This window comes from Pongo pygmaeus, chromosome 5 (genome assembly GCF_028885625.2).
Source record: "Pongo pygmaeus isolate AG05252 chromosome 5, NHGRI_mPonPyg2-v2.0_pri, whole genome shotgun sequence".
Taxonomy (NCBI): domain Eukaryota; kingdom Metazoa; phylum Chordata; class Mammalia; order Primates; family Hominidae; genus Pongo; species Pongo pygmaeus.
This window is the reverse complement of record NC_072378.2, coordinates 135229930-135294469: the sequence shown is the minus strand read 5'-3', so window position 1 is coordinate 135294469 and position 64540 is coordinate 135229930. Positions and strand designations below refer to the sequence as shown.

Genomic DNA, 64540 nt, shown 5'->3' with positions numbered 1-64540 from the left:
GTAATCCTAGCACTTTGAGAGGCCGAGGCGGGTGGATTGCCTGAGCTCAGGAGTTTGAGACCAGGGCAACATGGTGAAATCCCGTCTGTACTAAAATACAAAAAATTAGCTGGGCAGCATGCATCTGTAATCCCAGCTACTTGGGAGGCTGAGACAGGAGAATTGCTTGAACCTGGGAGGCAGAGGTTGCAGTGAGCTGAGGTGGAGCCACTGCACTCCAGCCTGAGCGACAGAGCGAGACTCCATCTCAAAAAAAAAAAGAGTCCCAGCACTAGCTGGGGCAGAAGGCGGGGGTCTCCCCTGAAAGCTTCTGGTTTCTCGTAGCCCACCTCTTCCTTTTTGTTCTCCAGTTTAAAGAATGGCAGCTGCTTTTTGTGGTTGCTAATCTCTGGGTTATCTCAGCAGCCCTTACATGCTGTTTCAGCTTCGTCTGAATAAACATTTCCTGGTATTAAACTTTGACAAACCTGCCATGCTTTCTGTTTTCTGAATGGACCCTGACTGTGTATGTGATTGTATTTATTTACCCATATATGTATTTATAGTTATGCCTTGCTTCATGTTGGGAATACATTCTGAGAAATGTGACATTAATTGATTTTATGGTTGTGCAAAAATTTTAACGTGTACTTACACCAAGATGGTGCAGCCTACTACACACCTAGGCTAGATGGGATAGCCTATTGCTTCTAGGCTACAAACCTGCACAGCACATTACTGTCCTGAATACCGCAGGCAATTGTAACACAATGGTAAGTATTTGTGTATCTAAACAGAAAAATACTTAAAAAATAAAGTATAAAAGATTAAAAATGGCACACCTGTATAGGGCAGTTATCCATGGAATTTGTTCTGGGTGAGTCAGTGCATGAATGCTGAGTGAATGTGAAGGCCCTAGGACAGTACTGGATGCTGTACTGTACACTTAGGCGGCACTAAAATTATGAGCAAATACTTTTCTTCGATAATAAATTAACCTTAGCTCACTGTAACTTTCCTACTTTATGAACTTTTCCATTTGTAAAATGCTTTTTGACTTTGTAATAAGAGCTTAAAACACATACATTATACAGCTGTACAAATATATTTTCTTTACATCCCTTTTTCCATAAGCTTTTTTCTATTTTTAAATTTTTTTACTTTTCAATTTTTTTGTTAAAAATGAAGACACAAACACTCACATTATCCTAGGTCTACCCAGGGTCCAGATCATCAATACTTTCCACCTCCGCATCTTGTCCCACTGGAAGGTCTTCAGGGGCCGTCACATGTATGAAGCTGCCATCTCCTCAGTTAGCAACACCTTCTTCTGGAAAATCTCCTGAAGCACCTGTCTGAGGATTTTTTACAGTTAACTTTTTTTTTTTTAAATAAGTAGAAAGAGTATACCCTAAAATAATGATAAAAGTACAGATAGTAAATACATAAACCACTAACAGTCATTTATTATCATTATCAAGTATTAGGTACTGTACATAACTGTTTGTGCTAGACTTTTATACAAGTGGCAGTGCAGTGGGTTTGTTTGCATCAGCATCACCACAGACGTGAGTAATGCCTCTCAGTATGACATTACGACGGCTATGATGTCACTAGGCAATAGGAACTTTTTAGCTCCATTATAATTTTATGGGACCTTCGTTGTATATGGAGTCTGTCGTTCACTGAAATGTTGTTATGTGGTGATAACTGCATTTATATATATGTGACCAGTGTTTTAAAAAATCAGAAGAGATTTTCAACAAAAGTATAGTAATATGACCGAAAATCATTAACACAAAATAAAAGGAAAAAAAAGTTTGAGACCAGCCTGGGCAATGTAGGCAAGACCCTGATTCTACAAAATAACAATAATAGTAATAATAATAAATTAGCCAGGCATGGTGTGGCATGCCTGTAGTCCTAACTACTCAGGAGCCTGAGGCAGGAGGATTATTTGAGCCCAGGAGTTCAAGGCTGCAGTAAGCTATGATCACACCACTGCACTGCAGCCTGAGTACAGGGAAACTTGTATCCAAAAATAAAAATAAAAAAAATGAAAAAAAAATGGATTCAAAAGTATTTTTTGTATATGGTGCAAGGAATAAATAAAAGTTCATTTAAAAACAAAAAGTAACCTAGAAAAGGAATGTTAAAAATTTTAAGCTGAGAAAAAAATGTACATCTTTAAACATCTTTATACTGCTTTCCTACTTTTTACTGGGTGAGGAGATTGAGCTCTTACCAAGAATGTGGTTATGGCTGGGCGCAGTGGCTTATGCCTATAATCTCAGCACTTTGGGAAGCTGAGGCAAGAGGATCACTGGAGCCCAGGAGTTCAAGATCAGCCTGGCCAACATAGTGAGACCTTGTCTCTACAAAAAATACAAAAATTAGCCAGGTGTGGTGGCACGCACCTGTAGTCCCAGTGACTTGGAAGGCTAAGGCAGGAGAATCACTTGAACCCAGGAGTTCAAGGCTGCAGCGAGCTAAGGTCATACCACAGCACCCCAGCCTGGGCGACAAAGTGAGACTCTGTCAAAAAAAAAAAAAGAAAAAAAAGAATGTAGTTATGTTAAAGGTAATGAGTTATATTTGCAAAGCTTCTGCAGAACTTTTGAGCTGCAAAAAAAAAAAAAAAAGACCAAGAAGTTGGTCGTTTGTTCAGCAGAGTGTCATAGATAGTCTTCAGATAGGCTGAGAGGGGCCTGGAGCTTAGTTCCACAGGGAATGGGTTGCCTGTTGCTTTGCATCAGAGATTAGCAAGAATTTTGGAGAATATCTAGAGACCAATAAAGATGGAAGCAGAGAGGGCCTAAGGAGGTGCACGGCCAGCAAGTGCCCTCATGTGATCAATGAATTTTAGAATATTGGTACCTAATGTTCAAACGAATTATAACTATAAATCATAATTATAAAAGTAATATAGGCTTGCCATAAAATATCCAAGCAGTTTAAAAGTATTTAGAGTAAAAACGGCTTCCTGTCAACCATGTAAATAGCCAAAGAAACTATACTGTATATATTATTCACTACTTTTCTTTTTTCACTTAACAATACATCCTTCTAATGTCTAAATAGTATTCCCTGTTATGAATATAACAATTATACTCTAATATTCTCCAATTGATGGACATTTAGGTTGTTTTGATTTTTAAATTATGATAAAAAACGATGTCCTGTGACTTATGTACTTGTTCATGAGGACGTAATTCTGTAGGAGAGATTCCTAGAAGAGAAATTGACCAGACCCTGACAAACTGCCCCAAGCAGTGTTCTGCTAACCCTCCCGCCTATGGACTAGGGATGATTCTCCACATCCTCACAGAGTAGATGTTCTCAATCTTTAAAGATGCTCTCCAGTATGATTGGCAAATCAGGCCACCTCTGTATTTCACATTCCTTGCTTAACAGCCAGGCTGAGCATTGTTAATATATTCATTAGCCAATTGTGTTCCTTTTCCTATGGATTGCTTTTTTGTATCTTTGCTTATCTTTTCTGTTGGAGTGCTCATTTCTCTTACCAATTTGTAGAAATTCTCAGCTACATCAGGGATCTGAACCCCTTGCTATATGTATCACACATGTTTTTGGCTTGTCTTTATCTCCATGGCACATCTAGGAAGATGTGAGCAGCCACTGTGGCCCTGGTTTTGGGATGGAGAGACAGCTCTTCCGAGAGAGGGCAGCCAAGGTAAAGAAACACAGATGAGCCATGGAAAGAGGGCATCTGTCTTCAGTTACCTCTGCAGGGTGAGCAGTGGTGCAAATCAAAAAGTGTATGATTTGGAGATTAAAGGGCTACAGTTCATCCCCTGCTAACTATGTGACCATGGAAAAATGGTCTAACCTCTCCAAGGCTCAGTTTCTTCTATAAAAGAGAGGAAGTAATGGTTACTTCATAGAGGATTGTTGTGTGGAATAAATGAATAAATTCATGTAAAGGACTTGCTTCGGGGCCTGGCATCCAATCAGTGTTTGAGCAATGAACAGTTTACAGTGTGAACCCAATAAAATCACATGCACAGGTGCCTTTTGACGATTTTAAAGGGCTATGAACACATAAGTAAGTAGCTGTTACTTTTACACACAATTATCCATGTCAGGTAATGTACTAGAAGTCTGTGAAACATTCAGCCACTCTCTTAATTCTGAGTTTGGAGACTGGAATGCTCTCTCAGAGCGTCAGGTGCCCTCCCACATTCACTGATTGGTAAAGGGGAAGATGGGGGCTGGGAAGGGGGAGGCTCACTCAGGAGTCCAGACAGTGGTGGGGACAACCTGAGTGCTCAGTCGTAAAGAGGAAAGGCAGAATTTTTCCTTGCTATGGCTGGAACAAAGGCACTTTTGATGCTGGAAAACTTCATAGATGGAAAATTTTTACCTTGTAGCTCATATATAGATTCTTATGACCCATCAACGGGGGAAGTGTATTGCAGAGTGCCAAATAGTGGAAAAGATGAGGTGAGTATATGCACTTAAAGAAGACTGAAATGTGTTTAATATGTTGGCCAATTATGGGTAACAATTTTCTAAAAGCAGAGGGAGTTGGGGGAAGATGTAGGATTGTTAAACATGATAGAAGGAAGATTCTAGTTCTAAGAAGATGTACCTTGTAAATGGACTGTATGATACCTAGAACAAATCTCTTACTATATGCAGAAAGTAAGTCATTTTTCTAGCCAACCTAACACAACCCTGTGTGCAGTTTTTTTTTGTAATTCTCAAACATTTCCTAATCAGTGTCTAGTACAAAGTATTATTTGTAAGAGCTATCAGTTTGTTAAATATTCCCTTTTCTCCACCAAGCACTGCTTAAATTTACCACTATATCCATGGAATAAAAAAAAGTATAGCTTTACTAAACAAACAAAAAACTGTGGACTTTGTTTTAGATTGTCTTCTCATAATTTGTCATGTCTTCAAAATACCTAGTAAAATAAAATCAATCATTTGAATGATGAAACTCAAAATCAAATTCCCATATATTTTTGGAGTTAGATTTAACAGCATCTTTTTTCTTATCCAAAGTGTTTAATGGCATATGAATTACATTTTTTTAGTGATGTAGAATTAATTTTACTTGGAGAATTTTGTAAAATATTTGAGATATATTTGATTAGCTATCAATTATTGCACTGAGAATATAAATATATCTGAAGTGGTAAATGTAGCTGATGTATATATAGTCATCTAATGCCTTATGAATTATAATTTATTCTTTTTAAGGCACAAAGAACTAGATTATTTAAGATATAATTATAGCCTTCATATAAAAATATATATTCCATGCAAAGTTTTTTTTTAAGAACATTGCTATTTTTTTTCTTTTTTGTGAATACTTCAAATCTGTTTTGCATTTAAAATAAACCTTTAGACTTAGGGATTAATGTTTGCAAATGTTGGTTAATGCATTGGTTAAATTATAATCTGCAATTTTGTTTGCTTCAAATGACCTAACACAGCTCTGGGAAATCCAGCTTTGTGTTTTCCACTCTTCCTTGTTTGCCAAAGTGAAGTTAAAAATGACAAACATGCCAAATTCAGCTGAAATATTTCCTGCAGCTAATGGCTCATACCTTTTTAGAAAATAGAATGAGGTATGGATGCACTAGCTAGTAGAGTAATAGATATGTTCAATTTCTCAGCAATCCAACTTCCAAATATCCTATCTGATCCCGTAAGTCATAGTTTTTTTCTGGCTTGAAAAATATGGTTACCATACAAACCGCATGTCCAATTTCCCAAAACATCACTCAGGAAAATGTTGCTGGTGCTGCTAACAGTGGCTCCCGTTTATTCAGCTTTTGCTTCGTGCTTTGCAGTCATTAAGCCCTTTTTTAACAAAAAATTAAAAAATTGATACATAATAGTTGTACATCTTTATGGGCATATGTGACATTTTGATACATGCATACAGTGTGTCATGATCAAATCAGGGTAATTAGGATCTCCATCACATTAAACATTTATCATTTCTTGGTGTTGGGAACATTCCAAATCTTTTCTTCTAACTATTGTGAAATATACAATAAATTATTGTTAACTATTGTCACTCTACTAGAACTTATTTCTTTTAACCATATTTTTGTATTAATTAGCCAACCTCTATCCTCTCCTCTACCTTTCCCAGCCTCTGGTAACCATAATTCTACTCTCTACCTCCATGAGATCAACTTTTTTAAGCTTCCACATATGAATGAGAACATGTAATATTTGTATTTTTGTGCCTGGCTTACTTCACTTAACATAATATCCTGCAGCTCAAATCATGTTGCTGCAAATGACACGATTTTGTTCCTTTTTATGGCTGAATGATATTCCATTGTGTATATATACCATATTTTCTTTATCCATTCATCTGTTGATGGACATTAGGTTGAGTCCATATCCTGACTATTGTAAATAGTGCTGCAACAAATATGGGTGTACAGGTATCTCTTCAGTATACTGATTTCCTTTTCTTTGGATAAATTTCCAGTAGTGGGATTGCTGGATCATACTGTTGTTCTATTTTTAGTTTTTTTTTTTTGAGAAACCTTCATGCGTTTTCCATAATGGCTGCACTAATTTACTTTCCCACCAACAGTGTATTTGTCTTGCCTTTTTTCTGCAGCTTCACCAGCCTTTTTTATTTCTTATTTTTTGATAATGACCATTTTAACTGGGATGAGATGATAACTCATTGTGGTTTTGACTTGCATTTCCCTAATAATTAGTGATGTTAAGCATTTTTTGTATACCTGTTGGCCATTTGTACATCTTCTTTCGTGGGATATCTATTTAGATCATTTGCCCATTTTTAAATTGGATTTTTTGGGGAGTGGCTATTGAGTTGTATATGTATATATACAAGCTCAAGCTCCTTATATATTCTGGTTATTAATCCCTTGTCAGATGGATAGTTTGCAAATATTTTCTCCCATTCCGTAGGTTGCCTCTTAACTCTGTTGTTTCCTCTGTTGTGCAGAAGCTTTTTAGCTTGATGTTATTTTATTTTATTTTATTTATTTATTTTCTTTTGTTGCCTGTGCTTTTGAGGTCTTACCCAAAAAATGTTTGCCCAAATCAATGTCGTGAAGTATTTACCCTATGTTTTCTTATAGTAGTTTCATAGTTTTGGGTCTTAATCTATCTAAGTCTTTAATCTGTTTTGATTTGATTTGGTGAGAGATAGGGGTCTAGTTTCATTCTTCTGCGTATGGTTATCCAGTTTTCCCAGCACCATTTATTGGAGAGACTATCTTTTCACCAATGCATATTTTTGGCAGCTTTGGAAAAAAACGAGTTGGCTGTAAATGCATGGATTTATTTCTGGATTCTCTATTCTGTTTCATTGGTCTGTGTGTCTGTTTTTACACCAGTGCCATGCTATTCTGGTTACTATAGCTTTGTAGTGTATTTTAAAGTCTGGTAGTGTACAATCAGTAAGCCCTTTAATATGGATTATCCAAAGAAGCAAGTTGTAACAACCTAGAAGTCTCTATTATGATCCTTATTTTACAGAGGACAGTACTAACACTCTCATCTCTGATGCTTAGATCCATGGGCATGTGCACATGTGTGTGCACACACATATGCACACCTGTGTGCATAGCACATTTGCATTATAGCATTGCCATTATAAGCACTTACTAGAGTCAGAGTGCCTGGTTCAAATACAAGCTGCACCACTTGGTATCTATGGCTTTGACTTAGAGCTGAACTTCTGCATGCCTCAGTCTCCTCATCTATAAAATGAGGATAATAATGATATCTACTTTATAGTGTTATTCTGAGGATTAAACAGACTCATATACGTAAAGCCCTTAGTGCTTGGCATATAGTAAATGCTTTCTGTGTATTAGCTTATGCTAATATTATTGTATGTAGTACATTAATATGTATTCTATATTACATGGACATAAGATGTGCTATAAGGCAACTTAGAAAATATGAGCGGACTTGAATTTTCTGAATAGCAAAAAGATCAGATTTTTACATTGACTGGAGGAATTCATGCTCCTCTTGCTGGCTGGCAGTGGGGCTTCCTCATGGCTGCAGCTGGTGGTGGAGGTCACCAAAGCCATCTCTTCCCCCATCCTGTCTGCAGGTCCACATTTGCGATTTAGTTTTTGAGGCGAAGCCACCATATTTCTAGAAATTTCTAATTAAGATAAGAATCATTTTATACCTTACTTCAGCTCAGCTAAAAGTGACTGACTGAATTAGTTCGTTCTCACACTGCTGTAAAGATACTACCCGAGACTGGGTAATTTATTAAGGAAAGAGGTTTAATTGACTCACAGTTCTGCATGGCTGGGGAGGCCTCAGGAAACTTACAATCATGGCCAAAGAGGAAGCAGGCATGTCTGACGGCAGGCGAGACAGTGTGTGAAGCCCAAGAAAAACTACCATTTATAAAACCATTAGATCTCACGAGAATTCACTCACTATCATGAAAATAGCCCCCACAAACCAATCGCTTTCCTCCCTCAACACAGGGGGATTACAATTCAAGATGAGATTTGGGTTGAGACACAAAACCTAGCCATATCAGTCACTTTGCGTGAGGAAAATGAAGGAGGGGTGTGGGTCAGGTTTTGTATGAGGGCTAGCACAGGCTCAGGAGGCTAGATTACTTCGGGTGAAGTGCTCCAAAAAAGAGCTGCCAGAAGCCTATGGAAAAGGATTCTGAGTCTGAGCCAGGGCCCAGTGGTGGAAGACAGCTGTGATTATAATTTTTCATGCATGTGAGAAAGGAGAGGAGTGAGACATGGGTTAGGGATTTGTCATCTCTGGAGAAGGCATTACTTAGACATTGCCGGAGAGAAGAGAAAGGCAGAAGAGGACTTGAAAATTATTTTGCCTACATCACATTTTGGCCATGAGTTGACCCTGCCCATACCTTCCCATACATATATTGTTTCCTTTTGTATGTAACTCTAAAATCAGGTACCCAAGCCATCTGTTCAGCCACAAATCTCCTTTTCTCCAATAAGGCCTCTTCCACTGGGCAGAATCAGGCAGCAGGCAGAGCAACCTGTGGTCCTGGGAACCACCAAAATCTGGGTTTGAGTCCTGAGTCTGCCACTTATTAGCTGTGTGACCTATGGCAAGTTGCTTGAGTTTCTGTGTCTCAGTTTTCTCATCTGTAAAATGGGCATAGCAATACTCATGTTATAGAATTTTGAAAGGACTTAAATAAAAATAATTTGTGTAAAGTATTTAGCATATTCCCGTATATAAAAATTAGTCAATAAATTATAAATATAATTAGTCATTTCAAGTGAAAATGACAATCTGAGGATGTGATTTAACCCAAAATTTCAGACCTTATAAGATATGCCAGAGCTCAGTTAGAAGCTTTAGAGATTCCACATATCTAGATTAATTTTCTTCTTCTACAATACATATAATATATACATACTGTATATACTATATATACATTATGTATAACATATACATTTTTTTGAGACAGGGTCTTACTCTGTCACCTAGGCTGGAGTAGAGTGGCACAATTACAGCTCACTACAGCTTCTACCTCCTGGGCTGAAGTAATCCTCCCACCTCAGCCTCCTGAGTAGCTGGGACTACAGGCATGCACCACAACGCCCAACTAATTTTTTAAAAAAAACTTTGTGTAGAGACAGGGTCTCACTATGTTGACCAGGCTGGTCTCAAACTCCTGGGCTCAAGCGATCCTCCCAACCCAGCCTCCCAAAGTGCTAAGATTACAGGCATGAGCCACCACTCCTGGCCCACAATATTTTAAAAAATTCTAGTTTCTGAAGTGATTGAAAATGTACATCTGTTAAAATTCAAACAGCTTCTTTCTAATGATCTGATTACCACATTCAGGATGCATTGGTTGAAATGGAGCGTGTTTCTTTGTTTTTATGGTACCCCTCCTTTGCTGGTCATGTAAACACCTGTGTCATCTACTTTGTGGGTGGCTCAGCACTGGGACATGTTGAATATTCAAAATTAGGGTGGGCCAGGCGCAGTGGCTCACACCTGTAATCCTCGGCCTCGGGAGGCCGAGGCGAGTGGTTCGCTTGCATTCAGGAACTCGAGACCAGCCTGGTCAGCATGGTGAAACCCCCTTTCTACCAAAAAATACAAAAATTAGCTGGGCATGGTGGCGCATGCCTGTAATCCCAGCTACTCGGGAGGCTGAGGTTAGGAGAATCACTTGAACCCTGGAGGCAGAGGTTGCAGTGAGCCAAAATTGCGCCACTGCCCTCCAGGCTGGGCTACAGAGTGAGAATCCATCTAAAAAACAAAACAAAACAAAAATTAGGTGTGTGGAGACCTGAGGATTCTGGTTTCGTCCATCCCCTAAGGAGTAACAGCTTTAAGATGACCCTTTCTCCCATTTGCTCCTCAAAGATCGAAGCCGCGGTCAAGGCCGCCAAAGAAGCCTTTCCTGGCTGGTCATCCCGCAGCCCCCAGGAGCGCTCCCGGGTCCTGAATCAGGTGGCGGATTTGCTGGAGCAGTCCCTGGAGGAGTTTGCCCAGGCCGAGTCTAAAGACCAAGGTGAGAGTTGCCTCTTAACTGTAACATGGGACTCAGGGCATCTCTGATTATTCATGTTACTCCTCCTGGGGCCATCAGGCCAGCCCATGTGCCTGCTCCTTTGGCAATAGTAGAAGTGGAGAGCAAACTCTCCCCTGCTCTAGGCCTGGGAAGGCCAGGACTTGTGGCTGGCCCACCCCTGTCTCATTCAGATGGCCAGAGAATGTCACATGGCTGGATCCAAAAGCTGAGGGGCAAAGAAATACACTCTGTTCATTGGATGAAAGGAAGTGCAACTATATACAGCAAAGGGCATGGATATAGGGAGAGATGAAGAACTAGGGCTGATCATGCAGTCTCCTACTCATTCTAAGCAGAGAATTTCAAAGCAAAGATAATTTGAAAAGCAGTTATGCAGTCAGATCATTTAAGATGCTTTCTAATATGTCAGTCACCATTCCACTCCTGACACTTCTCATTTTTTTTCCCACTCTTTCCCAGACATCAGGGTAATGGAGTAAATATCTGTAAATTTTTGCAAGAATATCTGTTAGGATAAGCCAAGAGTTTTAAAAATTACATGTGTGCCATAAACCAACCAAAAATTAGAAAGCAGCCTGAGTCCAAGCCCTTAAAAAGAAAATAGTTCTCTGCTGGTGTTCCTGGCCAGTCTCTCTGCATTGCTAAAGAGAACTCAGTAGCAGTCCAGGTAAGCTTCTGTTTTTCTTTCTGTGCCATCCAGGAGCTAGGATGTGCAGGGCATGTGATGGGCAAGCAGGTGCCACACAGCATCCCGTGCCAGGGCGTTCCCAGCCGCTCTTCTGATGACTCTACCATGTGTTGGGAGGTCATGACATACACATTACATGTGTATAAAAGTGTTTCATTTTGTGCTGTGCAATTACAACTGTCCTAACACCCGTATTTCAATGCCTTTGTCACAGGTACAAAGCCTGGTGATTTTGAGTTGCAAGAGTTTGTGTGGGTGAAGTGGTAGCATCTGGCAAATTGATGATGAGAATGATGTGTTCAGTTCACAAAACAAAGATTATTGACTCAATTTTAACCCCCCACCTCAGTTTCCAACCTTATACCTAAATATTGTATGGTTTTATCAAACCATGATCAAGTCTTTGTGAGGTCAAGGAATGCCTGCCCCAGGCTAGAAGGAATCCAGGCTGTTTCAGTGTGAGTTGGGACACGTGGGCAGTGGAAACTGATGGATAGAGTGTCCCCATTAGCTGATAGTGCTTTATGTTGTTTGCTTCTTACAGGGAAAACCTTAGCACTGGCAAGAACCATGGACATTCCCCGGTCTGTGCAGAACTTCAGGTTCTTTGCTTCCTCCATCCTGCACCACACGTCAGAGTGCACGCAGATGGACCACCTGGGCTGCATGCACTACACGGTGCGGGCCGCGGTGGGAGTTGGTAGGTGCTGTTCAGTGAGAGCCCGCCTCCCGGTTATGCTTGCAGATGCTTGCAACATTCTATGGCATTGTCCTCAAGGAACAGGTTAAAGAAAAGGAAGAGCTGATATTTTTCTTTTACCTAAAATCCATTGGCCTCAAAGATCTATTTCTAGTTTATTTTCTTTGTGTCAAGTTCTCCACTTTTCTTTTTAGACAGTCTTGCTCTGTTGCCTAGGTTGGAGTGCAGTGACATGATCTCGGCTCACTGCAACCTCTGCTTCCCGGATTCAAGTGATTCTCCAGTCTCAGCCTCCCGAGTACCTGGGACCACAGGTGCGAGCTACCACACCGGCTAATTTTTGTATTTTTAGTAGAAACAGGGTTTCATCCATGTTGGCCAGGCTGGTCTCAAACTCCTGACCTCAAGTTATCCTCCCACCTCGGCCTCCTCAAGTGCTGGGATTACAGGCGTGAGCCACCACGCCAGGCCTCATGTTCACGACTTATTCCTGGAACATTATCTTGGAAAATCATAGGGAAAAGAATAATGCTAAGAGTAAATATGTAAATTCACATGCCAGGATTTTTTTTTTCTACTTATATTTAAAAAAGGAAAAATCAGGCTGGGTGCAGTGGCTCATGTCTGTAATCCCAGCACTTTGAGAGGCCGAGGCGGGCGGATCATCGAAGGTCAGGAATTCAATCAGCCTGGCCAACATGGTGAAACCCCATCTCTACTAAAAATACAAAAATTCGCCAGGTGCGGTGGCTCATGCCTGTAATACTAGCACTTTGGGAGGCCAAGGTGGATGGATCGCCTGAGGTCAGGAGTTTGAGACCAGCCTGGCCAACATGGCGAAACCCCGTCTCTACTAAAAATACAAAAAATTAGCTGGATGTGGTGGCGGGCACTTGTAATCCCAGCTACTTGGGAGGCTGAGGCAGGGAGAATTGCTTGAACCCAGGAGGCCGAGGTTGCAGTGAGCTGAGATTGTGCCATTGCACTCCATCCTGGGCTACAAGGGTGAGACTTGGTCTCAAAAAAAAAAAAAAAAAAAAAAAAATCAGCCAGGCGTGGTGGCATGCACCTGTAGTCCCAGCTACTTGGGAGGCTGAGGCAGGAGAATCGCTTGAACCCGGGAGTTGGAGGTTGCAGTGAGCTGAGATGGTGCCACTGCACTCCAGCCTGGGTGATAGATTAAGACTCTGTCTCAAAACAAAAAAAAAAGGAAGAACTATTTATGTACATTAAATAAATTAATAAGTGTAGGGCATGTAGTATGGTGCCAGGTGTGTGATAAATAAGCCTCTACTGAGAATTATCTAACTTCGTGCATTCCTTTGCCTCTTGACCTTTGGAAGAACGTATAAATAAATGTCTGCAATGACTAAAAGTTTCCACTAGATGTCACTGTTTCCTCGGAGAAAAAAATCATCTTTTTAGCTTGTTATATTTTATGAATACAAGTTAAAAGGAAAACAATTGGGACATCTTATTCCTTTGGTTCCTTGAAACCTTCAGAAATTATGTTTTCAAGGCATTGTGGAAAGCTCTACCTCCTCCTAAGAAGTGTGCTAATATATTTTGCTGCAAAAATATTTGTATCCCCTGAAGAATGGATTTTTCAATGGGAAATTTAATAATATAAAAGATGCATTTACTTTCATAGCACAGGCTTGAGGGAAGAGTATAAAATAAGATGAATCAATTTCCTTTCAGAAGGTGGATTTTTATATTTGTGTGTTTTGTGGTTGGAAACCTGGATAGTTTCAGAATACTGCATGGAGACACATTCTAGCTTCTGTTAGGTTACTCATCCAGCAAATCTATCTGGTCAGGATACAAGTGACAATCTAGAGAGAATTTTTATTTAAAAATATTCTAAATAGCCAAAATGGATGTCACAGTCCATGCACCAAAGGTTATTGGCTTTACTGATAGGAGGGCCCTCACAAGGAACACTCAGAACCCATTGGCCCCTATTTTATGAATAATTATATAAAGCTTGAGATTTTATGTCTCAACCCACGACAGGTTTGAAATAAAGGTAAAGAAACATGTTAGAAGAAATAACAGCCAGACAGTTAAAATAATGGGGAAGGAGACGTTTTTGAAAAAGTAAAGCTCAGTCTATAAATCTCAAAATACATCACATTCTGGAACTGTTTAGTGACAGATGACAGCTGTTTTTTTATTTTTTATTTTTATTTTGAAGTTCCAGGGTACACGTGCACGATGTGCAGGTTTGTTACATAGGTAAACGTGTGCCATGGTGGTTTGCTGCACCTATCAACCCATCACCTAGTTATTAATCCCACCATGCATTTGCTCTTTATCCTAATGCTCTTCCCCGCAACTCTCCCCTGACAGGCCCTGGTGTGTGTTGTTCCTTTCCCTGTGTCCATGTGTTCTCACTGTTCAGCTCCCACTTATAAATGAGAACATGCAGGTGTTTGGTTTTCTGTTCCTCTGTTACTTTGCTAAGGATAATGGCTTCCACCTTCATCCATGTGCCTGCAAAGGACATGATCTCGTTCCTTTTTATGGCTGCATTGTATTCCATGGTGTATATGTACCACATATTCTTTATCCAATCTATTATTGATGAGCATTTGAGTTGATTCCATGTCTTTGCTATTGTTATTGTGAATAGCCAAGTGCTGCAATGAACAAACGCGTGCGTGTATCTTTATAATAGAAGGATTTATAGTCCTTTGGGTATGTGATAGGTGACAACACTTCAGCTCTGGAGTTTATATTGCTGTTGTTCATAATCATGAACCACCAAGAAACGGGTAAATCATATTGACTTTACTCTGTTTTAAAAGGTACAGTTGCTTGGAATATATTTTAGAATTATTTCCCTGAAGGTGGCTACAAATAAGCAAAGCTTTGGAGGAAGTTAGAAGAGTAAGCTAAGTTTCCTGCGGCATGAAGGAGTTTTGCGTTAATAACCCCACTTGGCCAGTCGGCCTCAGAGGGGTATGCCGTCACAGGCAGTGCTTCTGCTCTCATCACTTAGCTGGTCTGATCAGCCCCTGGAATTTGCCGCTCTACTTGCTGACCTGGAAGATAGCTCCAGCGATGGCTGCAGGGAACACTGTGATAGCCAAGCCCAGTGAGCTGACTTCAGTGACTGCGTGGATGTTGTGCAAACTCCTGGATAAAGCAGGTAATTAGGTGTTGGGGTTGGGGGGCAGGCACAGAGTTGGAGCAAAGCTGTAGTTTATAGAAATCTTCCACTCAGCAGCACAATCGATTCCAGTGACGTCGTGGGCTTTGTCTTTCTGATTCTTGTCTGGGAAATCCCCTCCACCCACAGGGTTCCCTCATCTTGCTTCCTGTCTTCAACACCAGAACGGTGCTACTGCAGGCGAGTTCCACTCCCCAGGGTGGGTGACTGGCAGCACAATAGTGACACAGACTTAAACAGCCCCATCAAATCAAAGACACCTGCCTGCTCCAGAGAGTCAATTAAAATCTTAAGTTGGGGCCAGGCACGGTGGTTCACGCCTGTAATCCCAGCACTTTGGGAGGCCGAGGCGGGTGGATCATGAGGTCAGGAGATCAAGACCATCCTGCCTAACATGGTGAAACCCCATCTCTACTAAAAATACAAAAAATTAGCCAGGCATGGTGGCGGGCACCTGTAGTCCCAGCTATCTGGGAGGCTGAGGCAGGAGAATGGCATGAACCCAGGAGGCAGAGCTTGCAGTGAGCCGAGATCGCACCATTGCACTCCAGCCTGGGCGACAGAGTGAGACTCTGTCTCAAAAAAATAAATAAAAAAGAAAATAATAATAATAATAAAATCTTAAGTTGAATCACAAGTTAATCTTGATAACAATAAGAATATTGCTAGGTACACCTATAGTTTGCTTGGCTATAGAATACCTAGTAGAAGTAGCCCGATTTCAAGAGATCTAAATATACATCCTTCAGTTTTTCCTGCCTTTGGGACTGCTACTGGAAAGCTAATACAATATGGCCTTTTCCTAGCATATCAAGGTTCACGCGTTTGCTCCTTGTTCTTTTTCTGCTAATAGTTTATTGGCTGCATTCAGGATGCGCTGCTGGTTTTGTTCTGGGCTGTAGCTCTGCACAGGCACAGGCTGGCACTGTTTGAAGGCAGCAGGCAGGAGACCCCAGCAGCTCTCCTGTGAGAAGTCCCCTTAATGTGAGGTCTTTTTGCTAAGTCACCCCACAGCCAGGGCAGGAGTGCTGGGTGGGGGGGACAGACTCACTGTCTTCCTAGCTGAGTCTTTCCTTGCTGCCTTTCAGCCCATAGAGAGGCACTGCTGGGCTCTCCTGTATCCACAGAATGCCCGGTGGGTTAAGAGTCCATCCCTCTCTCCTGCTTCAGAACACCTTTCTTAGAAGCACAGACATACACATTAACCTCCAGTAAACCCTAGCCAGTTCTTTACTCCACGAGGAAGATGAAGGCTCAAAACTGAGGCTGTTTAGGGAATGGCACTGGGCCTTAGGATCCCAGGGTCCTCCAGAGGAATGAGGCCTCCCAGCCTAGGACTCTGAGTTGTCATCTATGGAGATCCCAGGCTTCGAGGTGGAGGGGGTGGGGCGGGGTATATCGTTTAAATGTGCCGACCCTTCCCATGTTCCTCCCCTACAAAAGACCTCACAGTCTAATTCCATTCTTTGTAAAATGAAGTCTGTGGTGTCTGCAAAGGCGCGACATATTTCTTGCCTGCCTGGTGACTGCAGGTTCCCCAGAGTGGACTAGGCCTGGGGCTTGCCCTCTACTGGGACTTGGAGGCAGGGGTGGCGTGCAGAGCCGTGTTCCCTTAACCACTCTTTCCTGAGACCAAGCACGTCTGGATAGATGATGAGTTATCTTTCCCGACCAGTCTGCCCTGAACCTGGCCTGCATGAGAATTTCTGTTTCAATCTCTGCACAGCATTGGTCTTATTTCTTGGGAACTAATAAGCCCATTAAACTAAGATAGCCCTTCTCCTCTTTCCTCCATGGGCTGAAACTTCCTCCCCTGACAAATATAGAGAGTGTCATGTTCACCTTGCTCCTCTCTTAAGCCCTCAGTTTCTCCACTGGGATTGGAAGGAATGCGAACCACATCTGTGTCATCTGCTTTAGAGCAATGTAAGAGAAGCTTTTAGTTGAGGGCGGCGGGGGGGAAGCGAAAATAACTAATTCATTCCGGATGTCTAAAGAGTTAGCTCCTCTAGTCCTGGGCATTTAAACAGACTTGACAGATAACTGTCCTTTAAAATAAACTCATTTTTAAGATGACACAGTGAATACTTCTGTGGGATTCCTGGAACTGTCATTTCTTCTTGGGGGCACCAAATATTTGCCCTCATTCCTGGAGTGCCCACTGACTGCATTTTCCTGGCCCTTCCCATTAGGTGTGTGTGTGGGGAGCAGGAGATGTGTGTGTGTGTAGGGGTGTGTGTGTGTGTGTGCTCTATTTAAGCCTAAAATTCTTCTTGTTGCCACCCTGCCAAGCCCCTACATTTGAGGGGTTTCCTTCTAGTCTGTTCTCGTCTGTTCCTAACTTGTCTGTTAGCCACCTCCCCTGAGTTTTGCTAAATTGCTATTTGTCAGTTAAACTGCTTTCCTTCTCTTATCACCAGAATCCCTTCAAGGTTAGAGGGCAGACATCTCAAGAAAAATTCCATTAATTTCTGGATAAAATGTCAAAATGGTACTGAGAAATAATGGCCAGCCAACATTAGCATCCAAGCCCAAGGGAATGTAGTCAAAATGATAATACTGTCGTGGGGAAGGCAATCTGCTGCCGCAGTGAGCTCATTTTACTGTGGGGATAATATGCAGTGCTTCTGCATTCTCTCTCACCCTCGGTTAAAATGCTACTGTGAACATTAGCAGTGATTCCATTCATTTTTTGCCTTCAGGATTGATAAAGCCTAACAGTCCACCCGCTCCTGCCCCACACCCCATCCACTCACATGCATGTCCCATCACTGGTGGAGATGCGGGGCCCTTCCCAGGAAACTGTGGGAGACTTGTCCTTGTTTCGTCCCATCACCTACTGAGGGGGGTCCTCTCCTTCCACACTTTCCTTTGCCCCAACCCAGAGCTGGGGTGCTCTCACATGGTGCCAGCCACTCCTCTGACAGCGACCTACAATCCAGGACTGACCTAAGCTAGATTTCAACAAATGTGCATGTTGGGTAAAGAGATGCAATGCTTAGAAGTGGGGCTCTGGCCAGGCATGGTGGCTCATGCCTGTAATCCCAGCACTTTGGGAGGCCAAGGTGGGTGGATCACCTGAGGTCAGGAGTTCAAGACCAACTTGGCTAACATGGTGAAATCCCATCTCTACAAAAATACAAAAATTAGCTGGGGATGATGGCAAGTGCTGGTAATCCCAGCTACTTAGGAGGCTGAGGTGGGAGAATCGCTTGAACCTGGGAGGCGGAGGTTGCAGAGAGCAGAGATCTTGCCATTGCACTCCAGCCTGGGTGACAGAGTGAGACTCCATCTCAAAAAAAAAAGAAGTGGGGCTCTGCTAGGCACCATCACGACTTATGGAATCTTCCTACCTGTCTCCTGAGGACTCACTGGGATGGGACCATCACTGTAGCTTCAACGTGATTGGGCCAAGGCTGTGGCTCTATAGGAGAATGTTCTGGATGATAATGGATCATCAGTGTGAAATTAGTATTTATATTATTTATAATTTAAAAGTAGATTCTGGAAGAAATGGGTTGTATCCAAAGGAGTATGTTTCTAATGAGGAGAGATTGTCTAACCTGGAACAAAGGGAAGGAAACCAGAAGCAAGGAAGCAGGTCACAAAGCCGAGATGCTGCAAGATTTCTGCACCTACCGTAGGTCAGGCCTGAGGAAACAGAGGGAATAAACTCTGCTACCTTCAGGCAGACCCTAAGAACTGCCTAGACACAGCATGATTATACAGATGACTTTCTTTTTGGACATTATGAAGATGATTTTCTTTTTAAAGCTTCCCCATTCATGAACCATTTCTAATTTGAGTAATGTACACTAAGCATTCATTCACTCATTCATTTACTTAACAATCATTAACCTGTCAGCTTTGCTACTTACCGGTTGTTATTCAATCTCACTTTGCCTCAAATTTCTTCCTGGTAAACTAAGTGTAATAAAACTACCTACATCCTAAGGTTGTTGTGAGGACTGAAGGGTGCAAGTCATGGATAGCAGTGGTGAGTCCACAGTAAGCACCCTATCTAATGTTTGCATTTACTGGTCTGAGTTCCATGTGCTATCGACTGAAGAATCATAAGGTTCATGCATTTGGAAAGGAGGGTTTTATTTCTTATAAAGGGTTGCAGCCTGCAGGCTGGCCATCTTGCAGGCTGGGAAGCGTAGCTTCTGCCCAAAGCGGAGAACAAGTACTTGGAGGAGGGGTGAAGGGAACAGAAATTTATCCTGAGCAGAGTGGCTGAATATTCATATTCAGTAGGATATGGGAGGAGTCATGAATATTTATGAAAGGGGAAACAGGTGCGTGCACAGATGAGCTTAATGTGCTCATAAAATTGTAGGGCCAACTTACAAGTACCACAAACAACCAAAAATGGGTGCCCCAATCTTTTCTATCACAAGACTCTGCTACCTTGTATCTTCGTGCATTTATGCATGTGTTTTCTTGTTTTATTATTTTATTTATTTATTTTTGAGATGGAGTCTGGCTCTATTGCCAAGACTGGAGTGCAGTGGCACCATCTCAGCTCACTGCAACCTCTGCCTCCCGGGTTCAAGAGATTCTCCTGCCTCAGCCTCCCGAGTAGTGTTATTTGACAGTGTTATGACGCTGTTTATAAGCATGGTGGACATGACTTCTGGATCACGTGCTCAAAAAATGGCAGCCTTAGCATGTTCCGAGGGTGGAGTTTTTAGCCATCTGACGTCAAAAGGTGAAGCAGAGGACATGAAAACCCTCACTACATATCCTCGGCAAGTCAGCCAAAACCAGTCCAGAGATGGTGGTCAGTTTTTAGGAAGGGATGTGTTGTGAGACTGGTGAGCTGTCATATCCAAACCGCAAAGAGGGAGGAAAATTTGGTTGCAGTTTCAGATGGTTAGCTAAAGGCAATAAAGGAATAGGTTATCCATTTCTTGTTTTTTTAGAGCTGGTTTCTGCTTACACTCAGGAAAGAATTCTGGTTAAAGATTAATAAGGAAGAGTCATACTATGGCGTGTTTGACCTCTCATCTCATAATGGCTGGGAACTCAGTTTTTAAGGTTTCTCTGGGATCCCTTTGGCCAAGAGAGGCTCCATTCAGTCAACTGGGGGAACTTAGGATTTTATTTTTATTTCCCAATGCCAAACTAGGCTGTGGCACAGAGTAAACAGTGGAGAGCAAAGAACAGATACTGTTTCTGCCCTTAGCTAGCGTACCTTCTAGTTGTGTGCAGGCAATGAACAAGTAAGTCCAGAAAACATCATGGATAGGCTGAGTGCAGTGGCTCATGCCTGTAATCCTAGTACTTTGGCAGGCCGAGGTGGGAAGATCACTTGAGGTCAGGAGTTCGAGACCAGCCTGGCCAACATGATGAAATCCCCTCTCTACTAAAAATACAAAATTTAGCCAGGTGTGGTGGTGCACACCTGTAATCCCAGCTACTTGGGAGGCTGAGGCAGGAGAATCTCTTGAACCCGGGAGGCAGAGGTTGCAGTGAGCTGAGATGGTGCCACTGCACTCCAGCCTTGGCAATAGAGCCAGACTGCATCTCAAAAATAAATAAATAAATAAAATAATAAAACAAGAGAACACATGCATAAGTGCACAAAGATACAGGGTAGCAGAGTCTTGTGATAGAAAAGATTGGGGCACCCATTTTTGGTTGTTTGTGGTACTTGTAAGTTGGCCCTACAGTGTTATGATGCTGTTTATAAGCATGGTGGACATGACTTCCAACCTGAAACCCACCCTCCCTGGGAAGCCTTGCCCTACTTCCCTGGGCCAACATAGTCAATCTCTTCTTTGCACCTCTATAGCATGTATACACCTCTCTGCATTGTGACTGCATTGTGACATCTGGACGCCAAGATGGAGCAGTATGCTGCTCCCCTAGTGGGCTTGACCTGCCTGAGACTATCTCTGCATCCTCAACCCCTAAGGCCTAGCCAGTATTATGGAATGAATCACCTAAAATATGTTCCACCCTGCATCTCTCTAGGGCAAAGCATCCAGTGGAATCCCACCTGGTGTGTACCGTGGGCAGAGGTGACTCTGTGGTTTTTGCTTTGCTATTAAACCAGAGGCAGCCATAGAAGTTCCAAGTGTTGTAAAACCCAAGTGCTTCCTCCATCCCCACCCACTCCCATTCAAGCGATTGGACTTTAAAGGAGAATTTCCATGTAACTTGAACTCTTCAACATACTGAGAATTACTATAACTGATACTGTTTCCTATCCAGGTGTTCCATCAGGTGTGGTCAATATTGTGTTTGGAACCGGGCCCAGGGTGGGTGAGGCACTGGTGTCCCATCCAGAGGTGCCCCTGATCTCCTTCACTGGGAGCCAGCCCACCGCCGAGCGGATCACCCAGCTGAGCGCTCCCCACTGCAAGAAGCTCTCCCTGGAGCTGGGGGGCAAGAATCCTGCCATCATCTTTGAGGACGCCAACCTGGATGAGTGCATTCTGGCAACCGTCAGGTCCAGCTTTGCCAACCAGGTATGTCCCCGGGGGTTCTTCTCCTTCCCCTCCGTGGCCCTGTTAAGCTGGATCTGTTTCATCACAGTGCAATGCCTGGGAGCAAGCAGGTCAATCCAGTGCCATTTCCGAGAAAGCAGGATCAGTACATTGTGTGATTCCCTTAACTCTCTGCTCAATTTTAACATTAATTAGTGGCCTTGCAGAGTCACAGCTTCTGTTCAGTAAACTCCTCTTCTTGAGTTGCACAGCTTTTGTCAGGTACCAGCCATGGGTGGAATGATTGATTTTGCTGCTCCAAGCATCTCCATTTCTTTATTCACACAGTTGCCCTGTCTTGTCTTTTATTCTTTTCTTAAACCCTGTCTTTGCTTGTGGTTCAAATGTCCTATTCCCAGTAAACCTTATTCTCATTTCAAAAGTATTCCAAATGCATTCATACACTGAGTTCCAAATACCTGAAACTGACTAGAGAAGACTTCTCGGCATAGATTCATGGATCAGCTTCAGGGCATCGTTGTAGCTCCTGAAATTACATAACAGATATTTCTCTGGGCTCTGTAGTTTTTGTCAGATTCTTTAAGGCTATGGCATTCCAAAGAGTTAAGAACACTAGACCAGATCAACTAAACAGTAGGCTGCAAGAAGATGGAAACGCTGCCTGCTTTTGTATGGTATTTTCAATGTCAATGCTTAGAATACTGCCCAGGATATAGCAGGTGTATGTAAACACTGGATGATTTTCTTCAAAGGATATTTTTGTTTTAACAGAGAATAAAGACATAGGCCAAAGACTTAGAACTTCATAGAAGGAAACAGTGAAATGAGAGATGTCTGTATTGAGCTAACTCAGGTAACATTGAATATTGCATAAACTTTTGAACCTGCATTGCTTCACTAATAAAATCATGTGAACAATAATGATGTTTTCTAACAGAGTTTTCATGAGTATAGAGTGAAAAATGTTATTTTAAATTATTATCTTCATGATAATCATAATTATTTCTCTCACTGTAACTCTTGAAGTGGCTAGAAATATAATTTCTGGATCAATAGACAATATACTTTTACAATACAATTAATTTAATCATTAAGCAAGTTTCAGGTGAACATTTAAACCAAGTGTTTTCATGGCTTAGAGACAACAACGGAGGGACAAATTTTGTGGACTGAGAAACTAAGATGAGAGAAAGGTAAACTCTGTATTAAACAAATTCTGAGGGGCCAGGCACGGTGGCTCACACCTGTAATCCCAGCACTTTGGGAGGCCGAGGTGGGTGGATCACCTGAGGTCAGGAGCTCAAGAGCAGCCTGGCCAACATGGCAAAACTCCATCTCTACTAAAAACACAAAAATTAGCCGGGCATAGTGGTGGGTGCCTGTAATCTCAGCTACTCGGGAGGCTGAGGCAGGAGAATCTCTTAAATCTGGGAGGTGGAGGTTACAGTGTCCGAGTTAGCACCAATGCACTCCAGCCTGGGAGATAAGAGCAAGAATCCATCTCAAAAACAAACAAACAAACAAAGAAAACAAATTCTGAAAATGGAGATAAGAAGTGTAATCTTCTCTCCTACCAGAATTGTGCTAGGATTTGAGTTTGCCCAGAGAACCTTCCTTTTGGGGTTGTTTTAAAAAGGAAATAGGGAAAGAGACATACACCTAACTAATTGGCTAATCCAAGGTCACAAATGGATTTTAGGCAAAATAAATAAAGCAGCTTGATTTAGCTGAGCGATGAATTCTGTGTCGTGCATTTTTCTTCCTTAACTGAATGTAATTGGCTTTTTTGAAGCATCTCTGTGTGACCTTGGACATGTACTAATTCAAAACTTTTTCTCCTAACTATAAACTGGAAAAGCTAACAGGCTACAGAATTATTTATAATGAGGAAAGCACCCTGCACAGTGTCTGGCTTGACGATAGGCGCTCAACGAACGATACTGTCCTTTTCTTACTGTCTCGAAAGTCTTTCTTGTGGGCATCCTGGTATGCTTACCTACGCTTTCTAGGCACTGAGCAACAGGGAACTGGGTAAACCCCTTTAGCCTCTTCGTCATGCTCTCCTTCCCTGATGTCACAGGGCACTTGTGCAAATGAAACTATCAAGTGTTTAGACATTTCCCAAGCTAGATGTGGAGATGATCCTAACAGCGATCCTGGTTGCAAAAAGAATGTATCATTTCAAAACATTAACAGTTTAATCTGGACAATGAACCTTTGTACAAATACCAAGAAAATCAGGAACCTTCTATTTCCTAGGATTGTTGTGAAGTCAAACACAAACATGGTGAAAATATTTATGCATTTATGTACTTGTCATGCATAAATAATGCTTTGAAAGTCTAGAATGTGGTTACATGCTAAGTCTAAGTCTAAACTGTTATATGCTATGTTCAAATGATAGGGTTATTTTTCACTGAGAAATCTGTTATAACCCCTCCCCTGCACACTCAGCATCTCTATTTGATGTCTGTGAGGCATCTGAAACCCAGCGTGCCCAAATCAGAGCTCTCGTTTCCCTCCCTCTCCCTTCCTTGCAATACCAATCTTCCTTCCACCTCATGTCTGCCCTTCCAGGGAACAGCACCACCATCCACTCTGCAGCCTGCTCTTGTTCTTGCCCTCTCTTTCCATTGACAGGTCCTGTTGGTTCTGTCTTTAAGGTATATCCTGAATCCCATCACTTCTCCAGTGCATCTATGCCAGCTTCATCACACTTTGGAGGTCCCGTGCCCCTGGAAAAATCTGTTGAACTCAGTGGGTCCTTTTCACTCCTCTGCATCTCCATGGATGCCTCCCTGGTCCCAGCTACCTGGACTTCTGGAATATTCTCTTAACTCCTCTGCTCTGTTCCCACACTTGTTTCCTTCCATCCTATTTTCCCATGGCTGCCACAATGAGCATTTTAAAATGTAAATCTGATCATATCATTCTGATGCTTAAAACCTTTCCTTATTTTTTCATGATACTGAGAATAAAACGTAATCTCTTTATGAACCTGTGAGACTGCACGATAGAGCCTTGCTAGCCTCCTGACCTCCTCTCCTATGACGCACCTCCTGTCCCTGCCTCCTCTTCCAGCCTCAGCCCCACCCACCTTCTTGCTTTTCCTCATGCACGCCAGTTCATTCCTGCCGCAGGTCTTCTGTACTTTGAAGAATTCCCCACCTCCAGATCTTTTCCCATCTCATGCCTTCACATCAGTCAAGATTTCATGCAAATATCCTCTCTTTGCAAGTGCCCTCCAAGACTCCCTTTAGTAAAATAGCTGTCCCTGCCCATGCAATCAGTTTCCATTCCCATCCTCTGCTTAATTTTCTTTCACGGCTTTGATCACAACCTGAACTTATATTATTTATTGAGTTTATTTACTTGTGTTTTTGTTACTTGTGTCTTTCCCACAAGACTATGTGTTCCACATGGTGGGAACTTTGTCTTATTTACCATTGTACCCCATTGCCTAGACCAGTGCTTGATACATGGCAGGTACTCAAAAGTGCAGGGTGGTCTATCCATGAAGGAGAGTGTCTGCAGCCTTATCCCTGTTCTCATTCTTGGCAGGGTGAAATCTGTCTCTGTACCAGCAGGATCTTTGTCCAGAAGAGCATCTATAGTGAATTTTTAAAGAGATTTGTAGAAGCTACCAGAAAGTGGAAAGTTGGCATTCCCTCTGATCCATTGGTGAGCATGGGTGCTCTGATAAGTAAAGCACATTTGGAGAAAGTAAGTAAATTTCTGCCATGTAAGTTACAGAATAAGTTCTTATTTGAAGAGAAGCTCAGTACAAGCATAGCACACATTGGGCTCTGAAATATTGTTAGTTACTATCCCATTTTTGAAAAATTATAACCTGGGAGAATTTGTGGACACAGAGTCTAAACATTGTGGATATGAATATGCAAATGCAGTCCCGGTGAAAGTGCATCCACATGAAATTAATGAACTTGAGAAGTCGGCATGGAGATACCACCAGTAGAGAGGGGAAGCCAAATTTCAAAACATAAAGATCAGCGAATAAGGGTGATATGGAAAAGTGCCAGTGATTTCCACAGGCAAACATTCTCTTTGGAAAAGGCCTGCCTCTGGTTTATAGCCAGAAGTGCCAACACAAACAGTCCAAATCGTATCGTCCTTAGTCAGTGGGGGACCAGGGGTAACCCATCTGGAAGAAACCACTGATAGTCTCTGAGTGATTGATGAAACTCAGATCTTTAGGGTCATTTTTTAAAAAAAGCAGATCTGGCCCTTGACTGCAATTTAGGGTTATTTTAATTTATTACAAGATGTGACTCCCAAAATAAATCATACATTTTGGAGTCAGAGGACTCTGCTTTCAGCTCAGTGCCACTGAGGGAAACTTGTCCCCATCAGCCAGCCAATGAGAGACAGAGCATTTACGTAAGTTTGTAGAAATCCGACACTGCACAGTGCACTCCCACATTGACTATATTTAACTTTGACTTTCAGGACACTGCAACACAGTTGCCTGCAGATGGAAAGATGAAGTAGCTTGAAGGCCTGTCCTTATTTCTTCTGTTTTCTCAGTAAAATAGGCATCAGGGTGAGGAGGGGAAAAGGTGTTGAAGGTTTCAAGAGGGAGGAGAGGACATGAAATAATCTCGCAGTAGGTCAGGAGAGAGAAAGGACTGGGAAATGACGAAGTTATTAGCAGAGCAGCTCAAAGGTCTCACTTGAGGCTTGTGGTCATTTATTTAAAGTGAGGATGACCAGCATGGTGTGTTTTTCTCCAGCTAAATTTACCTACAAGATTGCAGGTACATAGGCAGTGGTCCCCAGAATGTCCAGGGAGACCAACAGTTGTGGATGGTCCTTCATGGAGTGAAGATTTTCCAGGTGCAAGAGACTCCCTTGTTCTCTCTCCTTCTGGCTCTTTTGGACACTAGGGCTCCCTGCCTGCCTGTGCACACCTGCAAATGACTGGTGAAAAACAATGTTAGTATGCCCCGGACTGCTTCCTGGGAAACAGGAAGGAGTGGAACAAAAATTAACCTCCTAGAGTACCTTTCAGCAGGCTCAGGCAATACTTCAGTGTGAGGTTCCCTGTGCAATTCACTCACTCAGAATTTCAAAGTTCTTTCTGTATCAACTCAACAGATACACCATTTTTTTTCTATTTTAGTCGCTGCCATATTAACTATTTTAGTTACCCAGTGAGAGAATATATATTAGTGAAACAAATAAAAGTATTGACTTTTCTGTATCAGTTGAATGATCTCTGTGTGTGTGTGTGTGTACGCACGCGTGTGTGTGTAGGAGAAAGGGAGAGAGAGAAATTGATGCCACACTTTGACTCATATTGGTAGCTATGGCTTTTCTCTCTGATACTCTAAATATTTGTCTTCAATGTGTTGTAATTCCTGTGGACTTTCATACAATATTTTTGATGCCCAGTATGTTCCTGCTTGGCCACAAGAGGCTTCTTCTTCTTCTTCTTCTTTTTTTTTTTTTTTTTTTTAACATGTACTAAACTGAAATGGGCCACTGCTGGAGAATTAAATATTTAATATTGTGATGACTTATACAAGATGCTAATGAGTTCTAGTAATTGGCATAGATTGCAGATGCTATGTGTTTATGAAATGCAACACTAGATGGGCAACATGCCCTCACCTTTAAAACTACTCCAGGGTCCCTCTCTTTAACCTGCTCTCCTGTCCTTCTGAGCCCACTGGAGGCCCACCTGTAGGCATCTCTGTCCTCTGACAACAGGCAGCCTCAGATGGTCTCAACAGCTCTGCTGCACATGGACAACAAGATCTCTCTCTACTGAGCCTTGATTCCTTTCAGTGGAGAATGGCAATCAAGACAAGCATTTGAGCTTAAGGGTGCCCATTAGGGGATTTCCTATTACATGACAAGTGGCCCAATAATATCCAAGAAGAAGTCAAGAAGAGGTGGCTTAAAACCCTGTGGTGCTTCACACACACTGCCCTTTTTTTTTTGAGATAGTGTCTTACTCTGTCACCCAGGCTGGAGTGCAATGGCATGGTCTTGGCTCACTGCAGCCTCCACCTCCTGGGTTCAAGCAGTTCTCCTGCTTCAGCCTCCCAAGTAGCTGGGACTACAGGTGTGTGCCACCACACCCAGTTAATTTTTATGTTTTTAGTAGAGACGGGGTTTCACCACATTGGCCAGGGTGATCTTGATCTCTTGACCTCAGGTGATCAGCCCACCTTGGCCTCCCAAAGTGCTGGGATTACAGGTGTGAGCCACCATGCCTGGCCACACTGTCTTTTTTAAGAAGGGTCCTGGCCGGGTGCGGTGACTTATGCCTGTAATCCCAGCAGTTTGGGAGGCTGAGGCGGGCAGATCATTTGAGGTCAGGAGTTTAAGACCAGCCTGGCCAACATGGTGAAACCGTGTCTCTACTAAAAATACAAAAATTAGCCGGGCAGTAGTGGCACATGCCTATAATCCCAGCTGCTTGGGAGGCAGAGGCAGGAGAATTGCTTGAGCTTGGGAGGTGGAGGTTGCAGATTCCGCCACTGCCCTCCAGTCTGGGTCACAGAATGAGACCCTGTCTCAAAAAAAAAAAAAGAAGGGTCCTGAGTCTATGCTGATATTTCTAATGTAGCTAAATTACCTTTTAAACCTTGCTCTAATATCATAGTTATTTCATCACTGGTGATGATGTGTCATGCTATGTATGGTCGTACCCCATGTTACTCACAGTCAATGCCTAAGTCTTTAGAATAACCTAAGAAACTGGCTACAATCTGTCCCATTACCTCTGTGACCTTCCCTTTCCTCATTCCACTCCTGCATACTGGCCTCCCTGTTCTTCCTGGAAAATGCCAGGCACCCTCCTCCTTCTCGGCCCTTGCTCTTGTTGCTCACGCTGCCTGGAATGCTCTTCCTTCAGATGTACGCATGGCTCTCTCCTTCCCCTTCTGAGAGTAGATGTCACCTGAATGAGGGCTTTCCTGCCTACCCTATATACAGTGGTACCTTTGAAAACTTTGACTTCTTTGGAGCTTTATTTTTCTCCACGGTTCTTACTGTCATCTGACATGCAATATATATATCTTATCCCTTTACTATCTTCTCTGGACTAGAATGTCAGCTTCTTGGTCAGTTTTATTCATTGCTGTATCTTTAGACTCTAGAAAGCTCCTGGAACATAGTAGGTGCATAGTATTTGTTGGGTGAATGACTGAATTAACACCACATGATGTGTTCCAGTTACAATATATCCCCCAAATTTAAGGTATCCATTTTCCTTGAATTGTTTTTGATCCTTAGCTTAGACTACCTGGAATGGGTCCAAAATGCACAGGTCCTGGCTGTCTCTGGCCAGCATCAAGACTCTGAAAGGAAAAACAAAATAAACATGAAAACTAAAACCCAGCACTTCTTCAAGGAAATGCTTGAAACCATCCGAGCCCAGAGCCTCTAGTATCACTGATCATTAAATCATAACAATGATAAAGGGGCCATATAGACACATACATGCCTTTGAGGTTTGGCTTGAAATTCCTCTTGAACTCTTCATCATTGGTACAAGTATTGGTGATTCCAGCTTAGGTCACGAGTAGTTTTGGTATCTAGTTTTCTGAAAACATTTGGTTAAATATGGATCTTTTATACCTCAATAGTATACAAATCTAACTTTCTAATACAAATCTAATTTTTAAATGCCAATTTAGGAATCTAAAAAATTACATCTAGATTATTATCAAAAATAATTTCAGATTTCTGCAGCATTACTACAAATATACAAGTGAAAAAATTTCTGCAGGTTCATATTTCTCCACTGTTCTTCTGTTTCTCAAGAATCAACTTATTAAAAAGGTACCAAGATATTTCTATTATAATATTTAGTTAAAGACACCATTCACATTTGGAATGCCTCCCAAATTCTCAAACTTTAGTTTTGTGTTTTGGTGATTCCTAGTAGTTTTCTTCACCCATAAAATAAGCACAGAATTTAGTGAGTTTAGGTGTCAGAATATTTCAGCATAAAATATCCATATTTTTCCCTAGAGTAAAATATATACCCTGAACATTGTGTCCGTGAGTGACTCCACAGAGAAGACCTAGTTTACCTTTTCTTTAGTAGGTTTGTGGTTAGAATCTTTCAACCTAAAGTAACAACATAGAGAAGGACCCTCTAAAGAAAATAAAAGTGACTTTATTTGGGAATGAATGCCAGAAGATTATAAACTGGGATAGGTGTGTTGTGATGGATTCTGGGCATAGCCAGGGAGGTAAAGGAAGACGAGGGTTTTTAAAGGTAAAATGAGGAAGGTGACAGAATGTTGTTTTGAAACAATTATTATTGGCTACAAGGATCAATAATAAGGGTGATTTATGATTAAATGGGGGCACCAGTCCAAGGTTGAGTGGACAGTTACTGTATAAACATCCTTGTAGAAGTAGTTTTTGGGCAAGGTTGCGGTGGCCTTTGTGCAAGGTTGTGGTTTTGGTAGAGTGTCCTGTGATAGTTGTTGTTATCAGGCAAGTATGTATGAGGACTCTGTCCGTGGCAGATGGTAGCAGAGGACTCAGTTTGCAAGTGCATGTCCCAGTAGCCCCGGCATGCAGGTGGGAGGGACACCCTACTCTGAGTTTCTGAAGATGTGTCCCTCTCTGGCCGGTCCTCCTTCTGCCTCAGCCCAGCTCCCTACTTGGATTTTTTCAAGCAAGTTCTTATCTGAATCCAGACTAAGACATGCAGGGAGAGCTTGGTTTCCCTCGGGCTCCCCTTGTCCTGACCAGGTCCAAGCTGTGCATGCAGGGAATCAGGGGACCTAGAGTACTTTGCCAGGCTTGACCACAATGACTCCCAGCAAGAAGATTCTCGTGTCAGAGCTCCTAATATTTTTACAACTAATTTTCATCCCTTGCACCTCCCTAATAATAAATTTGCCTTAACGTAGTGCTTACACCACCCCATCTTATACACCACGTTTTTACCAACCCCATCTTCCTCTAAAGGAAGGAGAAATGAAAAGGCCACTATTCCTCATTCCTCATTAGTTCTAGCATCCCAGCTGCAGAAGCTGTGGACAAAAACCAAGATTTCTAATAGATCTAAACCACTTATTATATTCAATATTTTTAAAACCAAGATTTCTAATAGATCTAAATCACTTATTATATTCAATATTTTTAAAACCAAGATTTCTAATAGATCTAAACAACTTATTTTATTCAATATTTTTAAAACTTGAAATATTGGCAAAGCCCTAGACATGGTGCCAGCTTCTCCTGGACGTATCTAAGTCCAGAAATGCCATCTTCTACTAAACCAAATTATGCCTGAAAATCAAGCATCCGTTTCACATGTTAGTTGTATTATCTTAATATCATTTCAATTTAGTATACTTAGGTGCCATCAATCACTTTGGAAATGATGAATCTTAGCAGTTATCAAATGTTTCTGACCACATTAAAATATAAGGCCATAAACTCAAATTTATCTTTAAAAAAAAACTTTTGAAAGCCCCTAGATATTTTTACCATTGAATGCTTTCTCTCTCAGTCAATTTTTCTTCTTCTTCTTTTTTTTTTTTTAATAAACCTTCGCTGGGCATGGTAGCTCATGCCTGTAATCCTAGCACTTTGGGAGGCTGAGGCAGGAAGATCACTTGAGCCCAGGTGTTCCAGAGCAGCCTGGGCAACATGGCAAAACCCTATCTCTACAAATTATACAAAAAAATTTAGCCAGGCGTGCTAGTGTGTGCTTGTAGTCCCAGCTACTCAGGAGGCTGAGGCAGGAGGATCACCTGAACCCCAGGAAGTCAAGGTTGCAGTGAGCTGAGATCATGCCACTGAATTCCAGCCTGGGCGACAGTGAGATGCTATCTCAAAAAACAAAATAATCCTTCTACTTTGTAATAATTTAAGATTTATAGAACGTTTCAAAGAAAAGGCAGAGAGTTTTTATATCCACTCACCCAGTTTTTCCTGTTGTTGGCATCTTACAGTCCTAAGGTACATCTGTTCATGCTAAGAAACCAGCACATTACTATTAACTCAACTGAAGACTTTTCAATCAACTACTTTTAATTTTCTGCTTGATCCTTATAGAAAATAATTTTTCAGCAACTATTCTTATTAAAACTAAGCATAACTAAATAGTTTGCACTCATCTCAGAAAGCTCCAAAATTCCACTGCTTCAAAGGGGAAAGATTTTGGACATGGTTAAAAAGTTATCCACTGTCAGATCGGGTGCAGTGGCTCATGCCTGTAATCCCAGCACTTTGGGAGGCTGAGGCGGGTGGATCACTTGAGGTCAGGAGTTTGAGACCAGCTTGGCCAACATGGTGAAACTCCATCTCTACTAAAAATACAAAAATTAGCCAGGCGTGGTGGCTCGCACCTGTAGCCCCAGCTACTCGGGAGGCTGAGGCAGGAGAATCGCTTGCACCCGGGAGGCAGAGGTTGCAGTGAGCCGAGATCACACCATTGCACTCCAGCCTGGGTGACAGAGTGAGACTCTGTCTCAAAAAAAGAAAAAAAAATTATTCACTGTTGAAAACTTGAAAATGGTACTTATCAGCAGCCAAGTTTTTCAAGGGAAAAACAATAAGGATGGTATTTCCATAACCACAGCACATCTAATACGCTGGTATCTATGTGGCTTGCTTTGTTTTGTTGTCCTCTCTGTCTGATCCCTCCCACATAGAGTAGAACTCCTCTCAGCTCTGCCCGCAATACCTCCTCTGTATAAAGCCTCAGGAGGATCTACCTCCTGCTGGGAAGCAGGCTGCTGACCCCATCTTCCTGTGGCTTAGAGGATCACTGAGCATCTGCCATCCTCACTGCTCCACTCTGAGTGTGTGCACAGATGAAATGAGATATGGCTTTACACTGAGTGAGCCTCCCACCAGCTGGACTCCTCATGAGGCTTTCAGCTCAGTTCTAGCGGGAAAGCCCTGCTGTCTCTGCCTTTTGGGAGAGAGCTAATAGAAACACCTAGAGAAATGTTAAGTATGGCCTCTTCAGATTGTGACTCTTCAGTTCCGTGTGCCAAACCATCTGGGCTGGAGGAGGCAGCGGATGCCCTCTGCTGACGGTCATCTTTCCTCGTGTTACCCCAGGAAGTTTTGGGGCTGAGTGCCCAGGAAGACTGGGCTGCCATCTGCATTCCAGCACTCTCTACTCCTGCAGTGTGTTTTTGTCTTCTACAAATCAAATTGGCCATGTGGAGTCTGGAGTTTTCATGTCCGCCCTACCTCTGCGTGATTGCCACAATAGGTGGCGTTGCCTTTGGTGAAATAATCCAATTAGAATATGTAAAAGTTGTTTTGTAATGGCCAAGGGCTCAAGGACTTATGGAGATACAGCGTGCTCCTAAATGGAGGTATGATTTCCCAGGGTCCCAGTGACTCCATGGGAATGCTCAGTAACCTGCAGGGGATTCTATCCTTGTGGATTGAAGATAAGTCTCCATTTGCCTTTTCGCAGGGTTGCTTTTTGTTTTTCTTTCTACCTCCTGAATCCTTCCCTACTTGACACTCTGGAGGATCTGGCTGTGTACCTGCCTACCCAAAGATGCAGGCAACTATATAGAGAGAATTCTGGAGAGTTTACAATGAGGCTGGAGGAAGCACAGAAGAAGCTGACGGGTGCATCCCCTGCTAGGGCCAGGCTTCAGACCTAACCAAGGCCCACTGTTGCAGTTTCCTGTCCCCTTTTGTCAGGTAAAAAACCCGACCTACAGAATGAGGGGCATCTCTGAGGTCTCTCAGCTAATAAGTGTCAGGTCAGTCAGTTCATCATCATCACCAACATCATCAATAACAACAGAGGCTGACAGTCAAAAAGCTTACTACGTACCAGGCGTCATGCTAAATCTTTTGTACATATTATTTTATTTAATCCTCTCAAAAGCCCTATGAATTAGTGACTGTGTTAATTCTATGTTTCAGATAAGGAAACTGAGGCACAGAACATCTAAAAGCCCTCAGCTAGTAAATGGGTGAACTGGGATTTGAATACAGCTTGGCTCTCGGGTTACTCTTCTAACCCCTGTGCTCTGATTTTATGTCTAAAGCTACTGAGTACTAACTATTCTCTCTCCTGAAGAAAAAATTTTATAATAATTTCTTACATTTATAGCATATTACTAGTCATGGTTTTTTTCTCCCCCCCAGAATTTATTGAAAATCTCTGTTCCCGAGCTGCTGGGGTAGATATTATCTAGTCATACTTTCTCTAGGAAATGAATTCAATTACTATGAGTCACCTTATATATTAAATGTTTTGATAAGTTCACAGTTTGAAGACTGACACTTCTCTTTATCTTTTATGATTCCAAGAGCTTCTGAGAGATAAATCATGTGATCTCATTCGACATAATGGTCTAAAGCCAGGTACTCCTCATGCCGTGCTGAATCGTTGATGAAGTTCAGCCACTGCATCCCAGCAGGGCCTCCAGACAGCTGCACCTCCATTCCCCTATTCACACAGGACACTCACCTTTGAACCTTTTAATTAGTGTGGATGAGTTATTTTCAAAAAAAGAAAGAGAGTAGGGATCAAGAGAGGTACAAACTTATTTTAGTTTCTACCCATAAACTAGAATAGCGTATGTTCTGGGAAAGCTTTGAGATCACTATGGATGTTGGGAGTGGAAGTTAATGGAAGGGAATATAGATCTGTACCAAATGTTCTATTTTTTAAAAAGTCTTGAGCTGGGTATGGTGGCTCATTCCTGTAATCCCAGCACTTTGGGTGGATCCCTTGAGACCAGGAGTTGAAGACCAGCCTGGGCAACATAGCAAGACCCCATCTCTATAGGAAATTAAACAAAATGAATTAGACGTGATGACTTGTGTCTATAGGCTCAGCTACTCGAGAGGCTGAGGTGGGAGGATCTCTTCAGTCCAGGAGTCTTCAAGGCTGCAGCAAGCCATGGTCGTGCCACTACATTGCAGCCCAGGTGACAGAGTGAGACACTGTCTGTAAAAAAAGTCTTTAACTTCATGGCTTATTAATTCTACAAACTTGGAGCAAATTTAATAATAGAATAATATTACCTCTATTTTACATGGAAAATATACATATAGTTCTACACTGAATATAGTTCTACAGTGGAGTTCTAATGTAATCCTGGGGCAGAATGCTCGATAGATTAGTAAAAATCCAAAACATTATTGCAAAATTTACCCTGTCTTTGGTTTACTTCTTTACTGCTGTTCTACATTTTTAATTTTTAGGACTACTTTTATACTTCTCTTTTGCTTATAATACCCCTTGGGGTAGAAAAACATATAATTATGACTTCAACAATGTTTTGTATATATAATTATTATGAGCTATTTCTACAACCATTGTTAATATACATCTGTCATTATCTCTGAGTCACTGAGTTAACTTGCTACATAATTTATTTCCCATTATAGTTAGCTAAAATATATTACCTAAATATATTTTCAGAGTATATTCAGTAACAAGACTAGAAATTAGAAATGATTTGTTCTGGAAGCTCATTTATTAAAGGGCATTATGGCCTTTAACTAAATCTTACACATCTTTCTTTTCCCATTTTCTGCAATGGACATAGCTCCCAAAAAGGGAGAAAATATTCTTTCGTGTATTTAGCTACAGAATATAACTGAGTGTGAATTCTAACTTTACTGTTTATTAGCTCTATGAACCATTCATATTTTTTACACTCAATTACACTATCAGCAAATAGAAGATAATAATAGATTAACAATAGCTAATAATGTTTTGAGACAATCAAGTGAGATTGTATGAAAAGCACTTATCTGAGTTCCTGGCACTTAGACATTAAATAATTACTTCCCTCCCTTATGTATGAAAGGTGAATGCCCAAATGATGCTTGGAGCACCTCTGCCCTCTGGCTTAGCAGCTGAGTGATAAGATAATCGACCATAGATTTCTTAGGAATGACCTTATCCCTCCTTCCGAGATGATTAGAAAACATTGAATTTTCTGCTGATTTGTGTGAAGCCACATGGTAAGACATCGCTAATTATGATTTTTACCCATGCAGGTCAGAAGTTACATCAAGAGAGCTCTTGCTGAAGGTGCCCACATTTGGTGCGGTGAGGGAGTGGATAAGTTGAGCCTCCCTGCCAGGAACCAGGCAGGCTACTTTATGCTTCCCACAGTGATAACAGACATTAAGGATGAATCCTGCTGCATGATGGAAGAGATATTTGGTCCAGTGACGTGTGTCGTCCCCTTTGATAGTGAAGAGGAGGTGATTGAAAGAGCCAACAACGTTAAGTATGGGCTGGCGGCTACTGTGTGGTCCAGCAATGTGGGGCGCATCCACCGGGTGGCTAAGAAGCTGCAGTCCGGCTTGGTCTGGACCAACTGCTGGCTCATCAGGGAGCTGAACCTTCCTTTCGGGGGGATGAAGAGTTCTGGAATAGGTAGAGAAGGAGCCAAGGACTCTTACGACTTCTTCACTGAGATCAAAACCATCACCGTTAAATACTGATCTTTGCTAATGGTGGAGCCACTATGGCCAATGCCTGGCTGCAGGCATCAGTTGTTCAATGTGGTGGATGAAAATCATGGCATGAATTCCAGCTGTGCCTTGACTTGGCAGAAGGTTATCTCTAGCTTATCCTCAGTTCTTAGTAGTTTTACCCACTGGTGAAGAGGTACTGTCTATTTTCAATGTGGACTCGGAAGAAAAGACTTCTAAGTAGGAAGACAGAACAATGATGCCAAACAGTTGTCAAGCTCCTCCCAGGTTATGTTTTCATAGTGTTTCTTCCATCATCTTCATTGAACTCTTGGGAATCTCCAGATAATCAGATTATTTCATTTGCAAGTATATGGTAAATTTTAAAAAATCTACAATCAGGCACAGTGCCTCATGCCTATAATCCCAGCACTTTGGGAGGCCAAGGTGGGTGGATCACTTGAGTTCAGGAGTTCGAGATCAGCCTAGGCAACATGGTGAAATCCTGTCTTTACCAAAAATTTAAAAATTAGCTTGGTGTGGTGCCCTCTGCCTATAGCCCCAGCTACTTGGGAGGCTGAGGTGGGAGGATCACTTGAGCCCAGGCGGTTGAGGCTGCAGTGAGCCATGATCGTGCCACTGCATTTCAGCCTGGGGGACAGAGTGAGACCTTGTCTTTAAAAAAAAATGCTGCAAAACCAAAAAGAAACAAATAGCCATAATTTGCCATCTTTGGAGAGATTATGGAGATGTTCTCCTTGTCTATTAGCCACTAGCATGGCTAATTGATCATTGATTGTACCTCATTACATAAGGGGGCAGTGGACATCTTTGGAATTTGTTAGGGGAAGGCTATGTGGTAAGCTCTACTAAATGTATCTGTACAAGGATGAAGAAAAACAAAATACTACTTTTGGAGGAAACTTGGAACAAGAAGGGGACATAGTTTGATCTATTCCTACGGTCAAGTCTAATCAATTCCATTTCTTAGTGTATGCATCTAATGGGGCTTACAACTTACTAACCCCAAAAGAAGCAATAAATGTTAAGCAGTTTTAGTAACCAGTATGGTATGTATCTTATTTTTGAATGTGTTCCTCCTTATCGCCATCCTCTTAGGAATATGGACATTTTACTAAGTAATAAAGATTTCAAATGCTTTTTTTTTGGATCCCCAAATGATCACAGGAGAAAACTGAGGTTTACAGAGGTCGAGCAACATACCCAAGGTCACACACATGGTATGGGTAGAGGTAGGGTTTGAACCCAGGACTTTCAGGCTCCAAAACCCATGATCTCTCACCCTCTTCCACTTGCCTTAGCTGGTGCTCAGGAAGCAGTGAAGTACCTGTGGTTCCTGGCACACATGGTGTTGCGTCTCCCCTCCAAGTCTCCTTCTTGTTTTGCCTCCCGCATCCTCTCTCCTACCCACCTCCACTTCAAGGCCCTTCCTCAGTGGCCAGGAAACTCAGGAACACCTCCAGCATGGGCCTTCCTACACTGATGGGAGTGATCTGTTTGCATGTCTGTCTCCATAACTGGACAGGAGTGTCGAAGGCCAAGGCTGCTGGTACTGCACTCTGAAGAGTCTCAATTCATAGCATAGTGCCTGGCATACTGAAGGAGCTCAAAGCAAGTTCTGGGAAGGGAACAAAGTCTTCCTGGTGCTCTGGGGTATTTGTTCCATGGTTTGTGTGTGTGTGGTTGAGGGTGATGAAAGGAGAAGACCAAGCTTTATAATTTTGCTTGGGATTTCAGATATATTGGCTTGCTTACAAATGCTGAGAAATAAAAGCCAGCCCCTTTCAGATCAAGTGATGTTGGATTATACCTGGCTCTAGATTCTACCTTCCCTTCTCCTTTCCTCGCCTCTTCTCTTCCTCAGCTGAGTCCCCTTGACCTTAATCACTTTAGTGAAGAACCAATTTGAACATCAGCAGGAGGAATTTCAGCAACTCCAGTCTCTAGGAATTTGCATCTTCACTCTTGTAAATGGGCTGGCTGAAGCTCATCCTTATTCCTGAGACCCAAACCATATCTTGATTCCAAATTCTAGCAACTGACTCCTTGCTCCCTGTGCCTGGACAGCCACCTTCCACCAGCTTGTCTTTGCCCAGGAGACTGTTCTCTCCAGGGCTCAGAGTCAGCCCTGCTCTTGTTGGTTCCTGTCTCGGCCCTGGGTCCTGCCTGCAGAGGGGCCTGCTTCCAGCTGACAGACATTCTGGATGCTATTTCCCTACTTCTGGGTCTTTTGGATCTCTAAAACTCCTCCTGGGCTCACAAGGCAGCCTCATTAATGCCTGTTTGAGCAAATGCTTTTCCTCCAGCCAACACTATTCCATCTCTCAGTTGTTATAACATTGTCTGAGTCTTAGCAGTCGAGCTAGAACTTTCTTAGTTTTGTTCCAGCCCCTTCAAGTGAGTGAGTACGGACCCAAGACTGAACTCCTCCCAGGCCATCCATGTGGTCTCAAGTCCCCACAGCAGCTGAGGCGCCGCTCCATTCTGTGCCTGCACTGCAGCTGAGTCCCAGGGGACCAGTGTATCCTGGCTTGGGGCTTCCACACCCCTGCTGTACTGTGCTCAGAACTGAAGATAGAGAGAATTGGGGTGAGGGTGTCCTCAAGGGCTTTATTTTTAAGCCAGTTGATGGACACATAAGTGTTCACTATATTATTTCATAAGTCAGAATTATTTATATACCAAAAAAGGAAAGTGGATCATATTGAAGGGACAGCCGGAACAGGCTGAGAGGAGAAGCTGAGAAAAGGTGGGAGAGACACCTCCTGGCAGAGCCCAGAGGTCCCAAGCTTGAGGTTCAAGGATGGACAGCAGCTGAGGAGTAGTGCTTCTTAGACTCAGAAGTGCTCCTGAAACACCAGGGACTCTGTTAAAATACAGATTTGGATTCAGTAGTTCTGTGGTGGGACCTGAGATTGCACTTGGAGTGTCGAGGAATTAGAAGACACTGATTAGAAGACAGGTGCCTCCTCTCCTTTTCCTAGGTTTCAGGAGAAGCTGGCTACATTTGCTCCCTGCTGGAGACACTAGAGTAGAACAGTTTCCCAGGAATGCCTCTAATGGAGCTCCAGGCACAAAGCCTGAGATAGCTCAGGACCTTCCATGCAATGCTGGGGAGGAGGAAGGGAAAGGCAGCCCCATCTTGGAGTGAGATGCACTGCCAAATTTCACCACCGAAGACAAAGTCCTCCTCCCTGGTAGTTAATGAGGGTGCAAGATGAACTCTCCACACGTCTTAAAAAGAAGCTTCTTTTCTTCAGAAAATGGGGATTTAGTCCCCCATTCAGCAATGGGTCTTATGGGTAAACTGTTTTTCCAAATTGCAAAAAATAACTTTGTCAATTACCCATGCCAATCAACAATATCATTTTTTTGTCCCTTTTGTTTTTTGAGGCAGACTCTTGCTCTGTCATTCAGGCTGGAGTGCAGTGGCACAATCTCGGCTCACTGCAATCTCCACCTCTTGGCTTAAAGCCATTCTTGAGCCTCAGCCTCCCGGGTATCTGGGATTACAGGCAACTGCCATCACGCCTGGCTAATTATTGTATTTTTAGTAGAGACGGGGTTTCCCCATGTTGGCCAGGCTGATCTCAGACTCCTGACCTCAAATAATCCACCTGCCTCAGTTTCCCAAAGTGTTGGGATTACAGGCATGAGCCACCACGCCCAGTCAACAATACCGTTTTTATTAAAAAAAATTACTGGCCAGGTGCGGTGGCTCATGCCTTTAATCCCAGTACTTTGGGAGGCTGAGGTGGGTGGATCACCTGAGGTCAGGAGTTTGAGACCAGCCTGGCCAACACAGTGAAACCCCATCGCTACTAAAAATACAAAAAATTAGCTGGGTGTGGTGGCACACACCCAGCTAATTGGGAGGCCAATTACTTGGGAGGCCAAGGCAGGAGAATTGCTTGAACCCGGGAGGTGGAGGTTGCAGTGAGTTGAGATTGTACCGCTGCACTCCAGCCTGAGTGACAGAGCGAGACTGTCTCAAAAAAAAAAAAAAAATTTACCAAGCAACCAAGGATTATTAAATTTTCGGTAAAAGAAAAATATCGAGATGTGTGAAAGAGCAACTGACTGTGGTAGAAACAGATACAAGAAGGAGCAGAGACACTGAAAAGTTGAATGAGTCCCCTCAGAAAGATGTGAGGGGATAGCGCATTTATAAATAAGAATGGGCTTCTATGAAAAAGGAGCAAGCAAACAACATAAAAGAGGTCTTGAGAAATTAAACATTGATTCTCCAATTAAATTTTTAAAATTTATAGAATTGAGTCATTGATATGGCTGAAAACAAATCAGTAGTCTGGAAGATAAAGTTGAGAAAATAGCTCAGGATGTAGAGAACGACAGAAAAGGAAAAACATAAGAGAGTTGGTGAGATGCAGGATAGATCCAGAGAGCTATTAATATGTAACTAATTCAAAATGTAAAAACAAAGACAAAAATATGGAATCAGCCTAAATGCCCATTAACCAACAAGCGGATAAAGAAAATGTGGTATGTATGTGTGTGTATGTGTGTATATATGTATGTGTGTGTATGTATATATATTATATATGTATATATATACATATACCATGGACTACTACTCAGCCATAAAAAGGAATGAAATAACAGCATTTGCAGCAATCTGGATGGAGTTGGAGACCATTATTCTAAGTGAAGTAACTCAGGAATGGAAAACCAAACATCATTATGTTCTCACTTATAACTAGGAGCTAAGCTGTGCTATGAGGACACAAAGGCATAAGAATGATACAATGGACTCTGAGTTCCCCGGGGGCAGGGTGGGAGAGGCATGAGGGATGAAAGGCATTGGGTACAGTGTACACTGCTCCGGTGATGGGTGCACCAAAATCTCAGAAATCACCACTAAAGAACTTATCCATGTAACCAAACACCACCTGTTCCCCCAAAAGTATTGAAAAAAAAAAAAAAAGACAAAAAGGGGGAAAAAAATCAAATAAATAGAAAAAGAAAATTTCTCTGAACTAAAGACACTCTTTTTTGATGGAAAATACCATGTTTCAAGAAATACTCTGTTGAAAATTTGAAATTCCTAGTGTAGGCTGGGTGCAGTGGCTCACACCTGTAATCCCAGCACTTTGGGAGGCCAAGGCAGGAGGATATCTTGAGGCAAGAAGTTCGAGACCAGCCTGGCCAATGTAGTGAGACCCTGTCTCAAAATATCAAAAATAAAAATAAAAATTCCTAGTGTAAAGCTTACAGAGTGAATCAACAGGATACCTACCATAAAAAAGCATATAAGATTGTCATCACTATTTTCATTAGTAACATTGATGCTAAAAGACAGAGGAGCAAAACTTCAAAGTTCTCAAGGAAAATTATTTTGAACCTAAATTTATAGGCAGCCAAATTCTTATTCACAAATGAAGGCACAATAAGATATTTAATGACTCGAAAAGTTTCTCCCTATCTCGAAAATTTCATCCTTTCTGGTACGACTTGGGGATGTAATGCAGCAAAAAGAAACAAGAATTCAAATAAACAGAGGAACTGCCTGAAAAATAAAATAAAAATTCATTTTAAGTTGTTAGGTATTTAAAAAGAGGCCTAGAAAGCTATTGGCTCAAGTTAGGACAGGGAAGACAGGACGTGGTGATTGAAGAGCATGGATTTAAAAATGTGGTTTGATAATCTGGAAGATCTTAGATAGGTAAAAAAGCTAAAGGGGAACAGAATATGCCATCCCAAAATATGCTACTTTGATACATTGATTGTTTTGAGCTGAGGGTAATCGAGAAAAAGCAGACACAGGAAAAGCTATTTTCCTCCCGTTTGCCTAAAAGGAGGGCATAACATTCCCTGATGATAGTGTTCTCTCTTGTACCAGGACAGAAAGAATAACCTTTGTTTCTGGAGATGGAGATGGTGCCGAGATGTCTGCATAAACAAATCTCACTAAATAACTTTTACCTTCATTGGATTTTCCCCCAGATATTTACCTTTCTACAATTTACTGGCCCTAAAAACCCAAACTCCCTCTTCTTTATTAGTCATTTCTCAACAATCTTTCATCTTTGGTTAAAATGGTACTTATAGCCCCAAGACTAGCCACTTATTTGGGTTTTTACTTCTTTTCTATGAAGCTCCCATGCACATAAAATTTAAAATAAAATTCGTATGCCTTTTTCCCCTGTCAATTTGACTTTTGCCAGTTTAATTCACAAGGCCCAACTGAAGAGGGTAGAGGAAAAGTTTTCCTCTCCTACAGAAATAAGATAAAAAACATGTTCATCTACTTTGTGTTTGTCAAGCATGGATCAAATTCAAAACTTTACATTTGCCGTGATTCTAGAACTAGCACAGAAATAATTTTTTTTTAAAAAGAGAAAAAGATGGCTTCAGAGTTTTAGGAGCTAAAATTAGAGGTTGTGGATGACATGATTAAGTACTGGCCTCAGGGTGTTCTCTCCTCATTAAATGGTCTGATCATCCTACTAGAAGGCTTCATTTTATAAGAGAATAATTCATTGCTTTAATAAGTTTAATCCAAAACACTTGAGTCAGTAAATTCCTGATTTAAAATTCCTACAAAATATTACTCCATACTCCCAAGTTGACTTTTTTCTTATTAGATTGATTTATTAGTACCTACTCTCCCTCCTAAGTTTTCAACTACAAAGTATTGTTTTCTCTTTTGAAGCCCAAGCACATACTTTGGAGAACATTATAGAAATGCTGTGATTCACCCTATGAGTTATAACCACAGTCTCTCAATCACATGATGGAGAGTAGAGCCCTGGAGAGGCTATTCAAGGGGTTACGTGTAATGAACTCTCTAAATACAATTCACTTGAACAGTGGTCTGGGCCAGGCCATACCTGTCTGGGTGGTGGTCGGAGGGCTCTGGCTCCATTCCCCACTGGTTGGGCCACAATCCTTGCCAAGCAATAGGCACCTATTAGCAGATTTTACACTGTCTGATGAGCCAGGGTACTTGGCTTCCATATTCTCACTTATGGGATATGTGGTTGCTACTCAGAAATCAATAAAATCTAAAATAATTATAATTTGGTTTCTGCCTCCTTGTAAACAAATGTGTCATTTCTCCAGGACATGGGACAATTACTATAGTGATTTTGATTTTTGTTACATTCAGTACAGCAGATTTTTGTGGAATCTCTGTGCTGTCATTGCAAGATCATGGCATTGATCTTGAATCTATAGGGATAAAATAAATCCTGGCATACATCTAATATGAAAAATAATCTCTACCTTCAAGGAATTTGCACTCTATGAAGAATGGAAGAGTGTTGGAATGCATTTTCAGAGCACTGCATGTGAAGCACAGAGATAATGCTTATGTATATTTAAAACTACATAAATAATAAAGAAAAGAAAAAGAAAAAATGGAACTGGGATGCCTTAAAATTCTTCAGAACATGGAAATGAAATGTTGCTTTCTGGCTGGCTAACCTCTAAGGCAATCAAAATAGAATATAATTAGCTATGTATTGCTGCCAGGGCTTAAATCATTTTTCCAAATTGTGTTTGCCAAAAGGAGGTATTTTCTGTAGTACAGGAGAGGTGAATGAGAGGATGAGTGGGTTGAACAGTCCTGAGTAATTATTGCATTTATTTAGGTTTCTGCAGCTATCTATCAGGCCCTTGGCTTATGACAGCAAATGATAATGAACAGTCAAAAGGCAGAAATAGCAACATTCACCCTATCATGACATAGGGACATTATATTCTTTTTATACACAATACAGTGCAAAGGTTCAGGGAGAGCGAGAAGTCTGACCTGAAGCCATTTTTCCACTACTCATCATTTTTGACAGTTACAAGAAATCCAGAGAAGGGATTTTCTTGTCTAATTATTTCTAACCTTAAAGTTCAGAGAGTCAGTCTTTCTCGAGATTAGGATGCACTAAATACATCCTGAGGAAAGGGTGCAGTACATGTTCTGTGAATACTGTCCAGGAGCTGTGAACTCTCTCCCTTTATTTGGGATATCAGAGGAAGGGGCAGGAGAGGGGAGGAGAGTTCAGTCATCTCAGCTTGAAGCAAGTGCTCGGTAAGCACTTTGGTATCGCTCCCAAGGGGGACTGTATCACTTCCATCCCAATGACTGAACTTGACCTGAATGCAGACCACTAACTGAGTCCAAGTCCCAAGCATCAGGACCACAGGAGTTACTAGAAAGAAGCCCTCCGAGCTGCTTTCTGGTAGATTATTAGTGGGAGAATACATTTCCCCTAAGATACCTAAAATCAATGCAAAGAGGACCTCTGAAGTATGTATTTTGCTGAACTTGAAACATCAGAGAAATTGTTCAAAAATCCCCTGAAGAGATAAATATGCTGATATTCAAATTTTTACCTATCTTGATGATTCTCACATGCTTTGATTTCTCAAGGATGTTGCATGAAAATCAGATTTCCTCTATTAGAAATTCATGAGCGCCTGCTGCTTACTTCCCAGCGGCAGTCCTTGGGACCTGATATGTGGGCACTTTAAAAAGATGCTTCAGGAGAGCATTTTATGCTCTGTGCAGGGACCTGCTCCTGCAGGCAATTGGCACCTGTAGTCACAGAGCCCGAAGCTCTGGGGCTGTCACATAAATTGCACAGAATCAGAGGTTGCTCCCCACACAGCAGCCCAACCACCCCAGAGAGCCCCACTCTACGTTCAGTCCCCAGGGAAGGGGTTTCCACCCTCTCCCACCATTCACTATGTCTGAGCTTGAAATGTTAAAATAGAGTACTTGTTTCACATATAACTCAATTCCAACAGCTGTAATTAAGAACACATAGAGGCCAGCTGCTTATTATATGTAGGCAGGAGCTCCAAAATACTTAATCAGAACTTGCAATTAGTTGTCATTGCCCTCAGAATACCTCTACTTCTTTGATGCTTGTATATTTCTATAGGTTCTGTATATTCCGTATTCTAGTTCTGTTTAGGAGTTGTTTGCTGTAAGATCCTTGGCAAGCCAATAAGCTTCTCCATGCCTCAGTTGTCCATCTGGCAGTGGGGAGAGAACTACACAGGGTGATTTCAACATCCCTGGCAATTAACCTTGTTATGATTCAGTGACTCCACGAATCCTTAATATTCCAGGAGTATTTTTCAAGGCTTTGTTGGAAATTGTTGAGTCACACTGGAATGAACTGCCAGTATGAGATGAGGTTGGAATGTTCTGATCACTCCAAGGGTAAGACTGGACTGAGGAATGTGGAGGAGGGCTACGACGAGGTGTGGGATGGGAAAGTCATCATCAGATGCCTGGAGCTGGCATATCCTAGGCCAACAGACAAGATTAGGCAGATTCCCAGCACCTGATGAATGGCCAGCTGCAATCAGAATTACGATTCTTCCCCAAAGAGCAGCCTATGATTTGTTTGGCAGAAGCCTCACAGTCGTGATGACGATGATTTGCACCGGCCTTTGGGTGAGTCAGCGCTGACACGCGGCACCGACAAGCTTGGCAGCAGAGACTGACAGTGACTGTTCTGGACTGTTACACGCATTTCAGAAGGCTTGCTGTAGATACCCAGAAACAAAATATCTTCCCCACACTACAAACTGAAACCCTCATGAACAAAGCCTGAAGTGAGAGGCTTGGCCCTGGGACATCTCAGGGGTGAATCCACCCTATATTAATGCAGTCATAGTCAGCTGCAGGCACCCCAAGCAAAGGACACTGGAAATTCCCAGAAGATAAGCAGATCTGAAGCAAGGACCAAGGGCTTTGAAATTTTCTTTCTTCCTTCCTTCCTTCCTTCCTCTCTCTCTTTCTTTCTTTCTTTGACAGAGTTTTGCTCTTGTCACCCAGGCTGGAGTGCAATGGCGCGATCTCGGCTCACTGCAACCACCACCTCCCGGATTCAAGCAATTCTCCTGCCTCAGGCTCTCAAGTAGCTGGGATTACAGGCATGCACCACCACGCCTGGCTAATTTTTGTATTTTTAGTAGAGACAAGGTTTCACCACTTTGGCTATGCTGGTCTCGAACTCTTGACCTCAGGTGATCTGCCTGCCTCGGCCTCCCAAAGTGCTGGGATTATAGGTGTGAGCCACTGTGCCTGGCTGAAATTGTCTTTCAAAAGTCTGAGCTCAGTGGCTTATGGGAATATCTAACATGGATGGCCTGAAGGCAGGTGGATCATCCTAGACCAGCCCCTGGCACTCCCTGTGCCAGGCAGAAGGGAAAGAGTAGCGCAGTGGGAAGTTGGTTCCCAGGGGGTCTGCCTCTCCAGGTCTTCCTGCTGAGCAGCCGGCAGCACTTGGGGCACAAGAGGACATTGTCCTCCTTTGACCTCAGCTGGAGCAGGCTTTCCAGGTTGTCTCTGCAGAAGGTGTTCTCTCCAGTGTCCCTGGGTGTCCCACGACACCAACTAATCTCAGAATCCTTAAAGCAGCTGGGGATAAGAGGGCTAGAGACCTGGGATACCCTTGGAGAACGTGGAGCTCAACCTTCCCAGTTCCCACTCCCAAAGCAGCAAAAGGAGTTTGTAAATACACACATTATTATTTATAAAAGGCTGATTGCAATGTATAAAAAAATTGAAAATAACTTTAAGAGTGCCTAATGATGCAAATGAAAGTAAAAGAATTTCCCTCTGTGTTAAGCTAAACACTTCCCTCTCCATCCTTAATTGTTCTTCCCAGAATGTAACCATTTAGAAATAGTTCTGGATTTAGGTCTTCTATGTCTTCTATACAACGGAACTAACCCATATGTGGCCCCACATTTCTGGCCACATCAACTTCAAATAATACATGGTTTTTCAGTTTCCTACAATGAAAGGTGTGAAATTCAGTATATGCACCCTACCTCATCCCATCTGCAACTCCCCTTCCAATTTTTATTAGTTACATTAATATTTTAAGACATTTGGCCAGGTGTGGTGGCTCATGCCTGTAATCCTAGTACTTTGGGAGGTCAAGATGGGTGGATCATTTGAGGTCAGGAGTTTGAGACCAGCCTGGCTAACATGGTGGAACCCTGTCTCTACTAAAAATACAAAAATTAGCTGAGCATAGTCCCAGCTACTTGGGAGACTGGGATAAGAGAATCACTTGAACAGGAGGCAGAGGTTGCAGTGAGCGCCACAGCATTCCAGCCTCAGTGATGGAGTGAGACTCCATCTAAAAAAATATATATAATATTTATATATAAATATATATATTCGTATATAAATATATATTTATATATATTTATATATAAATTTATATATATAAATATATATATTCATATATAAATATATATTTATATATTTATATATAATATTATATATAAATATATATACATATATAAGTATATATGTATATATATTTATATATATTTATATATTATATTTATATGTAAATATAAATTTATATATTTACATATAAATATATATAAATATAAATATAAATATAAAAATATAAATTTATATATTTATATATAATATTTATATATTATATTGATATGTAAATATATATATTTATGTATTATATATGATATTTATATAATATATATTTATATATTATATAATATATGTATTATATAATATATATTTATATATTTATATATTATATAATATATGTAATATTATATTTATATACATATCATATATTTTTATATATTATATAATATATGCAATATTATATAATTTATATAAATATATGATATGTATATAAATTACATATATTATATAATATATAAATATAAGATATTTTTATATATCTTATATATGTACTATATATAGTATATATAGTATATATACTATATATAAAAATATATAGTATATTTATATATAAATATATTTATATATTGTATTTATATACAAATATATATTATAAATATATATGTTATATTTATATAGAAATATATATTTTGTATTTATATAGAAATATATATTTAATATTATATAATATATAATATTAAATATATATTTTATATTTATATATAAATATATGTTATATAAATATATATTTGTATATATAAAATATAGTTTATATTTATATATAATATATATTTCATATTTATATATAATATATATTTTATACATATATACTATATTTTATATTTATATTTAATATATATAATATATAAACATATATTTAATATATAATATATAAACATATATTTAATATATATTATATAAACATATATTTTATATATATTATATATAAACATATATTTTATATATATTATATATAAACATATATTTTATATATATTATATATAAACATATATTTAATATATAATATATAAACATATATTTAATATATATTATATATAAACATATATTTAATAATTATATATAAACATATATTTAATATATATTATATATAAACATATATTTAATATATATTATATATAAACATATATTTAATAATTATATATAAACATATATTTAATATATATTATATATAAACATATATTTAATATATATTATATATAAACATATATTGAATATATATTATATATAAACATATATATAAACATATATAAACATATATAATATTATATATAAACATATATAATATTATATATAAACATATATATAAATAATATATATGTTTATATATAAACATATATATTTTGTATTTTATATTTATATATAAACATATATATTTTGTATTTTATATTTATATATAAACATATATATTAAGATATTTAATGGTTGCATGGATAACTTTAATATGTATAAATTTTAATCTGTTGATTTATCGAGTTTTGACATTATCTACCTTCTCCCTATTCTGTAAGATGAGGAAAGTAGATGGTGACCGCCATCCCAGGCCTCCATCCTTTCCCTTCTCAACTTGCCTGCTGATTAATTTCATTATCTAGGCTAGTAACTTCTGCACTCTGTTTTGTAATTTTAAGTTAGCTTTCTGTACTTTGTCTATAGCTTGATTTTAAATAAAAAAGGCTAAAAACCAATAAGACACATTCCTAATATTAAGATAATATACAGGCTGGGCGTGGTAGCTCATGCTTGTACTCCCAGCACTTTGGGAGCCTGAGGTGGGAAGATTGCTTGAGGTCAGTTCAAGACCATTCTGGGCAACATGGTGAGACCTCATCTCTACAAAAAATAAACAAAATTAGCCAGGTGTGGTGGCATGCATCTGTAGTCCCATCTCCTTGGGAGGCTGAGGTGGGAGGATTGCTAGAGCCCAGGGAGTCGAGGCTGCAGTGAGCTGTGATGGAGCCACTGCACTCTAGCCTGGGTGAAAAAGTAAGACCCTGTCTCAAACAAAAGATAACATAAATATTAATTGCAGAGTCAAATAGTGTGTAAGGTCCATAAAGATGGAAAGGTAATTTAATGTTGCCAAAAATATCCACCCAAAAAGGTGAAAAAATGGATTCCTTTTACTTTTACCCTTCTATTTATTCAAGTCATATCACATTTCAGTTTGCTCTTCTTAGAACTACTGAATAGCTTTTTCTTTCTGTTTCCTTTAATGGGTAGAATAGACATATACCTTGGAAGGGAGGGAAAAAAACTTTCCTCTATCCCCATAGGTTTTGTGTCTGGGACCTGCAAATTAGGCTGACAAAAGACAGATTAACAGAAAACAAAAGACATACAGGCTGGGCACAGTGGCTCAAGCCTGTAATCCCAGCACTTTGGGAGGCCAAGGCGGGTGGATCACTTGAGGCCAGGAGTTTGAGACCAGCCTGGCCAACATAGTAAAACCCCATATCGACTAAAAATACAAAAGTTAGCCAGGCGTGGTAGCACACGGCTGTAATCCCAGCTACTTGGGAGGCTGAGGTATGAGAATTGCTTGAGCCCAGGAGGTGGAGGTTGCAGTGAGCTGAGATCGTGCCACTGCACTCCAACTTGGGCAACAGAGCAAGACTCTGTCTCAAAAAAAAAAAAAAAAAAAAAAAGACATACCAATTTTATTTAATATTTACATGCACAAAGGTCTTCATAGAAAAGAAGATCCAAAGAAATGGTTAAATTTGGGGGGCTTTATACTATCTTAACAAAAGGTAATAAATCATGGAGAAGTGATAAGAGGAGGAGTGTGGGCATCTAGGGGTGGTAAATTTGCTTACCAAAGTTGAGGAGGTAGGGGCTGGTCATTTAAGGAACATTAAACTCTCTCTATGGAACCAGGTGGAAGGCCTACAGGAATAAGTGTCTGTTGTGGTGTGTGCTTGTGTGGACACTTAATCTGGGTGTGGGGATTTGGGAAGCCTCCTTACCTTCCCTTATTTTGTGTTACTTTCTCTCCTCTTCTTCCATTTTCTTCTCCTCCTTCTCCTTATTTTTATTTTTTGGTATGTTTTACATTGTAACTTTATTTATCTACAGATCTCTGGGTTTTTAAAAATATCTGCACCAGGCCAGGCGCGGTGGCTCACGCCTGTAATCCCAGCACTTTGGGAGGCCGAGGCGGGTGGATCACAAGGTCAGGAGATCGAGACCATCCTGGCTAACACGGTGAAACCTCGTCTCTACTAAAAATACGAAAAATTAGCCGGGCGTGGTGGTGGGCACCTGTGGTCCCAGCTACTTGGGAGGCTGAGGCAGGAGAATGGTGTGAACCCAGGAGGTGGAGCTTGCTGTGAGCCAAGATGACGCCACTGCACTCCAGCCTGGATGAGAGCGCGAGACTCCGTCTCAAAAAAAAAAAAAAGAAAAAAAAAAATCTGCACCATCGAACATTTTTCACCCTCCTCCCTCTGTCTTACCCTTAGATATTTCTTTGATACCGTCGGAACAGCCTGTACCCAGAGCTTGGATCACGGGCTCCTCAGCAATCTGTACATGCATTTGTGTCACTGAGTAGTGCTAAATAAGATGAAGTGTTAAGATTATAGAGATCTGTATTAGGTTACAGATCCTGAGACATCATGTGAGGTGGTGTGACAACTAATGTTCCCTGGCACATTTTCCTAGCTTGGCCTTTCTGCAACCTGTGCAATTTTCAAGGAAATGGCTGAGTGGTTTTGTTCTGGTTGAGTGGCAGGGAATGGGGACATGTTGGGAGACACCCATCTTATCTTCTTTTCAAATTGCGCCGAAGATCAGAAACAGGAAAAAAAAAGTCCAGCCCGGCTGGTTGTTACTGTTGACATGGCATGTGAGCTAACTCATGCTGAAATGCCCTCCTAGGTACAGTGATTGCTAAGATAGCTGCAAATATAGGCTCCTTTTTAGCTAAGTGTTTCCTTATATGGGGCTGCTCAATACTGAAAAGAATTGATGTTTTTTACTTTTCTACTGCCTTGAGTGCCCTGGTGTGGGAAAGCCCTGGGCTGGGAGCGTGATGCTGCTGAGAGTTGAGCAGAGAAACTCGGTGGTGCTCTGCAGCCTGTCCCCGCAGAAATCCTGGCCGACTTCAGGGAGGGGAAGTGGGTGAGATCTCTTTGTATATCCTGACCTAATCATCATAGCCCTTGGCCCCTCGGTCTATGGCTCGTGGTCTCTGTCCCTCTGTAGACAGTATGAGTTTCATCAGCCTGAAGATGGCTGATCAAAACAGCATTCTGCAATGAAGCCAAGGAAATATACTGAGTACAATGACACTCCTTTATTTTCAGTACAATAAAAATAAAATCCTTCTCTAATCATGAATTATTTTTGACATCTGAATCTGAGCTCACAAATCCCAGTTTGCAGAGCTAGTTTTATTTACTTGGATGGAGTGTGAAAGAGTCCCAGACCAGAGGTTTAGGAGAGGTGGCTCTGCTGTGTTTCAGGCTGGGGCCTGGTGGTGCGACTGGGCTATGGCCTGGTTAGTTGTAGGAGACTAGTAAGGGGCAGAACCATGCATCTGATGTTCCCAAAGGACTGAGGCAAGTGCTGAAGGGCAGGACACCCAGCAGAGCTCTGATAGGAATTGAGAGCACGGCTATGGCAATGACCACGAGGGGGTGGTTGCTGCAAGCAGGGGGAAGCAGAAGGGCACCTCGTGTCCTAACGGGGCCAGGGCATTACAGTGGGAAGCAGGAGAGGTTCCCAAATTCTGGCAAGCAGAGTGTGGCATCAGGAAACCTGGTTTTAGACAGCAGGGCTTTGCTGGAATTCAGGGGTGGGGCTCTGATTCCCAGCAGGGAGATAGGAAAAAAGCCAGGCAGAACCCCAGTGCTAGACAGTGACGGGAGCACCGGCAGGGTTATCCAGACAGGGAGTTTTTACTATGTTTTCAGGGAACTTAGAGAGTCTTATCTTAGTGACCTATTATCAGAACTGAGGCACCGTGTCAGGGATAAGCTAGTTACCATATTGACTTGAACCTGGATTCCTTGAATCACTCCTTTCTCAGCCCAGGAAGGCTCAGCTGGGCTGAACCTAGAGGTGAAGGTCAAGTGGATGATGTGTGTGCAGAGGAAGGGAAAGAAGTGGGGCAAAAATGAGCTACAGATGCTGGGACCTTGCCTAAAACCTGATAATTCTTGGTTTAACAGGCTGTTGTGAGTTCAACATTAGGTATGGCATATTAAAGCAATTTCAGAAAAAAAATTCATGTGAAAACTCAGGTCACATAAGAATGGAGGTTTTTCCATAGAAATTTTATAAGACAGAGGTGCTAGGGTGTCTTCAAGCATAGAACTTTTGCCTTGGCTGTCTGTTTTTCTGCAAAAGCCCTTTCTTCCTCCTCTAGGCCTCTGTAACCCCTGCTTAGTCTACTGGTCTTTTATTATTATTATTTAGAGATGGGGTCTTGCCATGTTGCTCAGGCTGGTCTTGAACTTCTGGGATCAAGCAATTCACTAGCCTTGGCCTCCCAAAGTGCTGGGATTACAGATGTGACCCACTGCACCCAGCCATACTAAGCTTTAAAAACTCATTTCGGGCCGGGCGCCGTGGCTCACGCCTGTAATTCCAGCACTTGGGGAGGCTGAGGCGGGTGGATCACCTGAGGTTGGGAGTTTGAGACCAGCCTGACCAACAAGGAGAAACCCCGTCTCTACGAAAAATACAAAATTAGCTGGGTGTGGTGGTGCATGCCTGTAACCCCAGCTACTAGGGAGGCTGAGGCGGGAGAATTGCTTGAACCAGGGGTTGGGGGGGCAGAGGTTGCGGTGAGACGAGATCGCACTATTGTACTCCAGCCTGGACAACAAGAGCGAAACTCCTTCTCAAAACAAAACAACACAAAAAACCTAATTTAAGTAACCCTTTTCTGGGGAAGCCTTTTCTGCATCCCTGACCAGGTGGCATTCTGCTGCAAAGTTCTCAGCTAGCTAAGTTGGAATTTTACATATTTTTGCCCTATCATTTAATTACTACCAACCTCTCCCACTGAAAGGCACGTTTCCTGAGGATAGAGGGCATGTCTGTCCTTTTGTTGCTGTGTCCATAGACTTAGCCCAGTGCCTGGTATATTTTAAGTGTTCAGTTAACATTTGTTGACTGATTGAATGAATATTTTGAGGGAAATAGAATTCTTTCTTTGTAGGAGAAAGTAGGAGCATTACTGATGGTATTTGGTATTGTAGAACACTTAGGAAAATAGACCTAGAAACATATTTCAAAGACCCCCAAGATATCTGAGCAGACCAGACTGGAAGGAATTGTAAAGTCTGGAAATACTGATAGCTGTGTCCTTATATCTTTGGCCCAGATTTGACATAAAAATAGGCAAAGGTGAATCTAAATAGGTTTTTAAAGGAGATTCAAGTTCATCTACAGGACAAATAGAGGGTACCACAGTTCTATCCTGTTTTCCCCTCTCCTTACCCCCTACATTCTGCATTCTGCATCCTGTCCCCACAAATTTATGTAAGTTGATACAAAAATAAACACTGGATGCATTCTTTTTTTTTTTTGTGAGGAGTCTCGCTCTGTTGCCCAGACTGGAGTGCAGTGGTGCGATCTCGGTTTACTGCAACCTCTACCTCCTGGGTTCAAGTGATTTTCCTGCCTCAGCCTCCCGAGTAGCTGGGATTACAGGTGCCCACCATCATGCCCAGCTAATTTTTGTATTTTTAGTAGAGACAGGGTTTCACCATGTTGGCTAGGGTGGTCTCAAACTCCTGACCTCAAGTGATCCTCCCATCTCGGCCTCCCAAAGTGCTGGAATTACAGGCGTGAGACACTGCACTCGGCCTAGATGCATTCTTTAAGGAGGAAATAAGTCATGCCCATAGCTAGAATGGAGGCTGTAGAGTGGGGTACCCCTTATTTAGTTTTGATGAATCTGATAATTCTTTGGTTTCCAGGAGCAGAATCTAACATTGGCCATGGTGTAAATTGCATAATCCAAGGGAAGGGTGGAAAGCCAGGCTTGGAAATGAATTAGAATGGGAACATCTCTATGTAGCCAAAACTATGATTCGGCCTTGCCTGGGTAGAGCTGTGTATGTATTTTCTAAAAGCCTATTTCATTTTTATTCTATTTATCAGGTTGCTTGGGTCTCAAGTTCTAAGAGAAAGCAGCTGTTTGTGTTGTTTTCTGCCCAGAAAATCTTAATACTTCCACCAGACTTTACCTAATGGGGAAGATAATTTCTTAAAAAAATATAAAAAAGTGGGCCGGGCGCGGTGGCTCACGCCTGTAATCCCAGCACTTTGGGAAGCCGAGGCGGGAGGATCACGAGGTCAGGAGGTCGAGACCATCCTGGCTAACATGGTGAAACCCTGTCTCTACTAAAAATACAAAAAAATTAGCCAGGCGTGGTGGCAGGCGCCTGTAGTCCCAGCTACTCAGGAGGCTGAAGCAGGGAGGCTGAACCCGGGAGGCGGAGCTTGCAGTGAGCAGAGATCACGCCACTGCACTCCAGCCTGGGCGACAGAGCAAGACTCCGTTTCAAAAAAAAAGGGACGTGCTATTTCCTAAAAAAGGAAGTAGGAGTGCGGGGCACCATCAACAAATGAATGGATGAACAAAAGGTTGTATATAGAGATGAAATAGGATATTATTCAGCCTTAAAAAGAATTGAAATTCTGACACACGCTACAATATGGATGATCCTTGCAAACATTATGCCAAGTGAAAAAAGCCAGAAACAGAACCAATACTGTATGATTCCACTTATATGAGGTTCCCAGAGTAGTCAAATTCAGAGAACAGAAAGTAGCATTGTGGTTCCCAGAGCTAGGGGAAGAGGGGAATGGGAAGTTACTGTTTAACAGGAACAGAGTTTCAGTTTGGGATGAGGAGAAAGTTCTGGAGATGGTTGATGATAATGGTTGCATAACAATGTGAATTAATTAATTTATTTATTTTGAATTGTGTAGCCCTTTGTTAGCAACTAAAATAGAAGGTATCTGTTGTACAACATGGGTAGTAATTGACTATAACTGGAGATTTATTATAATACAGATCATTTATAAATGCAATTTATTGGAAAGCTTCCACCTTTTTGTTTGTTTGTGTACAATTTGCAAAACTATTCTGAAAGCGGAATATATGTGCACGAGTCTGCAAAGAGTGCAAATTTAGGATACGGTAAATGCTTTTCAAGTTACTTTCAAAAAGCTGTCTGCCACAACTGAGCCTTTACATTCTTATCTTTTTTGATCAAAATATTTTGATGCCAGCCTTCCTTCCACTGCCCTAAACTATAAAGCAATTTTAATGAGTTGAAATTAAGGAAGGACTATGTCTACTAGAAAAAAGAGAAGAAAGTTCTATTAGTTTGAGGTTTCAGAATCCCCCCAAACCAGGACCAGTATCTTGGTAAAGGCTAGGCTGGGACCCTGGACAGAGCATGAGAATGTGCAGGTGGCCTCCCTGAGGATTCAGAGCTTCACTGGACTGTGAGTGCTCCAGTTGTGTAACTCACTGAACTGTCTTGCCAGTTTCTACACTGGCTTGACTGGGCATAATTCAAAAAGGAAAAGCTCATATTCTTCCATTCTTCTGGAGCTCTGTGATAGCATTTAACACCCTAAAGCGATGTCTTCCACATATAATATTATGGTGTTTCCTCAAGTAATTGCTAATAGATACAGGGTCTAATTGTTCTATAATACTCATACCCATTTTATCTAGATGTTCAATGGATCTATAAGTCTCCCCCTGGGATTCATCATAGTAACCGTAACGGAATCTTTGATCCCAATGGCAAAAATCAGAAGAAACCACAAAGAAATTACTAGGATCTGCTAGATATTTACTGAAGAGTTTTCTGAATTCCTGTTCTTTTGACTCGCTCAGAGCTCCAACCCGTACAGGAATAATGGTAAACTCATCCTTATGGATTTCCATGGCTTTAGCTCTATAAGGCAAATGCATTTCAATACTGTGTTCATCTTTGTCTGCAGAGACATGTGTTCAAACATTCCTGTCTTCCACAGTTCTCTATAAATCTTTTGGTCAATACGAAGGTCATACAGAGGTGTCCTATATATATCCACACTGGAAAGTGCACACTGAGAGAGGGACACACGATGAGAAGGCCCAAGGATGAAAATTCCCTGGGTAATAGATGGATCCACTTGTTTATAAGCACGGGTGGCACAAGACCCACAGTACGTATATCCTGCATGGGGTGCAATAATGGCTCTAGCAGGTCTTTTTGTAGACTTTACTTGTGAAAGCCAACCTTCTAGCTGTGCATTCAGCTGTGGTCCTGAGGCTGCGTACCAGCTCCAGAGTGGCTGGCTTCCCAGCAGACCACTCGGTTGGACATCTTGATGCCTGTGCCGCCTACGGTGCACAAGGATGAATCAACAATGTGAGTATATTTAATGCCACTGAACTGTACACTTAAAAATTGTAAATTTTATGTTACGTATATTTTACCACAATAAAAATAAAGAACCAGAGTTAATCAATGTCAAGACAAGGAGAATGGAAGGTCATGGTCATTGGAAGAAAAGGCCACCTGGACAACTGGTAGAGTGGACTGGACACCTGCAAGCTCCAGCTTTTCTGTGTATCTTTGGGCAAGTCCCAAAACCTCCCAGAACCTCTTTTTCGCAAGGATAATAACACCAGCCCTATTACCTACTTCATAGGAACTGGATGGTACTGTGAAAGTATTTGGTAAATGTTAAACATTCTGTACAAAGGGAAGGCATTAGCGTCTGAGGGAATGGAAAAACTCTTTGTAAATCCATATGTCAGTGGCCTGGATAAGTGGAGACCACCTTCCTTAGGTTAGTTTTCTGGAGGTGACTATCCCACGTGGATGGAAAGGGTTCGAACAGAAAAATCAGAGCAGGACAGGAAACAGTCATTTATGCACATGCTACAAAATCTAAATTGGCCTGAATTGCCCTACCATGCTGCCACTCCATTAAGGCTTTACAGCCCTCGGTGGAAGGCTCAGCCGTATCCATAACTTTGGTGAAGCAGCTGGTGTTTCCAGCTGATTGTCTCTAAATGGCCTGGCCAACAATGGAGCTGTTAATGAACATCCATAAAAACCCAATAAGGGGTGCCTGTTGGATGCATATGACCTATGTCTGGTACAGGATTTGGGCAAATAAAACAATGATTGGTTCCAGGCAAAATTCCAAAGTTTCAGCTTTGGAAACCAAAGGTCTATTTCTATGCTAACTGCTTATTTGCTAACATGAGACCCAAGGTACAGGATTGGAAGATATTTCATTGCAAAGAATTGCAAAGATTCTTTTTTTTCCTTTTTTTTTGAGACAGAGTCTCACTCTGTTGCCCAGGCTGGAGTGAAGTGGCACAATCTTGGCTCACTGCAACCTCTGCCCCCTGGGTTCAAGCGATTCTGCTGCCTCAGCCTCCTGAGTAGCTGTGATTACAGGCACGCACCACCACCCAAGGCTAATTTTTGTATTTTTAGTAGAGACAGGGTTTCATCATGTTGGTCAGGCTGGTCTTGAACTCCTGACCTCGTGATCTGCCTGCCTTGGCCTCCCAAAGTGCTGGGACTACAGGTGCGAGCCACCATGCGCGGCTCATTGCAAAGATTCTTCTGGTCCTGATTTCTGCCTAGGTAAAAGTCTTCAGAGAGGGACCATTGTTAGAGCTATGGTTTGATCAGCCTCTAGAGTTATTGGAAGAAATGCTAGTATGTTTATAACCTTTGGGTAGAGTTTTCTGGTCATCCTTCAGTGATAGCATTTGGCTTTTTCACTGTTAATGCATAGAATACAATTCCAACACCTGCTGAGCAGGTGCTTGGGGCTTCAACCCTAGTTCTGAATTACATATTTCCTCTTAACTCACTGAGGGCTACCTGGCTTTAACACCTTCTCACTCTTGTGTCCTTAAAGGTCCTATTCTCAAATTTTCATTTCTTGCTTTTGAATTTGACTATGTTACGTAACTTTTATCTATCTCTATCTCTGTTCACACGCACACCCTCAGGTGGCCTCTCCTTCCAATGACTATAACCTCATATTCTCCCTATCTTTGCACTGATTGACTCTGGCTGTCCTCGTTATTTTTATTGTAGTAAAATATACATGACATTTACCATTTTAACCATTGTACAGTTTAGTGGCATTTAGTATATTCACACACACACACACACACACACACACACACACACACACTCATATATTTCTACCCATTCTTTATTTTGGGAGTGGAAGGAGAGCTTCCTATACATGCTCAATTTTCCATTCTGGTGATTTTGATGTTTGGCCATTCAGAGAACCTAAGAACCAAGATGGCACTGCCTTATGGAGCTTGGTGTATCCTCCTTGGGCTGATGATTCCATGGTGGCCAGCCCATGACAATTTGGAGTCACCGCACCCTATTAGGAGGAGAGGATTTGCTCTACTCATTACCATACGACTAGCCTTTCCATGGCATTGGAATTATTGATTTTTATTGGTTGAAAGTGACTTCATTTCTGTCTGTCCAGGAATAGACAGACCAGAGTTCGGGTTGGGTATTAGGGAGAAGAGACATGGTCGAGAGGAAGATATGAAAGAGATAGAAAGAGGAGCAGAGAGGGGAGAGTAAGATTGAAGACAAAGAAAAGAGAAAGGAAGCTGAGGGGAAATCTGGATGGTCCAAGACAGAGAAAAGAGAAAGAGGAGTTAGGATGGGTGGGTGGGTGGAGGGTAGGAGATGCTGCTTTCTTCTCTGCCTGGGAAGGCTAAGCTTCCAGCAGCAGCCAGCCTTGGTCTGTGATTACATCTGGATGTGGCTGGTGGCAGGGGAACACCTCTCTAGTCCTCTCTCTTCATTTGTCAGGCACATTCAAAGTCTAGCTCAGACCCTGGAGCCTGCCTCCATGTGGCCTGAGGGAAGCTCATTTTCAATGAACAGACCACCTGGGGAAGTAACTGGTTGCTATTTTTCACAATTTCTGTCTGGATATCGACTTTAGGGCAAAGCTGCTTCAATCACATTTGTTTTCCTTTTTGAGCTGGGGTGGGGGCATGCAGGGGCAAGTTTTCACGCCGCCCCATTTCTGGATAGCTGGAAACATTATTGAAAATCCAACATGAAAATGTTTGTAATAGAAAGGTTTTGACAGTGTTCTTGAATGTTCTTGAAGATCTAAAGAAGCAATCTATCTGACTGGCCTCCTGCATTGAAATGATCTGCCATACAGGTCTTGCTCCAGTGCACAGAATTAATGTGTGGCCTCTGAATTGTGATGAATTCCAATTAGTTCCTCTCTTTAAACAGCAGTTTTTGGTGTCTGGTGGTATTTAGAAACTTCTAGCACCCCATTTTATTTATAAATTTATAAATTGCTTTTATAACCAGAGGATTTAAAAACTGAAAGTGACCTTAGAAATGCTTTAATGAAAAGAGCACTTTTCAATTCCAACTTCAAAACCCATTTGTCTGTGACCTTGAATACACCACTTAACTTCTGCATGTCTGATATTGCTCCTCTGTAAAATAAAATGCTTGAACTAACTATGGGGTTACTTTGGTTCTCACCTTCCTTTATGCATCGCTCCACTGTTACTTCCCAGTGAGCGGTTTCCAGGGAGAGGCTGTGAGTCTTTAAGTGCCCAGGCCAGACCACACCCCAAGTTAGAGGCAGGTCCCCCGAGACCCTGCCTCATGACTCTTCTGTTAGGATGTCTCCACAATGCTCTGAGGAGCAATGCTGTCCAGCTCACGGGGAAGCCCAGAGGCCAGAGCGGACTCACACCAGCTCTAAAGAGTGAGCAAGGATGGGGAACCTTGTTCAGCGGGAAAGGGACCTAGATCCCAGAACTCACCATGCTTGTTCTGGGTGCGTTTCCGCTGAGAGGTGCGTTTCTCTGCCATAGAGTAGAGTCTCTCTCACCTTAGAGAGAATGAAGGTGAAGATTTTCCAATCTGAATGCTAACACGTTTCAAACTGAATTTGACATCTCTTTAGACCCATTCCCCATAGTCCAGGCTATCTTGACTTCTCTGCTCAGCTTAGCTGACTGGACATGTCCACACAGGTGGACCCTGGGCCAAAACTTACCACATCAGACAGTAAATTCCTTACTCATGTCCTGCCCCAACCCAGCTGCTCCCCATTCTATGTTTTCTACATCTATCAGCAAAGTTTACGGGACTAGTGTGGACACAGTGGCCCAAGCCAGACTCATCTGAAGTCATCTTTGATTTCTCTCTTCCTGGCCACTTTTGCCAGTTGGCCTCTGTATTCATTTCCCAGGGCTGCTGTAACAGAATACAGTAGTTCCCCCTTATCTGCAGGGGATATGTTCTGAGACTCCATTGGATGCCTGAAGTCACTGATAGTACCAAACCCTAAGTATACTGTGGCCTTTTTTTTTTTTTTTTAATCTGATAACCGAGCCAGCTCCTAAGTGATTTTCAGGTGGTCAGTGTCTACAGCGTGGATCCGCTGGACAAAGGGATGATTCATGTCCCAGTGGCATGGAGTGGACAGTGTGAGATCATATCATACTACTCAGAATGGTGCACAATTGAAAACTATGAATTGTTTACTTCTGGAGTTTTCCACTTAATATTTCCAAATTGTAGTTGACCACACATAACTAAAACTGTGGAACGTGAAACAGCATATAAAGAGGAGCACTGTGCCATAAACTGGGTGGCTGAAAACAGCAGAAATGACAGAAATGTGTGCTCTCATAATTCTGGAGTATAGAAGTCCAAAACCAAGTTGTCAGCTAGGTCGTGCTCTTCCTGAAGGTTGCAGGGGAGAATCCGTTCTATGCCTTTCTGGTAATCCTGGCAATCCTTGACATTCCTTGGCTTGCAGAGGCATCACTCCTTTCTCTACCTCCATCATCATGTGACATTCTCCTTGTATGTCTGTATCTCTTCTCTTTTTATAAAGGCATCAGTCATATTGGACTAGGACCCCCCTAATGTGTAAATATGACCTCATCTTAACTTGATTACATCAGCAAAGACCCCATTTCCAAATAAGGTCACATTCATGGGTACTGGGGATTAGGAATTCAATATACATTTTTGAGGGACACTATTCAATCCATGAGCGCCTCTAAGTCCTGTTAATTCAACCTGTTAACTATCTCTACTCACTCTCCTCTTCTTCATCCTCACAGTCATTCTCTTTGTTCCCTATCTGAATTTGTTCAAAGCCTCCCACCAGTTCTGCTCTTCCTACCTCCACACTGATGGGATAGAAATCATCTCTCAAAAAGTTTGGAAGATTATTATTATTTTTTAAATAGAGTGCTGGAAGTGGAATTGTTGGCTGAAAAGGCATATGTCTTTAACATTTTGATAGACACTGACAATTGTCATCCAAAGAAGGTATTTATATTTGTAGTTACCTAAGGCTTGTATATGGTTTGTCCCCATCAAAACTCATGTTGAGGCTAGTCCTCAATGTAAAGGTGTTGACAGGTGGTGGCACCTTTAAGAGGCCCTTGGATCATGAGGGATCCACTCTCATGAAGGGATTAATGCTGGCTAGAGAAAGTGAGTGATTTCTTGCTGTCTTGGGACTGGATTAGTTACTGTCACAGTGGGTTGTTATAAAAAGTGACTTTGGCTTTCTTGCTTTCCTCTTGCTTCCTCTCTTGTCCTGTGGTACTTTCCACCATGTTATGAGGCAGCACAAAGCCTTCACCAGATGCTGGTGCCATGCCCTTGAACTTCTCAGCCTCTAGAACTGTGAGTTAAATAAACCTCCATTCTTTACATATTGATCTGTGGTATTCAGTTATAGCAACAGAAAAAAGACCAAGACATAGTCTTATATATAATGTATGAGTGCCTTTCTCCACACACCTTTTCCAACACAGGATTTTTATCAATCTTTTACATTTTTGCCAACCTGTCAGATAATGGTGTTTCAATATTTACATTTGTGTTTTCCTAATTACCAGGGACTGAGACCACACACCATTGCCATGCTGAATGGTGAGTGTGGTGCCTTATCCTGCTGCTGTTCTCTCTTCTGTGCAACTCTGGTTAGCCTTAGTGCCCTCAGGGGGGATGGGGACATTAGCGCCTTCAGAATCTCCAGGTGAAAAGCAAGTGCCAGTTTCTAGGTGTTGGCATGTGAAGGGACACATTGCAGGCTCATTCACATAGTCCCACAGCTGAGTAAGCATGCAGTTGCACACACATGCCAGTCTCCTTTTGGTGCTGACACCCTCCTTCTCTATGAGTGGCACTCTTGGTGCCCTTTTTGGTTGGATTGGCCTGGGGGATTGGAGGGGGACATTCCTGGTTCTGCCAAAGCACTTTTTCCCTGGGCGTGCACCTCACTACCTGGATGATTCCCTTTCTCCTTCAGGAGACTGACCTTCTGCTTCTAGAAGCTAGATGGGGTGGAGGGGCAAGGTAGAAGGGCCAGCTTAGCCAACTCTTTATAAGGCCAAAGGGTGATTTGGGCAACTCTTTGGCACTGTGTTTAGAATGTGTGGCTTTGTTGAAATGACTGGCTTCAGCTTTGAAGATTTAGCCAAGATTTCAAGACAAAAGGAGAGAACTCAAGCAGCATTTTGTTACATATATGTTCCATATGTATATGAACATGGGAAAGTATCTGCAAAGTACTACTCATGCCTTTGTTCTGGGGATTATAACAACTGTGACTTCTTTTCCATGTTAGAGTGCATGCACTGGGGCACTTTTACCCTGGGCTTTATAGTTTTATATGGCTTAAATTTTTTAAATGAACTTTTGCTATTTTTGTATATAAAAAATTTTAAATATCAATAATTCACCTTTGGGAATCTCCCTTTTACTAGGTTGTAGAAAGTGAAAGCATCAACACATTTTTCAAAAGGAAAGGGGTAATTTTTAAATTATTTTCTGAATGTTTGTCCTATGCACACCTTTGGGACAGAGTTTATTACACTACTTTTTTGTTGTTGAAATCCCACAATGTCTTGTATAGGTATTGTCAAATAGGAGGCGCTAAAAGCAGAAAGAAAAGAAAGGAAAGCCAGAAAGAAGGAAGGAAAGAAAGCAAGCAGGCAGGTGATATTGACTAAGCAATGACAATGCGGATCCCAAGGACTTCTCAAAGGTGAGCTGGGTTATCACATTCTCTCTCTCTCTTTTTTTTTTTGTTTTCTTGAGATGGAGTCTTGCTCTGTTGCCCAGGCTGGAGTACAGTGGTGTGATCTCAGCTCACTGCAACCAACATCTGCGTCTGGTTTCAAGTGATTCTCCTGCCTCAGCCTCCCAAGTAGCTGTGATTACAGGTGCCTGCCACCACACCCAGCTAATTTTTAGTAGAGACAGGCTTTCACCATGTTGGCCAGGCTGGTCCCAAACTCCTGACCTCAAGTGATCTGCCCACCTCTGCCTCCCAAAGTGCTGGAATTACAAGCATGAGCTACTGTGCTCAGCTGGACTGTCACATTCTCAACACTCCTCTTTAACTTTACACAAAAGCATTAATTGCTATTTAAATTTATTTTTCAGCAAAGTTTCTCTGGCAAGGTGCTTATCTGATTGCTGCCTCCAAGACCTTTGAGCTTGTCTTTCTCCTCAAAGATGACACAAAGAATTCTTTGAGGTTTTTAAATTAAATTAGGTGCCCAAGAAATTTGTGCTTCAAGAGATGGTCATGCACTTGAAAGTGGTGGAGAGTGTCCAGAACTGCATGGATTCCAACCTGAAATGCAACTTGGAGTCTGTCTTGCTGGCTAGTACTTGAAACATAAACTTGAGTCTGGGCTTAAGGATAGCTGAAGATGAGCCAATGTTTTCCTCCCAGGAAATGTAACTGAATTGCCAATTAAAAAGCAAAGTGCTAGGCCAGGTGCTGTGGCTCATGCCTGTAATCCCAGCACTTTGGGAGGCCGAGGCAGGCAGATTACCTGAGGTCAGGAGTTCGAGGCCAGCCTGACCAACGTGGAGAACTGCCATCTTTACTAAAAATACAAAATTAGCAGGGTGTGGTGGCAGGTGCCTGTAATCCCAGCTACTCAGGAGGCTGAGGCAGAAGAATTGCTTGAACCCAGGAGGCGAAGGTTGCGGTGAGCCAAGATCATGCCATTGCACTCCAGTCTGAGCAACAAGAGCGAAACTCCGTCTCAAAAAAAAAAAAAAATTGCTAATGAGAGCAGAATAACATAACAGCATAAAAAGGGAATCAAAATAGAAAAAATATCGAACCTCATTAGTATTCAAATAATTGTAAATTTACATAATGAACACAATTTTTTAATCTATCAGCTTGGCAGGCATTTAAAAAAGAGGACACTACTCAGTTACTAAGGAGTCAAACACTTATGCACTGCTGCCAGATGTTAATCAGAACAAAATTTTTAGAGTGTAC

General features: G+C 41.6%; 1 protein-coding gene and 1 pseudogene across 3 annotated transcripts; one reads left to right on the top strand and one right to left on the bottom strand.

The window, feature by feature from the left end:
- Positions 1-4257: 4257 nt before the first annotated feature.
- Positions 4258-36716, top strand: ALDH8A1 (aldehyde dehydrogenase 8 family member A1). Of its 3 annotated transcripts, none has more exons than XM_054493047.2 (7): positions 4258-4443; positions 10351-10498; positions 11752-11907; positions 14912-15061; positions 21302-21558; positions 25099-25260; positions 35530-36716. In XM_054493047.2, exons 1-7 carry the CDS (start codon positions 4306-4308, stop codon positions 35980-35982), a joined length of 1464 nt encoding a protein of 487 aa, XP_054349022.2. In that variant the 5' UTR covers positions 4258-4305; the 3' UTR covers positions 35983-36716. The 3 variants fall into 3 exon arrangements, with proteins under 3 accessions (XP_054349022.2, XP_063522689.1, XP_054349023.2); XM_054493048.2 differs by having other exon boundaries at positions 4261-4443; positions 25099-25218; XM_063666619.1 differs by lacking the exon at positions 25099-25260.
- An 18943-nt stretch (positions 36717-55659) lies between these two features.
- Positions 55660-56544, bottom strand: LOC129039122 (protein MEMO1-like; annotated as a pseudogene).
- Between the last annotated feature and the right edge of the window lie 7996 nt (positions 56545-64540).

What these genes read in the sequence shown, in the direction of transcription:
- ALDH8A1 (XM_054493047.2), top strand. Translation starts at nt 4,306, where the DNA reads ATGGCTGGAACAAAGGCACTTTTGATGCTGGAAAACTTCATAGATGGA. An exon ending in CAAATAGTGGAAAAGATGAG is followed by an intron (nt 4,444 to 10,350) that starts GTGAGTATATGC and finishes TGCTCCTCAAAG; the next exon opens with ATCGAAGCCGCGGTCAAGGC. An exon ending in GCGGGCCGCGGTGGGAGTTG is followed by an intron (nt 11,908 to 14,911) that starts GTAGGTGCTGTT and finishes CTCATCACTTAG; the next exon opens with CTGGTCTGATCAGCCCCTGG.